Source organism: Ipomoea triloba, chromosome 8, assembly GCF_003576645.1.
Source record: "Ipomoea triloba cultivar NCNSP0323 chromosome 8, ASM357664v1".
Taxonomy (NCBI): Eukaryota; Viridiplantae; Streptophyta; class Magnoliopsida; order Solanales; family Convolvulaceae; genus Ipomoea; species Ipomoea triloba.
The window spans coordinates 16424327-16496415 of NC_044923.1; the positions used below are offsets into that span (position 1 = coordinate 16424327).

Genomic DNA, 72089 nt, shown 5'->3' on the forward strand with positions numbered 1-72089 from the left:
CGGGAGAAATACCTTGGTGCTTGGCTTTTGATTTTCTTTTATTGCCTATAATAACACATGACTCCGTTATTTTGGTCAAGTGATTCTCTATTTGAAAATGGAAAAAAATGTAACAAACCAAATTTAGAACGAAATTGTTAATTAGACCAAAGGGTAATTAAAAATATAGTAAACAATGAAAAAATAAAGACTGACCTAGTGTTAGTTGACTTCTGGGTGTGTTAAGAAAGAATCCATTGTTGGTCAACCTCACGTCAGGAGTGTTATTAGTCAAACTAACGTGACATGATTTTGGTGGCACAAAAATAGATGTTCGTGCCCTCTTCATTTTCTAAGTTATAAAGTGATAAAAAACAAAGTTGATAAAAATAATATAAAATAATCAAACCCTATTCATAACATTATCGCAAAATAAAGACACACTTTAAAATTTTTATTGTGTAATAGTAATGTAAAAATAAGATATATAAAAAACTAATTTGTCTTAAAAAAGTAAAGAGAGCATAATTTTTACCGAAAACTAATTGAAATTAATACATTAAATATAATGAAAGAAACTGGGCATAGCACGGGAGAAATACCTTGGTGCTTGGCTTTTGCTTTACTTTTATTGCCTATAATAACACATGACTCCGTTATTTTGGTCAGGTGATTCTCTGTTTGAAAATGGAATAAAATGTAACAAACAGACTTTAGAACGAAATTGTTAATTAGACCAAAGGGTAATTAAAAATATAGTAAACAATGAAAAAATAAAGACTGACCTTGTGTTAGTTGACTTCTGGGTGTGTTGAGAAAGAATCCATTGTTGGTCAACCTCACGTCATGAGTGTTATTAGTCAAACTAACGTGACATGATTTTGGTGGCACAAAAAGAGATGTTCGGGCCTCTTCATTTTCTAAGTTATTAGTAAATAAATATATATATATATATATATATTAAATGATTAGAAAATAAGAAATAGCATAAGTGGTATTAAAAATAAAAAAATAATAATAACATTATGATATAATAAAGAAATACATTAAAATTCCTAAAACACAACATAAAAATTGTTCTCTTAACGTGATTAAAAAAAATAAAAATTGTGCAAAAAAAATTTGGATAAACAAATAGGAGAAATACCTTTGTTGTTGTTTGTTGCTTTTCTTTTATTGCCTATAACACATGACTTTGTTATTTTGGGGAGTTGATTATCTGTTTGGAAAAAAAAATGTACCAAAACTAAATTAGAACAAAATTCTTACATAGACTAAACGGTAATTACAAATATATGAATTATTAAAAGAATATAAACTGACCTTGTGTTAGTTGACTTTTGGGTGTGTTGACCGCACAAACTTTGTTGGTCACAATCAAGTGCGGATTGTGCTTAGTGTAATTGACATCACTTGGACATGAAGGAACTAAAATAGATGTTCGTGGTTCTTCATTTTCTAAATGAGAATGTGATAAAGTAAAATTAAAGTAGTTTAAATTACGTAAACACATATATATATATATATATATATATATATATATATATATATATTTAATGATTAGAAAAGAATAAATAGCATTATGATATAATAAAGAAATCAATTAAAATTCCTAACAAACAACCTTGCAAATTTTAGTCTTAACGTGATTAAAATAAAAAAAAAAGCATAATATTATGAGAGAATAAATAAATACATTAAAAATCCTAAAACACAATATGGAAAATTTATTAATGAATAGCAACGTAACATAAGATAGTAATTCAATTAATTAATTTCAAATAAATATAAACTACTATTAATTTTCAATGGTTTATTGAAAAAAATAACTCACATCTATATTTAGTTTATATATATATATATATATATATATATATATATATATATATAAATAAAAAGCAGGTGGAGCAGTGTTCAGGCAAGAGGAACCCCCATTCCATCACCTCTCGTCTCTCTCTCTAGAACACTACTCGACAGTGTTCTGCTGTTGTCCTTGGTCTGTAATGGCGGAATCCAATAGCCAGAAGCCAATATTTGTTCAAAGCTAAGTATCCCTAACTCAATTCGGTTGTAATCCTTTACTGAAATCATCTATATTTCGTCTATTCTATCAGTAATGAAACGTTCGCACATTCGGGTAATTCTTGCCATCAATCTTGCATTATAGCATCTGATTACAAATTAAACTATATTTTTGATTAAATTTGGTATTCTTATTGTGATTTTGCGGATCTGTGTAGTAATGCGTTCTTAGATGATTTAATTTCAATCTAGGGTTATTTGAAGCTCTAATCGGGTGCATGTACATTTCCATCACTATACCTCGCCTCAATCTCTGTAGAAATATCCTTCCCAGTGTACCAAGATAAGAATTCCTAACTCTAACCCTCTAATTCACTGGTATACAATTATTCTGTACTGCTCTTGTTTTTTAAAATAAGTGTATATAAAATTTCTCAATATGTGTTTCTTATGTTGTGTTCTAACAGAGGAGGCTACCAGATAAAGCTACCAGCTACAAAGTACAAATAAAGATGAGTTATTTAAACTGTAGTATAGGGAGGCACGACATTTTTTGTTAGAATAGATAATACATAGGATGAGTAGAGGATAAATACCTTTGTTGTTGGTTGTTCCTCCAAGTTTATTGCCTATAACACAGGATTGTGTTAACTTCTTCATGTAATTGTGTGCTGGAATTTGGCAAACTTAGATGTGTTGGTTATTTTTCTCTGTAAAATGCAGATATCTGGTATTCTGTGTGTAAAATGCTTACATCTAGTATAGAAGAAGTTGAGGGATGAAGTGTGTTTTAAAGGATTACATTTCAGGGATTTTCAAGTTTGATAAGTGTAATTTTCAATGAATGTTGAGAATTTGAAAAGTTTTATGCTCTAAGTATGTGTCAATGTAAATGATTAGGTGTTTGGGATTTTAAAACTTGATAAGCGTAAATTTCATTGAATGTTAAGAAGACAAAGAGTTTTATGACTAAGTTTGTATTACTATAAATGATTACCTGTTTGGGATTTTCAAAATTGATAAGTGTAAATTTCATTAAATGTTAAGAAGACAAAATATTTTATGCTCACAGTTTGTATTACTTTAAATGATTAACTGTTTGTGATTTTAAATAATAGCCATGTGTTATTTTCTGTTAGCAGAAATACTCAAGAGAATGGTGATCATTAGAAGAACAAATCATGAAGAGTATAGCAGAAATATTGTTGGTAAGTTAGATCCAAAATTTACCTTATACTTTAAATTATTTAAATGTAGTCTAAGTGTTTAAAATCATAGCTCCCATTAAGCAATAAATATGTACTTAGCTGCCATATTTGAATAAATATGTACTTTTAATTACTTAAATGTAGTCTAAATGTTTAAATAGATAACTGCAATTAACAAAACAAAATTTCTTATTATTTAAGTTGACAATAGAATGTACATCACATTATGATTTACATCCAAAAAAAAAAAATACTATTACAGCTACTCTTAGATACATGTTCAAGGGAAACAAAAATAAATAGCTGCATGTTATACTGTCTGGACCTTGACTCTTCATGACTAAGCACCTGCATTCCAAAAAAAAAAAAAAAAAAGAAGCAAGTAATGGGTGTACTAAGCAATTAAGCATGGAAAAAACAGTTAATTGAAATTGAGAGTTCAACTCTCCAAAAAAAGTAGTATTACTGCATAAAGTCTCAAAAAATCATTGTTCAAAAACCATACACCCTAGAACATAGAACCCAACAATTTTGCAATTCTCATAAATTCTTTTCTTCCTTGATCACTAAAGGCCTACACTTCTTCAAATTCTGACTTGATGAGAATTGGTCAAGTAGACATCTCTTAATAGCACCTGTGTCAACTTCATCTTGATCATTGGCCACACCTTTTAGCTTCAAGTTAGCTTGCACTATTGGACTAATTGCCTCATCACCTGATTCACTTTCCTGTGTATGAAAAAAAATAGTCCTTATAGATCATCTACTTAGTAGTAAAAAACTGTTATGTAAGTAAAATAATTAGATTTATAGGGCATCTGTTATATAAAGTCAATTACATCTGATTCTAGGTCATCTACATCTTCCTCTATCATCCTAGATAATTCATCTTGATCATCCAACATAGATGGACAGTATTGAGCTTCCAATTCCTCATTATGAATAACACTTAACACTGATATAGGCTTAGCTGGATTCCTAATGTGTTCATTCTTGAGATTGATTCTAAACACCATAGATTTGTTCCTCAGCTGTTCAAACTCAGCTGGAACCTGCATCTTAGCTTGGGAAACAGAAGTAGTTAGTTGAATTAAAACAGTTAGTAGGAATTAATTTTTAGTCAGTTAAAAAAAATTACCATAGAATACTTGGTTTTCAAATCATAGGCAGTAATGCCCAGAAGCTCAAAACAGTCTTTATCCCACAATACAAAAGGTGCATCACTTGTTTTGTCTAGAACCCTAACAATTACTTTGTATCTCACATTCCCTTCTGCCCAATTAGTCTTGCAGGTGTCACAAAAGTAGTAAGTCTCTGTAAGAGTAAGTGATTTAAAGCACCCAGGTTTTCTACATAAGTTATAGAACCATTTCTTTCCACTCTCAATTGAAACAATGGTACCTGGGACATAATAATAGCCTTCCTGCAAATTTGAAATACAAAAAAAATGAACTTAGGTGTGACAAAGTAGTTAATGAATATATTGTGCATAAATCTGATTGTGCTTACCTCAGCCCTTTCATACAAATCTCGTATTGTGCTGACAACTATAGGAGATTGTGAATTATTAGCACTGTGACCATAAGACACCACAGAAATACTTCTGAGTGGGCTACAATTAGCCTTCAAACTGTTAAATGAAATAATTACATGTTATTTTTGAGAATTTAGATATAAGAAAGGTAAAAAATGTATTTAGGGGATTAAGATTACCTATTTCTGAAATCTGCAAACTCTTGGCAGTCCAAATTGAATAAAACTTTTGTAGTAGTGTATGAGCTTGAAATCCTGACCTCACCTAAAAAAAAATACAGGAAAAATAAGTATAAATCAAGCAAAGAAATAATCTGATTTTTATTTTATTTATGATGGCAGGGAAGGGGAACTTACTGTCAACTATTTTGGCACGACACAGTTGGAGCAAAACAATCAAATGGCCATCAACATGGTTATTGAAAAATGGCATAACAGCAGGTACATGTTCATCCCATAATGTACATTTGATTCTATTTCCCCTAAGTAAACAGGAAAAGTGTAGTGAAACAGTGTAAAGCATGTAAAAGAAAATACATGAAATAATCTAATCTTTGTCAGTAATTGAGAAACTTACTTTGAGTTTTCAATCAAAAAATCAACCAACTGTGTGGGGAATCCAGCAATAACCTTATCCTTAGGAGAATAGAACTCAACTACTCTACCAATAACATCTAGAATGAAATGTAGATGTGTTGAGAGGTATGATGTATATGTAAAAAAATTGAAAATGGTAGAGTAGCTTACCAATCAACAGCTTCTTTTCAATTTTTCCAGCCAATAAGTCCTCAATAGGTTTAATCCGAAATAAAAGGCTTGGAAAACCTTTTCTCCTATGTCTCTCAATAGTTGTGTATTGATTAAACCTCATCATGTATTTATGCTGTGTAGTTTTATACTGGTAGTAATAAGACACGGCCACAAAGTTTTTGACATCATAAACTTTACCTTCTTTTAGCAGATTTGAAAATTGGTCACATAGGTACCCTAGAAAAATATTAAGAAAAAAAAAAGAATAGAAACAAATAAACTTTATACTCAGTATTAGCAGTTTATTAACAATTTATTATAACATTTTGCAGATTAAGATGAAGCAGTTATGGAGTACAAATTACCTCAATGTCATGAAAAACACATTCTTGACTCTTGACAACAGATTTGTTCCTACCTTCAGTCACAGTGTAAGTACGAATCAATCTCAATCTAATTGCTTTCTTATAGGATTGAGGGGAAATGTCTTTTGTTAAGACATAGAGCATTGACATTTTGTTTTGTAAGGTATGGAAAATGGCCAGCAAAAGAGATACGTAGCAAAAAGAAGGAAGCAAATCCATTTTATAGAAGATTTTGAAGCCTGAAGAATGAGCATAAGTTGCAACCTATCAAGACACCGATAAACGAAACGACATGGGGCTTAATACGCATGCCTGCATTTTGAAATTCGAAATCCTAATGATATGATTAGGGTTTATGTAATGTATGTGATGTATGTAATATCAATATGGTATTTAAGTAGCTTGAGTCTGATGGATTGCCTTGATATATAAGAACTGTAATTTATTTATAACAACTCCCCATAAATTGGGAAGGCCAAAAGATGGTAGTAATTAAGTCTAACTTAAATACTAATACTAATTGATATATTGATTGTAATTGATAGTAATTGATATGGTAATTGATTCCGCCAAAACCGTACGTAAACATGAGCGGGAAGACTACACCAAATCCTAGAGCCAAAACCAAAACGTCGTAGTTTAGAATGGGCGGGAAAATGGAGCCATTTGATTGGCCGAAATCTTATGGCTTTATTTGATAGAAGGATGTATATATATACCCAGAAAGTAGAATAGATACAACAAAAACAATCATCACACCATAGCTACTACGTGAAGCTAAAAAGGCATAATCGTATCCCAAGAAGGAAATGAAAGAAATTAAATTAATATAAATACAGATAAATACTCATACACCAATAGGATTAGACTCCTAATTAATGTGAATGATTACAATGTCTATCATAAATAAATTCAACCAATTAAAACAAAGAATTCAGAATTTTGTTAATGATTACAATCTAAATCAAAAAGCTTTACCTCTACTAACACGTTTTATAATACCAATGACTTTGGAAATCAAAATCATTTTAATCCATTCTTCCCAAACTGCCGTAGCTTCATCCCTTATCTCTTATTAAAAAAAAAAAAAAAAAACAACCTAAATTGCTTGGGCGGGAATTGGGAACCATTTTCATTGCCCAAATCTATGGGCTTTATTATATATATATACTAGTATGTTACCCGTGCGATGCACGGATTAAATATTTAAATTATGTTATGTTACGTTGTTAAAAACTATTCATGTTATGGAAATGAAAAATAAAATTGATATATACCATTTATGTAATATTTACAATTTGTCAACACAGTAAACGGAGTAGAGATCTATTTGTTAAACACTCTAAAAAAATTTAAAATTCCGTGCATCCATCGTAGCAATTTCAATTCCTTCAGTAGATATTTGATTCCGGGACAATACGATTACATTTTCCACGAACATCAAAATCAATAGGTTAATTTCTTTAAAGTAGTAAAATGAATAACAATTAATTGAATTTATAAACTAATAAATTATTCACAAAATTCATGAATTCAGTAATACGACCGGTACATTTATGAAATTATTATTACAATATGATATAATTAGTATTAAGTTATTAATATGTTAATAGACCAAAATATAATAATATTTCAATACAAACAAAAAATAATAATTAGCATGAATAATGAATAACCTTAATAATAATAATGATAAAAAAAAATAATTGATAACAATTATCATCAAAATAATAATAAAATTTGAAGTAATAAAAAAACTTTTAGAATACAATTTCTACTAACAATAATAACAAAAACAATAATATGAGTTATAAATATATAGTATTGTTGTAACATTTATAATAAAATAAAGGTAATAATATAACATATTTTACGAAAACATGTGCAGTTAAAAAGAAAACTTAAATATTTGATTTAATGTTATTAGTGAAAAATTATTTATTATATAATACATAGAATATGCTTACAAATTATTTAATATCTCTATCTTATACAAATTTAATTTAATTTAAATAAATGAATATATATTATCTATAAACAATAGAAAAAACATCATCACTCAATTCTAAATAGCAATAACAATATAACAACATAACTCAATTTAATTATATAATATATGAAATTCTAACAACATAAATTAAACTTCCGAAATATAATACTTAAAAATTAGTTTCTTAAAAACAAAATTAAAGAAAATTAAAATATTAATACAAAATATACACAATAAAAATTGTTGCTTAAAAAAAATACAATAAAAGTTGTTATACTAAGAACAGCAGCCCAATCCATTCTAATCTATTCAAATATATAACCCAACACACAGCCTAAAACCCAAGCCCAAAAACCAATACCCAAGCCCAAACCCGACCATATAAAAACAAAAACTAACCCTAGACCAAAACTGATCTCTCTTGGCCTCCATCGGTCTGCCCCCGTCTGCGAATAACCAAGCTAAAATTCCTGCGAAGGATATTCTAGGGTTTCTAGCTCATTCACTGCAATTTCACACGCAAGGATATTCTAGGATATTCTTCGACAATCTCACACGCATTTCTTGGATCAGTGTAAGAAATTAGTCTGGAAACAGACTAATTTCAACATGCACTCACATTTCAGTACACATTGTTGACACTCTCCACAAAATAAACGGAAGGATGAGAGGATATCAAGAAGACTCTCCGGCATTCCGTCGATTCCGTCTCCGAGCTCAGGTCTTTCTCTACAGTTCTTCCTCTCCCGGTGAGTGTTGACTTCATCTCCTGTTCTTCGTGTAATTAGGTCTTTCTCTACGGTTCTCCCTCTCCCGGTGAGTGCCTCATATATGTTTTTTGATTTCTAGAATTATAGTCTCATCGCGATTTCTCTTACCTCTCTGTCTATCTACACAGGAAATTCTCATAACACTTAAAATGTGTATACTTTCATTTGAATTTACATTTCTTTTTTATTTATACAACCTTATGTTTATATCAGTATATCAGTACCTGTATATATACATGCATAAGTATATGCATTTATCTATATATGTTCACATGTACACACACACACATATATATATATATCAAAGTATAAATTGCTAACACATAGAATTCCTGCATTCATGTTGCAGAATGCATACACAAACATCACAGCAATTGAGCAAAAGGTTGCAAATCACTGAGTAAGTAATAATTTCAGATTATTTGAATAAAAAAAAGCAGGTATGTTTCCACATTACCGTCTCCTTCAACCTGCAATTTCCTTTTTCCACAAATGATATCTGTACTCTTCAGTTTTTGCATTGTTGTTGATATTGCTTGATATGTATTTGGAGGCAATTGAATTTATATTCCAGTAAATAGGAAATAGAAATCTGGTTCATTAAATGTTAGGTATATATAGATACAAATTCTATACTTGTATAGAAGTCACTATAAAAAATTAAGCTAAGAAGTCAAACCTTACCATTGCTTGACAATAGGAATAGGTGTATGGCTAGTATTGGGTATTGTGTAACTTGTATTCTACTCAAATACTTTTCAGTGTTTTTGTTGTTATAATTTTTATATCAGCAGATAAATATTCAAAAATAGAGTCAAATGATGAAAAAAGGAGGGTGATGCCAATTTTTTCATGTGTTGCAGCCACAGATCAAAATCAGATTTGTGTGTGTGTGTGAGACTTTATGTAGATAAGTTAGGCTTTAGACACCCTCTCTATTTAACTTAATGAATGTATTGATTTAATGTGACTACTTGTGTGTTTTCAAAAAAAATGTGACTACTTGTAACTATCTTGTCCAAATTGTATGTGATTTTGAAGTTAAATACACAACTTGTTGCATAAAAAATTACTTTTTAAGTAGCAAATGATGACAAAGGAGTCTAATGCTTTTTTTTTGGGTCACACATTTGACTTTTCTGTATTCATTTAAAACTGATAATGTCATATTTGAATTACTTTAATTTGAACTGAAAATTTGATAGATTGAATCATTATCTGTTAGATATATATGTGAATGGTATTCTACTGATAGTTTACACCAAATGTAACCTTAAAATCATCCATAGATAACTTTAGCATTTAAGCACATATTACAATAGAATGGACAATGATAACTCTAGGATAAATGAATACCTGTTTCATGAAGTATATCTGTTCAATAGAAGTGAAAACTGCATGATTAGCCAGAACTGCAGTAGACAGAACACCATAACCAAGCCTAGAGGCAGAATGTATACACCTTAACAGTGTCAGATTATAGCTACAAACAGAAAAGAAGACACAGTTTAGAAACTGGAAAATCATACAGTAGTATAACTAAAACAGCAATAGCTGTTAACTCACATGTTCTTCAATGGAAATGAACATACCCTACATTTAAAAGGAAATGAAAAAAAAATAATTTGATAGGAAGAATATAAGGTAAATAATGATAGCATCCTAGTATAAAAAGATCAAACCTGTTATACTGGAAAACACATTCATGGCTTAACTTTTTCTGATTTCATTTCAGTGACAACATACTTACAGCAACCTTATTGCCTTGGTGGTTCGTTGAGGATGAAGCTGTGCAGTATTAACTGCCCAGACATGGTGGACAATATCCAGCAACAAAACAACTGATGTTCAATACTTGTACTTTCTGTGCAATTCGAAGTTCCAAAGCTCTAAGATGATGTTGTCTAGTTCTCTAAATTTGTGTGTAAATAGCTGTGAAGTATATGTATTTATAGAGGTAAAAGCAGGTTTGTAAAATTAAAAAAAATATATACATAAACAGTACTTTCAATGTATCCCATCAGCAGTGCAGCCCCAGTATACGAACACGCAATGTCAGAAAATAAGTCCACCAACCCTAAAATAGGCCATAACCTATTAACCTAAACTTCCAGCTCAAATCAGAAAATAAAAAATAAAAATGCAAAGCCAAAACGTCACCATATTTGATGGGCGGGATTTTGGAGCCAAATACTGTAGCCACTTCATTTTGCTTTAATATATATATATATATATATATATATATATAGAGATATAGAGATAGAGATAGAGATAGAGATAATATATAATATATATATATATATATATATATATATATATATATATATATATAAAATATATAATAAGATTATGCATCTTTTAAATTTAAATATATATTCCATAATCAATTTAATAATTTCAACAAAACATTTAGGGTGCGTTTGGTTCGCACATGGGAATCGGAATCGGAATGGGTATCAAATACTTGGTAAGGGTAATGGGTTTTGGTGAAAGTATTTAGCATGTTTGGTAGTTGGGTGGAATGTGAATGATTATTAATAGTTGGGGAAGAAATGATGAAGGGAGATGAAACCCTTATTTAATAAGGGTATGGGTTTTGCCATTAATGGGGTATTCCAAACTCATAGTAGTATTTACAAAACCTATCAACCAAACACTAACAATCACGTTGATACCCATACCTTATGCCTAAACCTCCCAACCAAACACACCCTTAAAGTATTTCCATTTCTTAAAAAAAAAAACTTTTTCCCTTATTTTAATTTTTTATGCATTTCTTTCCAGTTTCATAATATTGTTTTTAAATTTGTGTTCATAAATATTTAAAATTTTTCTTAAATACATGCACATACTTATACACTATATTAATCATACAAAATTAAAATTCTAATTTTGTTCATTTCTAAATGTAATTATTTTAATTTGTAAAGAATTAGAAAAGATATGTACTTCAATCACTAATGTGATTTACAAAGAAGTTTTAAATAATTTATAATATTCATTTCCGTTTATTCAACTATTAAAAAACATTATTACGTTTATTTTTTACACATTTAAAATTTACAAATTTAATGTAATTAGACATACATTTTAAATTTTATACCTTTGTATACTAAAAATCTTTTTTTTTTTTTATAATTTATAAATAATACTATATAAATTTAACTTTATTTATCATAATATTTTACTATAACAAATAACTTATATATTTTCACAAATTTGTCCTGCATCGCACGGGACAATAGCTAGTTAGACTATATGTCACTATAACTACATTCTCACGATTATCTACTTACATATGTGTTCATTACTATGATTATATTCATTATCATCTTCTATCTTCTCTACTTGCATTACTTATTTAAACATAACTTATTTGCTTATGCTTAAAATTATACATCATTCACATTATCAAAATTAAAAATTGAAATCTATACTAGGTTTTATATTTTGATTGAACTCAATTGGTTATTCGTTCGGATATTTTTAATTATGTTATATCGGATACAAGTTTGGTCCCGATATCGGATATCGAAATTTCACATATATTACTATATCAGAGTTCAAAATAAAAATTATATATTATATACATGTCGTTCAAATAAATATATCCAAACATATTTTAAATATTAGCTCAAAAAATATTCATATTATCTAAAGTAAATTTTTATGTGAACTTAATAGGTTATTTGTTCGGATATATTTTTATTTATTGTTAATTTTATAACGTTAATCTAAAAAAATAAATTTGAAAAAATAAGTGTTAGTAAACAAGTTTTCTAAACAAAAAACAAAGAATGGAAAACAAAGAATGAAAACTGAAAAATTGAAAAACAGAAAACATAAAATAATTTTCTGTTAGTAAACAGGGCCTATATTACCCAGTTAGAAAAGTTAGCCAACAAACTTACAAAAGGAAGTGTGTTTAAGATAATAAGATGGCACACACCACACTATTGTTCAGGTTGCCCATATCATTAGCTATAACTATAATGCAAGTTCACATATGACAAACAATTTAGTTTAAATTATAGATTTCAGCAGTATACACCTACACTGGGGTTGTTATGCCGTGGGTCTACATTCACATACACTATACTCTACATTCACAATTTGTAAATTTCACATTCACACATTACAGGATTACATGTTTAGTAACTATATTACCACTGTTATGCATTCACACATTTAAAACTCTATATTCACAGGTCCTATACTCCATATTCACAACTTGAGAACTCCACATTCACACATAACAGCGCTACAAGTTGCTAGAACTTCTTAACTCTATTACAGATTCACACATGCATAACTCTACATTCACGATTTCTATACTCCATATTCACAATTTGAAACCTCCACATTCACACATTTCTAGGCAACTCTACATTCACACAATCATAAATCTACATTCACGATTTCTATACTCTACATTCACACTTTGAAACCTCTACATTCACACATTTTTGGACAACTCTATATTCAGCAATATGTTTACTAATTTAAAAAAAAAAGAAGAAGAAGACAAAAACGACGTAGTTTTGGGCCCAGGTCCACCTTGCTGGTGGACCTGGGTCCACAGCATAATTTGCCCCTACACTGCTATTGAAGTTAATATTTATATAATAAACTAGTTTTATACGCGCATTGCGCGTATTTGTTAATGCCCAATGTTTATATTTAAATAAATATTTGAAAGTATATCAATGCAAGATTATATATGAGAAGTTTATACATGGGTAATTGAATGTCGAATTTTTTTATTTAAATATCTAACTCAAAGTATATGAATCCAAGATAATATAGAAAATTCATTATAATTATTACTAAAATAAATGTTTGCAACCTTGTAAAATCGATAGTCTAAATATTTGGTCTAAAAATGATAGTCTAAATAAATACTACTTTTCATTTAAATTTTTCTAAGTGGTCTTAATTCTCTTTTGAGTAACATTGTCATTGTCTTTATCTTTACTATTTGTTCTCTTCCTTTTTGTTGGTAGTGTGTTATTTGTAATTCGGTTATTCTTCCTTTTTGTTGGTAGTGTGTTATTTGTAATTCGGTTATTGTTGGTAGCATAGATGACAACGTCATGCAATGAGATTTTATTGTTGGTAGCATAGATGACAACGTCATGCAATGAGATTATGATATAGGAGCCATAGATGACAACGTCATGCAATGAGATTATGATATAGGAGCTATGGACGACAACGTCATGCAATGAGATTATGATATAGGAGCTATGGACATTCCTTTAGGTGTTCTGTTTGAGGTTCATTTGGTTCAACCATTATTGTTGAATGAATTATTGTGGATAAAGAAATCCCTAGTTTAAGAAAAAAAAGATTAAATAAATTAATAAAAATTTGAAAATTTAAAATATTAGATATTCCAAAGATATTAAAAGGTAGTTTCTCGCTTCAATTTGCTGGGTAATGGGTTATTTGAGTATTTTCATTGTCAACAAATCCCCCAAGTAGTTAATATGATTGGTTTCAAACTATTCTTTTTTATTTTTTTCATGGTATTAAAGAAATACATATGTATCATTTTTTTGTGTAACTATTAATTTATTTAATTCAATAAGAGTAAAGTAGAGTTCCGCTTCAATTTGTTGGGTTATTTGAGTACTCTATTTGTCAACCAATCCCCAAATAGTTAATATAATTAGATTCAAATTATTTTAAATTTTTTTTTCATAGTATTAATAAAATACTTGGTAAATAAATATATAACATTATTTTGTACTATAACTTTGATATTTAATTACAAGATATTGTAAAAATAAGATAATGGACAATGTAATGAATATCAATTGATAAATTTGAATGTAAAGAATCTTTGCATGAGAGAAAATAAAGACAATATAACTAATGGAATTATTTCTCTTATTTAATTTAATTTTTTGATAATGAATAATTTTTTCAAATAAAGGTATTGTAGACACATAATTCTAAATTAAAGAAATACATATTTATCATTTTTTTGTCGTAGCTACTAATTTATTTAATTTAATAAGAGTAAATAGAGTGAGAAACTTAATTATGTCAAATTTAATTGAGATGAGGTTCGAACCTAAGACCTTTCTTATAGAAATTAATGGGTAAGTTAAAAGTTAACGGAATATTAACGGAGAAGAGAATATTTAACGGAAAACTTAACGGATAATCATAAAAGTAAGGTTAAATTAAGTAATCTCTATTAATAATATTAATCTGAATTATCTTAACCATCTATTTGATTAAATAATTCATCTGAACCATTCATTTGATTAAATAATTTGACCCCCATTTTTTCTACCTATTTTAGGCCTAACTCTCTTTGGCTCTTATTAGTATAGTAGAAATTAAAAAAAATAAAAAATAAAAAATAAAAAAACATACGGTATAAAGTCATAAACTGGAATGATAATCACAAAAAACCAAAAGCAGGGGAAACTAAAGGTGAGCAAACGGTCGGTCGGTAAAATCGAAAAACCGAATGAAAATTTTGACCTCCATAACTGACCGAAGTAAATACTATAACCGAACAAAAAACCGATTGTCGGTTTCGGTCGGTTATGTCGGTTACCGAAAAACCGAAAAACCGAAAAAAAATAACAGCTAATTTCACAAATCATAAATGTTTTGAATTGAAACATTGTCCAGAACCCATGAATGCCATGATTAGAAACAATGTAGATATCTCGTGAATTTAAACTCAGTATGATGATAGTTTTAAGAAATAAACTAAATACAAATAACTTAAACTACAACCNTGTTGGTAGCATAGATGACAACGTCATGCAATGAGATTATGATATAGGAGCTATGGACATTCCTTTAGGTGTTCTGTTTGAGGTTCATTTGGTTCAACCATTATTGTTGAATGAATTATTGTGGATAAAGAAATCCCTAGTTTAAGAAAAAAAAGATTAAATAAATTAATAAAAATTTGAAAATTTAAAATATTAGATATTCCAAAGATATTAAAAGGTAGTTTCTCGCTTCAATTTGCTGGGTAATGGGTTATTTGAGTATTTTCATTGTCAACAAATCCCCCAAGTAGTTAATATGATTGGTTTCAAACTATTCTTTTTTATTTTTTTCATGGTATTAAAGAAATACATATGTATCATTTTTTTGTGTAACTATTAATTTATTTAATTCAATAAGAGTAAAGTAGAGTTCCGCTTCAATTTGTTGGGTTATTTGAGTACTCTATTTGTCAACCAATCCCCAAATAGTTAATATAATTAGATTCAAATTATTTTAAATTTTTTTTTCATAGTATTAATAAAATACTTGGTAAATAAATATATAACATTATTTTGTACTATAACTTTGATATTTAATTACAAGATATTGTAAAAATAAGATAATGGACAATGTAATGAATATCAATTGATAAATTTGAATGTAAAGAATCTTTGCATGAGAGAAAATAAAGACAATATAACTAATGGAATTATTTCTCTTATTTAATTTAATTTTTTGATAATGAATAATTTTTTCAAATAAAGGTATTGTAGACACATAATTCTAAATTAAAGAAATACATATTTATCATTTTTTTGTCGTAGCTACTAATTTATTTAATTTAATAAGAGTAAATAGAGTGAGAAACTTAATTATGTCAAATTTAATTGAGATGAGGTTCGAACCTAAGACCTTTCTTATAGAAATTAATGGGTAAGTTAAAAGTTAACGGAATATTAACGGAGAAGAGAATATTTAACGGAAAACTTAACGGATAATCATAAAAGTAAGGTTAAATTAAGTAATCTCTATTAATAATATTAATCTGAATTATCTTAACCATCTATTTGATTAAATAATTCATCTGAACCATTCATTTGATTAAATAATTTGACCCCCATTTTTTCTACCTATTTTAGGCCTAACTCTCTTTGGCTCTTATTAGTATAGTAGAAATTAAAAAAAATAAAAAATAAAAAATAAAAAAACATACGGTATAAAGTCATAAACTGGAATGATAATCACAAAAAACCAAAAGCAGGGGAAACTAAAGGTGAGCAAACGGTCGGTCGGTAAAATCGAAAAACCGAATGAAAATTTTGACCTCCATAACTGACCGAAGTAAATACTATAACCGAACAAAAAACCGATTGTCGGTTTCGGTCGGTTATGTCGGTTACCGAAAAACCGAAAAACCGAAAAAAAATAACAGCTAATTTCACAAATCATAAATGTTTTGAATTGAAACATTGTCCAGAACCCATGAATGCCATGATTAGAAACAATGTAGATATCTCGTGAATTTAAACTCAGTATGATGATAGTTTTAAGAAATAAACTAAATACAAATAACTTAAACTACAACCAGTAAATCAAAAACAAATTAACTTAAACTGAAGCAGAAATAATAGTAAATCAAAAACAAATTAACTAAAGACAAATAATTTAAACTAATTAATTTAGAGAGTCAGAAAATTCATTGTTAAAGACAAATAATTAAACTAACCAAATATGTAAAATTTTACAGTAGCCTCTGAGTCATTGACTAGGTAGTGCAGTAGTGAGGTTTGACCGGTTTGGCGTATGAGGATGTGAGGAACGAAGGCAGAGGGCGTGAGGATACTGAGGAACTAACCGGCGAAACTGCGGAAGTGTGGAGAAGCCGGCGAAACTGCAGAACTGTGGAGAAGCAGACGGAATTGCGTAGGGCTAATGTCTATTTAGTTTTGTTGGGCTATTGGATTTTTAGATTGGGCTAAATATAATTGTTATGGGCTATTATTGGCAGGCTAGCAGCACAATCGTTATACCATACAGCAAGGTGCACATAGCAATGTGCACCATGGGACTAAACGGCACCGTTTTAATAACTCAACGCCATTGACGGGACGGACGGCGTTTAGTCCATCCAATCAACGTTTTTTTTTTTAAATTAAAATATATAAGCGATAAGCGAGAGAGTCTTCCTCAACAAGACTCTCTCACTCCACTTCGACTCCACTTCGACGTTATTCAACAACACTGACGATCACACCAGAACTCAAGAACATCAGAACAAACACGCATTGATCAACAACAGATACACATCTTCATCAACAGTAACAAGAACACACGGAACTAAAAGGTAAATATTTAAACAACATTGTTGATCAATGACATTGTGAAAAAAAAAACACATAATATTTGTATATATATCACATTCGCATTTGCATTCGCATTCTAGCATGAATATTTACTGATTCTCCATATTCTAGCATTTTGTCATCCACATTGTTGATTTTCAGTATTAAACCTCATCAAACAACTGTGTTAGGTTATTCATACTAGGGCTTAGTCTGTGCATTATTGTTAAAGACTCTGTGTATTATATCATGTCATTGTGTGCATTTTAGCATGCTATCATCCACATTGTTGATTCCAACAGTCTTGGGGTATTGATAATACTGAGAAGTTTATTCTGTGTATTATTGTTAATGAGTTTGTGTATTCGTGTTAATGTGTTTGTGTATTCTTATTACTGAGTCTGTGTATTCTAACACTTTATCATCCACATTGTTGTGTTAGGGTATTGATACTAGGGCTTAGATTCTGTGTATTATTGTTAAAGACTTTGTGTATTGTAGCATGGCATTCTGTGTATCCTAGCATGTTATCATCCACATTGTTGATTCCAACAGTCTTGGTCTATTGATAATACTGAGAAGTTTATTCTGTGTATTGTTGTTAATGAATTTGTGTATTCGTGTTAATGTGTTTGTGTATTCTTGTTACTGAGTCTGTGTATTCTAGCATTTTATCCACATTGTTGTGTTTAGGTTATTGATACTAGGGCTTATATTCTGTGTATTCTTGTTAATGAGTTTGTGTATTACTGCATTTTATTCTGTGTATCCTAGCATGTTAATTCTGTGTTTTCTATTATGTGACAGCAATGTCAAGTTCTCCCGAAAGTGATCAAGTCCTAGCAAATGCCATACAAATAAGGAAGAGAAAAAGAGAATGTGCAGCTACATCACAACCACAGATAGCAGAAAGACAAAAAAAAAAAAAAAACAAAGAAACAAGCCTGCACCCAAACAATCAAAGAAAGGGAAACAAATAGACGAATCCAAACCAAAAACCAAAAAATACTTCACTGTCCGAACAACTCCTAAGCAGTTGTTCAACCTTGTAAGTAGTTTGAGCGAGGATCAACATCAAGCAGTTAGGGATATAGGATTTGGATCATTGCTGGACATCAAGCTCACTCATTGGAGATGAGTCCATTAAATGACTCATTTTATAAATGTAGTGTGAGTATTGGATCTGATATAGTGTATACACCCTCGTAAGTCCACTATATTCTCATAATTATAATGGGTCACACTTGTGTGAGACCGTCTCACGGATCCTTATTCGTGAGACGGGTCGAATCGGGTCAAAACATCATGCAAATGTCATACTTATATGTGCAAATGTCATACTTATATGCTCAAATATAACACTAATAAAGAATACAATTTTTGTTACTTATAAGAGAAAAAGTAATACATTTTTCATAATAAGTGATATTGACAAGTATCCCTTACTTTTGAGGAAAAATGTAATACTTTTAAATCGAAATGTAAAAGTATTGTATTTTCCCTTTAAAGTATTACATTTACTCTTATAAATAACAAAAATTTTATTCCTGATTAGTATTACATTTAAACATATAAGTGTTACATTTGCATCTTGACCCGACCCGTCTCATGGTGAGACGGTCTCACACAAGTTTTTGCCAATTATAATTAAGTTTAAATTCGAACCTTATCACTACTTTATCTTTATTGGGCGTTCTTGAATAAACAGATTTCATTCGTTGCACCACACTCAATTTCGGACGAATTATTCACTTTTTATGCCATTCTATGACTACATCTATGGAACAATGGACAAGTCGAGTGACACATTATACGAAATATCTCTCGAGAAAGAAGAAGAGTTCCCGGATGTGGTGCATCTTACACATTTGATCACCCCGGAATCTGTGTAGTATTTGAGGCTTGGGTTTTCCTCTTGGGCCTCCGTGCCACAAAACCAGAAATGGTACACTTGGTTGATTTGGCCTATGACCATCATCATAAACTCCATCTGTAATCAAACTTTCATCTTGGAGAGAAACATTTTGGGAAAGGTTAAGTCACAATCTTGGGTTATACCCAAGTGCAAAGTCCAGGTACGCAGTTGCACTGACTCTGTTACAATGTAGTATCTGTTCATATAACTACTTTCTCAACCTACTGAAGCACAAAGAGTCAATATTGCCTCCACTGAGATTCGAACCCACACCTTGTATATGAGAGTGTAATTGAGTGCCACAAAACCACAAGGTCTTGGCACATAGTTGTATTTTCTAATTCGTCTCTTTTGAAAGTTCGTGTGAATTGAAGTTACGTTGTATACTTACGTGTTTATCTTTAGTACCTGCTTAAACGACGACAATCACGAGACATCAATGGCTTGATTGAAGAGGCCATACTAGATGCTGAAGCAAAAGGTGTCAAGGTCTTAAGCTTGGGTCTTCTCAACCAGGCAAGGTAATTACTTAACGCTTAACCAACTCTATATACTATATATATCCCGACTAGATGAACCATCAATCCTTATACCATGGACCAGGGTTCAAAGTGAACTGTGGACCCTTGTTTATGTGTCTTATGTTGTGAGTTTTTATGTCTTTGTGTTATGAAATTTTGTTCCTTAAACAAATTAATAATTGTGTCTTATGCTACATTGCTATGAATTTATGTATCTTACGTTGTGAATTCTGTGACTATGAACATTTTGAAAAATAAGTGAATATATAATACTAGTATATATGTATTTGTCTTGTGTTAAGAAATTTTATACCTTACAAGTATGAACTTTTATATCTTGTCGTTTTGATTCAGGGGTTATAATGGGGTTAATTCTAGCAATGGTCTTCCGACTATGTTGATTTTTCAAAATTGGTCATCGTCTTATAATTTGGACGAAAAAGACACTTGACTTTTGAAATTATTCCAGTAATGGTCCTTCCGTTTATGTCCAGTTAGTGAGGCGTTATGTGTGAGGATCCAGCTTTCCCCAAGGGGTAAATTACTAATGAAAGTGTTTGTTTCAGAGTGAGGAACTAAACAGGAATGGAGAGGTTTACGTCCAAAAGTACCCGAAAATGAAAATGAGATTGGTGGATGGAAGTAGCTTGGCAGCTGCAATAGTCTCCTTAAATAGTCTCCACTAAACCTAAAGAATGAAAATAAGATTTCTAAAACTTCCTCCCTGAAAAATCCTATCAAGCCTCCTTAAATAGTCTCCCCAAAATTGCCCTAAAATGATTTCTCCGCATTGTCTCGTTCACGTGGCCTTCACGCGTGAATGGCCTCGTGGATGCGTACTAGAATGCGTCCACACGGCCTTCACGCGTGAATGCAGCATCCTGGGTCCTCTGGGACTTCTGTCTTGCTCGGTTTGCTCATTTCTCGTGCCTAACGGCTTCCGGGACCTGTGGAGTGTCTAAAAAATACACCAAAGTAGCTATGCGTGTGGTTATTGAATTAAAGCACATAATATCGTAAATTACTAAATTAGTCACATAAGGATATCGAAATGTTATAAAACTATCCCTATTTATATCCAAATATATAGATATCTTGGGAGCTTATTAGGGAGTGACAGACGTGTCAACTCCGAGCTCTTAGCTGTTAGAGTTGTGTTTAAGTTCAGTTATAAAGAAGTCATGGTATACAGTTAGCATTATGCTAACATTAAGAGATCTCTACTGAAGGCATGCTTTTAAGGATTTTAGAGATCATATAGTATTTTGGATGGTTTCTTCTCTTCAGTTGTGCACATAATATATTTTGAGAAACATCCCTTAAGTTACCGAGAATAAACATTGGGTTTGTTCATGAGAGGCCTAAGTTGGAGAATTAAAATGCATGCGACCATAATGGATACTACTCTTATTTGTAAATAGAGGACATATCACTATGGTTCGTGTGTTTTGTTCTTTGATGAGGGTTGTGCTAATACTTGCGCCAAGTGGGAGAATGTGAGATTTTCCCTAAATAATATATATCACATATTATATATTAGGGCCTTAATTTAAGGTGGTGCAAACAGTCCAGGGCATTTGATTAAGAGCTACAGTCCTGGAGGGCATGATCCTGAAAATAAAAGTCCCATGATCTTGAAAGTAAAAGCTCCTCCATGAGCATCATGCTTATCATGTTGATCCAAACCTCCAGTTGAAGATCAAACCATTTGAACCCGGAGGCCCTTCAATGGAGTGTTCAAGACATCAATTGAAGAATCAGAGGACTACATAAAGATCTTGTACCCACACCATATTGATATACTACATGTAACCAAAGTTTGACTATCAAAATATTATTCAAAATTTTGCGTTTACAAATATAGGAGGTGTGTGATTTATAATATATTTTATATTCGAACAATTTATTCAATTAATTATGTTTCATATTTGGTTGTGGATATTTTATTGCGTTTTGAATTATATATTTTGATTTTTCGCCCCTAATCAAGAAGTTTTTTAGCTTTGTGTTTGTATGTTTTGTTTTATAAATTTTTATTAGGAAAGTGTTTTTTTTCCCTCCTGATTTTTACATCCAAACTTTCTTATCATAAATTCATAATTTGATTTTCATTCATTGGATTCCAATGAATTGGCTAACCCACCACTAACTAATAAATAAATGTAATTAGCAATCACATGATGACATATCCGGAGGGAAATTTGTAGGAAAAATATAGGAGGGATCGGAGTTTGTACCACACTTGCACGGTTGTTTTTTATTAATAATTAATTTATTATTTATTAAGATAGCAATGCTATTGTTTGTAAGCTTATTTAATTTTAAATTGTTTATTCATTTTTACATGCACTTTGACCAAGAAATTATAACTAGGAAGACCAAGAAATTGTTCAATCTTTAAAATATCTTGCCGTTATACCTTATGTTATCTTTTCCCATTAGTATTATCATGCACATGCATACACAATATTTTTTTTCTTTTATTCTTCAAATGTAATAATGTATGTAAACATGCAATTATAAGAAATAAGTATGATTTCATTAAATTTTAATTAAACCTTACCGTAATTATATTTAGTAACATATCTAAATTTCTTATTTCAATAATATTAATCATACAATAATTATTACTCAAATTGTAACTATACTTTTATTTAATATAATATGAATTCTACAACTATACTTTTTTGTTTAAAATTATATGCTATAGTTTTTTTAAAAAATATTTTAATATTTAGTATTAATATTGTGCATATGTTTTTGTGCATCGCGCATATAAAATAGTAGTATTAATTATATGAATGAATGCTGCACCAAACACTGTACGTATGTTCTTCCCAAACACTCTACGTATACATTAATTATAGGAATGAATGCTGCACCAAATAAATTAGTAGGGTTAATTATAGGAATGAATGTTGCACCAAATAAATTAGTAGGGCATATTGATATGACTAATATACACACACATGCATGTAAATTATGTTGACTGAGTTGTGTTGTACCCGGGACCCACGACAAAGAATTGTGTTGTCCCCGGGAGGTCCCCGAGACCCCCACGACATCCTCCCAAACTACACATCTGTGACCAGTTGAGCTAAATATACACAGAATGCATAGCCAATCAACCTTACGACATATTCATTATCATACTGATCGAGTTAAAATAGTCTTAATCACACAAGCGAGCAATATATATTTATATTTTGCACATAGAACATATATACAATATACAATATTTATGCAAGTTCGAACATACGATACGTATACAAATATTCTACAAAATGAAAGTAAATATCTTCCATCAATCACAAAACAGTGAATGAATGAGATCTATACTTAAATAAATATTGTTACATTTTTGTAAATGCTTAGAATATATCATTTGGTAGAAAATAAAATTGTTTTAGAAAATATTAGCAGTATAATTTTTTAAAAGTTGTATCATCTGTGAAAACACATAGGCCCTATTTGGTAAATAAGGTGCTCTTATTATTATGGAGTACATGCATGCATTTATATTTTCATAAGAAGCACCAAATACGTACTTCTAACACATACAAAACTAATTGCTAAGAAGTACAATATTTCTCCGTGTACGAAATCTACAATAAATATTTCCTAAGAAACACCAAATCTTTTATTTACCAAAATTGGCATCCCTTATCCAAATGTATGCTCTAAGAGCAGTCCTCATACCAGGACCATGGTCCACAATGTACTGTGGACCATGGATCATGACTGATACTGCAGTTGTATTGAACTGATACTGTAGTTGTGTTGAACGGATACTGCAGTTGTGTNTAGTTGTGTTGAACGGATACTGCAGTTGTGTTGAAAGGGAACTGCAGTTGAGCGGAACAGAGGCTGTGCCATCCGTCTGGAACTGCAGTTGTGTTGAACTGATACTGCAGTTGTATCGAAAGGATATGCAGTTGTGTTGAACGGATGAACGATCTCTGTTCCGCATAACTGTTGTTTCCTTTCAACACAATTGCATTATCTTTTTATCACAACTGCACTATCCGTTCAACAAAACTGCAGCATCGATCATGGTCCACAATATAATTCTCTCTCTGAGAGAATCACATAATCTAGCAGATACTTATAATGTATTATGTATTCAAGCCGTATTATTCAATAATACGGAGTAACATTTTGACCACATATTTCAAAGTATTTTAAATTTTCACTCAACTCAACTATATATATATATACCTTCAAGGCTTCACCACTGCCAATATAACTCATCAGAAACACAGAAAAAGAGATAATACATACATATGGCGACCACTCCAGGCTTCCTCACTGATTGGCCATGGAAACCCCTGGGAAGTTTTAAGGTTCGCTGTTTCTTCTCCCTCCAACGTTGTTCTTAACAAATATATGTACTTAGTACCGACCATTACTAACAACAAGATTACAAGATTACAAGTTTAACTCTCAATATGAGCAGCTTATTAACTTAGGTAACACTTGTGTAAGGTCATCTCACTGGTCTCGATCAATGAGACGAGTAGAATATTTTATTAATGGGTCAGATCTTTGACCTCATTAATTAAAGATTCGACCCGTCACAAGCTGTTGCCCATCAACTTTCTTAATTTGAGTTGGTCAGTTATGACTGGTAAGGTCACAAGGTAGTATAGTATTTAACCTACACACTTGTTACTAAGGTTACAAGGCGGCCAGGGTTTATTCAGAGCACACACTATCTTATGATACTTTGCTTTGCTGGTTAATGTCACAAAGCGGGATTTACCCAGAATGCATACATGTTATGCAAATCCCGGAATGCATACATGTTATGCTTCAAGTAGGCATTCATATATATATATATATATATATATATATATATATATATATATATATATATATTATTGTTCCCTAATGATAATTTTGAGAATTTTAATTTTGAGAATTTTTGTGTGTTTTTATGGGTAAAAGTATGTGCTTATGGCACCATGGGTGGTGCACAGTTTGTACTATTTTGTTAGGAGCAAGGAAAGTGAAAGGGACTACACAAATTTCTTGATTTTCCCTTTCGTCCTCTCCCGGATGGTGCACAACCAGCTATGGATCAGCTACTCCCGTCACAGGACGGCCAAGGGGAAGAGCCGGATCGTCGATAAACCCATCGACTTTGAGCAGGTTGATCGAAACCAACTGGTAATATAATGCTACCCGAAAAACATTATATATATGTTAATCTCGTAGACAGGAAACCTTAATAATCTCGATCTGAAAGGCCTGTAGTGCTGTGGTTTTTTTTTTTTTTTTTGTTTTTTTTTTAAAGGGATGATCAGATATTATTGATTGGGCTGTTAAGTTATGTGTTCAACGTCACCGGCATGGCTTCCCGGCTGTCGGCGTGGAGGACCGACGGCGTGTTGATAGCAATGGCCCTGCACGCCGGCCCGGTGGAGTTTCTTTACTATTGGCTTCACAGGGCGTTGCACCACCACTATCTCTACTCCCGCTACCACTCCCACCACCACTCTTCCATTGCCACCGAGCCCATTACGTGTAAATATTATGGCAAAAACTTGTGTGAGACCGTCTCACCATGAAACGGGTCGGGTCGGGTTGGGCCAAGATGTAAAAGTAACACTTATATGCACAAATGTCATACTTAAAAACAATACTAATTAGGAATAAAATTTTTGTTACTTATTAGGGTAAATGTAATATTTTAAGGGAAAAAACAATACTTTTACATTTCGATTTAAAAGTATTACATTTTTCCTCAAAAGTATTATATTTGCCCTTATAAGTGAGAGGCACTTGTCAACATTACTTATTATGAAAAATGTATTACTTTTTCTCTTATAAGTAACAAAAATTGTATTTTTGATTAGTATTATATTTGAGCATATAAGTATGAAATTTGCACATATAAGTATGATATTTGCTTGGTGCTTTGATCCGACCCGACCCGTCTCACGAGTAAGGATCCGTGAGACGGTCTCACACAAGTGTGACCCAAATATTATTTGTACCCTCAAGTTTAATTTAACCCAAGTTTCAACAATTTATTGATGAAATAATGCTAACTGGGTTTAACTTAACTTGGTAACAATAATATTACAAGTTTAATTCACAGGGAACTTCTTAATTTGAACTGTTGAGCTAACCAGCTATATATGAATATATTGTAAGGCCTCCCAAATAGTCAAATTGACACACTTTTTTAAAAACAAAATTGCCACCTTGAAAGAGATAGATCGAGGTGGTCCTGCAAATGGAAGGTTTTTCCAGATTTGTGGGACTGACCTCAGTTGATTTGCGCCTAGAGAGAGCTGCCTGACGGCACTTTGCCCAGTGAATCATCATTACATGATGGTCCATACAGATCATAAATAAAAAATACATTTTTAATATATTAAATGTACATTATTTTAATTTGTAAGTAAAGTACATTATTTTATATATACTATCAAAAAATATGTTTTCAGCACAAAAATAATGTACTCTTAATATATTAAAAATGTATCTTATATTCATGGTCCACACAACTATGTGGACGGCACGTGTCTGCTGGGAGCATTATAAGTCTGTTTTACTATTTTTTTAAATAAATTTTTTGTTTTATTTTATTTTCTTTTTTTAAATCTTTTCTAGCTACCATATTCATTTTTCTAATCACACTTCTCAAAAAATCACAATAAAAATCCCACTATTGATGAGGGCCTAAGAGTTAAATGACTTGAAATATAGGATACCGTTGTCTTTGATAAAAGTGTTGCGTCAAAGACAACGGTTTTGGACAAAACTGTTGTCTTTTACACAAAAGACAACACTTTTGTCAAAAACCGTTGTCTTTGTAGTGTTGTCTTTGTGCATTTTTCTTGTAGTGGTAATTTGTGTCGACGAGGTACAACATTTGTATGAACTTGACGTGTATCGATTCCGTTGTGTTCGTTGGAGAAATATAACGTAAGAGAATGTTCATAGAAGCCATGAGTGTTAGAAACAATTACAAGTATACGATGCTATGTGAATACTTTTACCCTCAAAATTTTAAATGTAGAAGTCATAACAACACGTGGTAACTATAATGAAGTCTATATATACACTTTGAAAGTTTGTAAATTTGAGAGTTGTAATTAATGATGACTAAGAATAAAAGAGTAAAAAGTAATCTAATGATGTATTTTATACTTACAGTTTAGGAAGTCGTTTTGAGTTAACAAGTATCAGAATTGGTTGAATTGGTAGTAATGCTCAACTGGTGTTGCTTACAGTTTTGATGTAGGTGGACAAAGCCAACTGAAAAAACCAAAGAAAATGGAGAGTTATGAGATTTTGCTTTATAATCAACTCAGAACATTTAATTGTAAAACAACTGCATGAAAACATCAGCAAAAACAGATGGTGCAGAGGTAAAAGAAAATCAAGTATCGTAGTCTTTTTTTTTTTCCTTAACCAGATAACAGGTTTGGACGTCTTTTCCACAAAAAAGCAATCAACTTTTATTCTTTTTTTTTTTTTTCACCAGAGGACAAGGTTGAGCATCAATCACGAAACAGGAAATCAACCAATCTTTTTTTTTTTTTTTGTCTTCACAACTACAATATATATATATATATATATATATATATATATATATATATATATATATATATATATATATATATATATATATACTCAACCACTCCTGTTTTTTTAATTCACCACTCACAAAAAAGACACTCAACCACTCTTGTTTAAGGTGATAATGGAGTTAGTGGATTTTAACTATTTGTTTCATATTTTCAATAACGACTAATGATAGGTAATGTAGTAATTGGATCTCTAATTTAAGGTGATAATAGAGTTAGTGGAAGTATAATTTAAAGTGATAACGATGACAAATATTTATCAATTATTTATTGTCATTCAATGATGCAAATATATGAGTACAATAGACATTTGTAAACATAAACAATTTTTTAGCTATTACCTTGAGTGGGTGCCTTATGGTAATAAATCATTTATGTGTTTAAACTTTAATTTGTATGTCTTTGTTAAGATAAACATACGAAGTAAATGATTATTTAGCTTCATGGTATATTATATTCCGTGTATTACAAAGTTAACTATTTGCCATATCTAAAAAGTGTTACAAGTTTAAGAAAGTGATAAATCTAAGAACAAAGAAAAAACAACAAACAATGTGAGTTACACTTAAGAAGATTTTAATGCCAATCGAATCATTAATTTATATAAAAGTTTAACAGTTTAATTAAACATCATGTGAGACTTTTGAAGAGTTTTGATTATTTCGAGGGAAGTTGGTGTGTCAATCAAGAAAATTTAATGCGCAAAAACTGTATAAGACAATCGAATTTTTTAGGGAACAGTTATGCAAATTGTCAACGTAGTTGTCCTTTCGAACAATAAATGTCATTTTACCATGTACAGCGGCCGTTGGTTGATGAGGATGCTCCATTTGGGCTATATTTTCTTCAGTTTATTAAACTGTTGTTCACATCTTTTTTATATTTTCATCATGATGTAACATATAGAATAATAAAATCTTCCCTTACTACAATAAGGAAAAGTTTATAAATGCATGTGTCACACCCCTATAAGCTAATAATAATAATAGAACTATTAAAAAAAAGTGTTTGACTGTGTAGAACCATCAACTATTAAGAGTTGAAGTGATCACTTGAGTTCAAAACTTTTATGGCCTACAAGTTCAAGAGTGAACTCACTTTTAGGGAAGAAATCACTCAGTGTTATCACATGTCAGTTCAAGCCAGCATTAAAATCAGCCCTTGTGTTTCACTCAAACTTTATCCGTACTACCTTACTCCTTTTAAATATTTTAGGATTCCTTTCATTTTGGGAACATTTCTAGCAACCATCGGAGTATAATTGATGTGAGAAAAAGAAAGCTAGTGATGGAGTTGCCAGAAGATAAAGTAGAGTTTGATATTTTGGATCATAGCTTGGAGGAATGCAATGTAGTTGGTATTGTGATGAGTAAATCTGTTGAGAAGGTTTTGAATCTTGAAGAAAAGGGATTTGGTGTCCCTAGAACTTGAAATGCTGTGAGAAGTCCAGAATTTGAATATATCTCTTATTAGTCCTACACTTCTTCTCATAAATAACTTTAATTTTCAACCCTTAATTAAATATTGCATTTTGATTCAAAAAGTATCATACTTTTCCTCATAATTATATTAGTCATATCACAATTTTCATTATAATTAACAATCAATGTATATCTTATCAATGTTACACTTTTAAACGTATGTATTACATATTTACATTACCATCCCACAATTTTTATTATAAGTAACAATCAATTTATATCTTATCAATGTTACACTTTTAAACGTAAGTATTACATTTCCATCAAGATGGTCTCATAGGAGAGTTTTGTTGGTTAAGAATATGGTTTTCATATGTAATTCTTATGCATAGAGTTTAGTATTGATTTTCTACACACTGTTAATTTTACCACTCACAAGCCATTACTCCATGATGTTGCCAAATCATAGATATTACTAAAATTTAAATTTAAATTTAAAAAGAAAAACTTATGGCTATGATTATATTTTGTCACATCATAAAATAATTAATTTGCGAGTGAAAAAATTAAGAGTGATAAGCATTTTCCTTTTGCATTAATGACAATGTATGATTCAGCGGTGCAATACTTCTTCCCTTGATTGCCTGATGGTGTTTGAAATTTTGTTGGCCAACTCAACCAACAACCAGTAGGTTGTAAAACAAATAGGAACTATTTCATATTGTATCTATAATCTATCTAGTATTATTGAAAAGCATTTCAGATGGTACTATTGGAAATCATTTCACTATTTCACTAAAATGTATCTTATTTTAATGGTCATGAGTCTCAATCGACAAAATAAACTTTTCATATATACCTTTATAGGTTCGAAAGGAGAACTACACTAAAACTATGCATGTCACTCTTTGTTATAAGATGTCCTACGTTCCATCATTACTAGAAAGTCTATATTCTCAACCACCTAAAATGTGAATGAAATTTTTTCAAGTTTTTAAAATTTTGACTACTTATGACAAAAACTGAAAAAAAATCTAAATCATAAAATACGTACTTCGTATGGATTTGCATGCAATAATAACCCTTGAATTTGGTGGTAGAAAATTTTTTACCAACCAATTATATATTGACATATATAGTTAAATATTACGGAGTATTATTATTAATATTCATATGATATACTCTATTTGTTTTTACATCTAACTAATTTATAAGAGTCATCAATGCATGTTGCACCACTAAATTATATTTGTATTCTTTGTGCTCCTGAAATTGTACATCATGTTAAAAATGTTATACTTTATTTTTTCAGACAAAAAATGTCCTTACACTGTTAAATGTACGTTAATTAAACATTAAATAGTAAATGAATTAAGACTTAATTTCATTTTTTATCCTAGATTTATAAGTGTCAATTCACTTTAAGTTCTTTTTTATTAGAACATCCAGTTTTGTTATAGTATTATTATGACATAACCATTTTTTGTCCTTTATCAACAAAACAGTTTTAATATCGTTAAATACAATGACATTTCGGTCTTCAATTATGAAGGTTTTTAAAAAATAAGCATAAAGAATATAGAGGTTCAATCTAATTTGTATAAAAAAGATTGAAATATCTTTTTATTTAACGATATTTCAACAATTTTGTTTATAGATGACTAAAAATAATCACGTCACAATAATACTAGGACCAAATGAAAATCTTCAACAATTTATATTTAATGATATTTCAAAAATTTACATTAATGATTGCGTGGAATTTTGTACTCCCAATTTAGAAATATAATAATTACTTAAAAAGTTTCTAAAATAAAAATAAAAATTACTTAATCGGGAGAGCATATCTATTTATAAAGGGATAATTACCCTGTTTCCCCCTGAATTATAAGTTTATAACACATTTTTTCCCTAAGTTATTAATGTACTCACAATTGCCCCCTCAATTATTTTCAAAGTGACAGTTTTTCCTCTTTATTGTTAAATGGACATTTTCTCCAACAAATTATCATTTATTTTAAGGGTAAAAATGTCCATTTAACATTAAATGGAGAAAAACTGTCACTTTAAAAATAATTTAGGGGTAAATGTGAGCACATAAATAACGCAGAGGAAAAAGTGCTATATGCCTATAATTCAGGGAGAAAAGTGCAATTTTACCTTTTATAAATACCCCGAAAAAATTGAAGTTTCATATTTTATTTTATTTTTGTTTGAAAGAAATTGAAGTTTGATTCGAAGCAATTAATTAAGCATGCGTGGAATACAAGTTGGTCGTCATTTTACGTTAATGATGATGACTGAAAGTGAGAGAAAACGGAGGATTGAAAGGAGGAAGGAGACGTTGTTCAAGCAAGCTAAAGAGCTTTGTGTGTTGTGCGAAGTGGAGGTTGGGATTGCAATGTTTAGTCCCAGTGAGGGAGGAGGTCCGATTGTTTGGCCTTCTCTGGAAGAAGCGAGGAAGAAATTGTTGGAGTTTTGGGCGCTTCCGGAGGTGGAGAGAGTGAGAAAGATGGTGACCCATGAGAGGGTTTTGACGGATTGGGTTAATGATGAGATGAGGAAGATGCAGAAGAGGGAGAATGAAGTGGAGAGGAAGGAGATGAATGTGGTGATGAATCAGGTCATCCAGGGACAAAGGAGATTGGAGGAGATGGATGCAAGGGAGCTTTTAGGTTTGTATACTTTGGCTAATGAGAAGATGCAGGAGCTGGAGAAGAGGAAGCAAGATCTGCTGAAGCTGCAGCAGAATGTCGACCACGGCGGCTCTTACTACGCTCCTCCGCCAGCACCGGCGCCGGATTCTGCATCTTGGTTCGTTCCGGCCATGGCGGCTCCGCCGGCTCTCCACGGCGGCGGTGAGGGTAGCCATCATGTAGGCTCATCCTCGACTAACAATGGCGGTGGTGGTAATAATTATGGTCATCAACTTCCTGATTTCGATCAAGTTTGGCCTTTCAACTTCCCATCATCTTTCTAATCTACTCTCTGTAATGATTTATCATTGCAACTTGCCTTTAATTCTTGTCATGCATGTTGCTTAGAAGTTGTTTGAATTGAAGTTTGCTGTTGCAGTATTGTTACTTTTGTGTGTTGTTTGTTTTTTAGTATTAATGAATGAAGTATTTATAATTGTCATGCATGTTTCTTAGAACTTGTTTGAATTGAAGTTTGTTGTTACTTTTGTGTGTTGTTTTTTTTTTAGTATTAATGAATGAAGTGTTTATAATTGGAAAAAAAGTTATTATGATTTTGATTGGTTGCAAGATATCCAGAACAACTACGTGTAAAGTGAAATGATAAAGCAATTAACTAAGTGATTTAACAAGCAATACTAAAGCTAATTAAGGGCTTGAATTAGGTCATTTAAGTGTAGATGATATAGTGTATCATTGGTTAGAGCTCATATAATACATTGACAATGGAATTAGGGAGATGCTACTAGGTGTCAACCCTTCTCTAGTGGTCATTGGACTCTCAATAAGCTTCAAGCCCCACTCTCATGGTGACTAATTAAAGACCATTGAAGCATTGGTGTTTGCATCTCCTTCCAACCCCTTTTTTTCAAAGGTGAGTTGGATTAGTGAGAGATGTGGCTATGATGTTGCTCTATTTTCATAGGGGCAACACCTATCGATGTACCTCTTGCATAATTTGGCCACAACCATACAAGAGTCAATACAAATTAAACTATCAAACTCAGCTCACAGCTAGATTCATCAACAAGTCATTACACTAGCTCCTAGCTCAATTCAATCACATAGCATCAATCACAAAAGATGATTTAATTCAATTCCTAATTGAATCTAGCTATTCATCTTAGGAATGTAAATGAAAGCATTAATTGAGACAAGAGACATTGAAATCACAATTGGAAGAAAGAAAATGTAAAAGAAACAAAAGAGATTTAGCTTGGATTAAGAACTAGGAGAAATGAAATATGAAAATCACCAACTATAACACAAAGTTATGTTGTAAAGCCTACAAGCATACACACAATTTTTTTTTTATAATGACGAGAAACTCACAATTACTATTTCGAGTGTGTGAATTGGATAAATCCTGCATTGTGACTCTAGCCAATAAAAAATCACAAGGAATATATCAGCATAAGTTGACAATAGCTAACTAGCTCAAACCAAGAATTGCTCCCTAGCTGACTTCGCTACGCTCTCAACTTATGAGTAGGGGGCTAGTGACAGGATAATTGGACAAGGTGATGGTTCCGACTCGATGCACTTGGTCCAACCCACCAAAGCAGTGACGACAGTCAAACAGTAATAGTCAAGAGCAGATGGAACAGTTACAATCAAGAAGCCACACATTAAGAGCATTGCCGCCTTCATAAAAAATAGGAGTTATAGAAGGCCAGCGCACATATGGAGGAGGGAGCCTCAATTAAGTGTGGTGGTAGCGTCACTTATTAAGAGGTCGTTACATTGCTATAATTATTGTAAACGTTACATATTTATACTATACAGGTTGCCCCCGTGTTGTAAGAGGGGGATCCGATTCTTGTACTCAGAGCTTATTATAACTTGTCTTAATTCACTTATACACAAATATACCCCGGTAACCATATTTGCAGTCAATTTCAAAAGTACAATTATCTTATAGTTATACTCCGTAATATCAAACAAATTCATAGATGATACCATTTTATGGTATATGTTGATAAATTAAAATAAATAAATACTTATTTTGAAAATCTAAAAATAGAAGTTATTGTTGACCAATAAAGTTTAATACACAAGTTTTAAAAAACCCTTTCACAAATAATAGCTTATTACACTACATTTTCATCTTAAATTTAGCTTATAATATTCATTACCTATTTACCTTATGTGGTAATATTTGATTAGATATTATTTATATTGTTGTAATTTGTTATTTATGCATGTTGGCCTGTTAGCCCCTAACGGGTGAATTGCAATAGTTTCAAAGGATATGTTAAAACAAGAAAATGACATAATAGTATAAAAATTAGAGAAATAGGGAGAAGAGACCAGATTTCATTCCACTTAGCATCAAATCCTATACATAATACAAAGGGTCATATATATATATATATAAAATAACAAATGTAACAGAAAGGAATAATGGATACATAAATACGATAACCGTTACAACAATTATATACTCTACTCATAATAATGTCCACACTAAATAATAATTAGAACACTCCCCTTTGGACATTATTTTACCATAATCATGACTCGTTAAAAACTTGCTAGGAAAACCTTTGAGAAAAACCTAGACAAGAAAATATATAAAAATATATTTATGCTTCGTTAAAAACTTCACTAGGAAAACCACTTGGAAAAATCCTAGTTGAAGAAAAGAATAAATGATATTTATCTTGCGTATTATGCCTCGTTAATGGCGGATTCTACATCTTGGTTCATTCCGGCCATGGCGGCTCCGCCGGCTCTCGACGGCAGCGGTGAGGGTAGCCATCATGTAGGCTCATCCTCAACTAACAATGGCGGTGGTGGTAATTATGGTCATCAACTTCCTGATTTCGATCCAGTCTGGCCTTTCAACTTCCCATCATCTTTCTAAACTACTCACTGTAATGATTTATCATTGCAATTTGCCTTTAATTCTTGTCATGCATGTTGCTCAGAACTTGTTTGAATTGAAGTATATGCTAGCTGTTACAGTAGTGTTACTTTTGTGTGTTGTTTTTTTTTAGTATTAATGAATTGAATGAAGTATTTGGAAAAAAAAAAACAAATTTGTTATGATTTTGATTGGTTGATTATAGTGTTTAATGGTATTAATTAGATTAATACATGAAGTAAATGAACGATAATAATGTAACAACACTAGAGTAACCTAAATGTTATATATTAAGCAAACAAATTCACTATAATTGCCCAAATTCTTGAGTATCAACTTTTCGATCAATCTATATATATTTGGTAAACAACTCGAAACATTTGTAATTTAGATTTTGATGATATTAAAAGTTAGGAATTTTAGTCCCCTATTTATTTTACCTTTAGACTTAGGTTATTTCTCGAATGATAACTCAAAAAGTTATGTTTCGGATAGTCTCAACAAGTTCGAATAGTAACTCAAATGGTTACATTTCGAATAGCTTGAAGATGAAGACCTCGAAGAGTCCGAGATGCAGATTCGAAGAGTAGAAGATTGCAAGACCAAAAGGTTGCAAAGACCTACCTTTCGAAGTTAAAGGTGGAACGAATAGTAAGGTTAACCATTCATATCCGAGAGATTATAGAGTGTTAAAGTTTGAAACGTTAACTTGAATAGTGTCAGTTAATCATTCAAAAAGAACTGCTCGAGACATTCTCTAAGCCAACATTTTGAAACCTTAAAAACACTAGCGAATGTGACCAATGCAAAGAGAGTCATGAGTTCACATCCCAAGGAAGATTTTCCTTAAAAAGCCCAGACATTTTGTGCAGAGCAAAAAGATATGTTCAGTGCAAAATAAGTCTCTAATGGCTGGAAAGTCTAACAAATCTACCTAACCTCTGAATCACACGATGGTCTTTACTCACTGGATAATAGACTTTTCGAAATGGGTTTTCTCTCAAGCAAATCCTTTTCAAAATGCTTATAAATACCATCTTCCAAGACTGAAGAAGGTGTTGGTCAATTTAAGAAATTCATTAAGTGTTCAAAGCATTCAAAAGCTTCACAATTTGTGACCACTGAGAGAGATCCAAATTAAAGCTACAAATTATTATCCAGATTTTAGAAGCTTGTGCTGCCCAAATCGAGAACATCAAGAACATCCAAACACTACTACAAAAATACATTTTAACGTCGGTTATTTTGGACATACGACGTCGGTTTTTTTCCGACGTTATTCTAGCAGACGTTATAAATATATCATACGACGTCGGTTTTAAAAAATCGACGTCGTATATTATTTTTAAATTTTTAAATAAGTACATACGACGTCGGTTTTGTCACAAAACTGACGTTGTATGTTGTTTTTTTTTAAAAAATAGAGATACGGCGTCGGTTTTTACAAAAACCCGATGCCGTATCTCCTTTGATTTTTTAAAAATAGAGATACGGCGTCGGTTTTTCAAAAAACCGACGCCTTATCTCCTTTTAATTAAAAGAAAAAAAGTAAAAATGCAGCGAATCGTATCTGCAACCAATGACACATGCGTCAATCTGGGTGACAGAAAACAAGAATAATCTGTGGTGGAGAGATGAAGAGATACACTTGTATATAAAGAGAGAGAATTTGTGTTTTGATTGGACAAAAAGTGTTCTAAGCACTTTCATTCAATTGCTCCTTTCTCAGTAAGAAATGTTAATACTAATTAACCAATCAGAAAATGCAAATCATGTTAGAAAAAGCCTCTTCTTCCTCTTTCTTTCTCTTCTCTTCCTACAAAAGGTAATTCTAAAGATCAAAATATGAAGCCTGAACTGAAAAGCAATGTTACAAGGTAAGAAAGATCGATCAGGAAAGAAGTACTCATGCCTAATCAGAAACAACAGTCTTAAATGAAAATCATGTGTACATACCTCTTCATCAACTTTTGGCAAAAGTAGCAGCCATTTCTCCTCAAACTTTCCCAGTAAGGTTTTTGCCATCACATGTACATCGTCCCTTTCCTTATTGTATTTCATTGCATTTTTAAATATCAGGCGGACATCCGCGCATATCTCTCGGACATGTTTATATCCGGTACCATCCTTGGCCTCCATTTTATTCTTAATTGTGCTAAAGTCCATTGGCTTCTCAATAACCTGGAAATTAAACGGACAATGAATCAGCAGAAGCAAATTCCAAAGAAAATATGTTTTCTTCTCTAAGTTGAATATAATATTAGATTTTTCTTATTCCTTCTAGGAGGCATTATAATATAATCAGTACTACTAAACAAAAGAGAGACAAGGACATTGGATATGCAAACAGTTTATATACTTATAAAATTCTGAGCATGGAGGTAATTAAACTTTTTGAAAATATTACCTGATAGTAGTCATGCAAGCCAAGACCTTCAACGTCAACGGGCTGCATAAAAGGCCCTGCCCATTTGTGCTGAGTGATCTGACAAAGAAAGGGGTAGCGTAAAAACAATATGGACAGCCAACAAATATATTCAGTCTTAAATGTGGAGCAGAGAGATTACTTGGCGTAATATTGTGCCAAATTGGCGCATAAGTTCTTACATTCTCTTAGCAGCAGCTGCTTCTCGCTGTGATGCATCTTGTTGCCGTTTTTTAAAGTTAGCAATCTGCTTCTCTTTTTCTGAATCCTTCTGAGCTGAGTTACCTCTTGGAGTGTTTGACTGCTTTTTATTCACACTTGAGTAAAACTGTTCAACTTCAGTAAATCTCTTCTCAAGCTGCAAACATAAAGTTCAAACTGGAAACTTAAGTCTTAGTGCACATATAAAAATGGTTAATTTATCTTGGTTAGGGCAAATGGATTGATAGTTGCACTTAACCCTTTCTTTCACTGGTTTTAAAAGGTGATAGCAATCTAGCATGGTGTTCATAGGAGATAAAAGAGGGAGATGTCCACAAGTACACACACCAATATTTAATGTCATCATATAGCTTTTTCTTCTATTCATGAAGTCCAAGAGCAAAAAATCAATATAAACTCAATGGAATGCAATTCTTTAGAATCTACATGGCACTCCCAATAATCCTAAACTTTTAAACAAGTTGATATTTCATCATATCCACAACTGCTTTTCCTTCCATTCATGAACTAATCCAATAACAAAAAGCCAATACAAACAAAACCTTGCCTGATCAATCAAGCAACATAAGTGTATGAGTACCTAATTTTGATGCTTCAACAAGAAACTACGACAAAATCCTGAATGGTTACAGAATATCAAGCTAAATCCGAGTGATTTCTAATCAATTCCAAAGGGTTTTAATAACTTGAGAATCTGATGGAAGGACAAATACTTATTCAACTTCAATCAAAAATACCCAGTTGCTGCCTTGTGATGGAAAGAAATCATCAGTTTTGAGCACTCCCTATTTACACAAAAATCCATCACTTCTTTAAGTTTCATTGTCAAGACAACAGCAAAGAAAGAACAAACAAAAACCACATGAGTAATGACATCAATGGCAATTGATTGAATTGGAGAGAAAGCAAAATCCATGGTTCTAAAATGACAAACCTCTGCCATGTCAGCATCTTAACAGCAAGAACTTGAAATCCATGGTCTTCACTGCACTTGTAGAAAGTAAGTCATGCAAATGTATAGTGAGTACTGTTACTGTGTTCCTTCAATAATTACTATAAAATAGGAGTAGCTAGCAGACTCACATTTGTATACTCTCCCTTGCATTGCAGGTCACATAACATTACTTGCATTGCAGGTGTGTCATGGTGTCATCAGTTTTTAGATCACATCAAAATGGGACAGCCATAAGAAAGAAAAAGAAAATTTCTTAACATAAGTAGAAGTAAGGGCTCATAAATACTGATAATGTTTCGTACTTTCGTAAAAGATTATTTAATTTGAACAGATGCTTCATTTTAGTTTTTACTGGAAAACTCAAAAAGTAATTATAAAGTCAAAGTGGCACAAAATTACTTGCAGAAGTTCCATTGTTGAGCTTCAGCCACTTCCTTAAGCCATTCATTAATACCAACTTATTTATGTTAGCGCTAGATTTTCCACCAATCAGAAACTTCTCAGGGCACTGTCTTGGTGCCACCACTTCTAAAACACAATACTATTATTTGATTCCAAAAAGATAAAAATACAGAGGTAAAAGAGCAACAACAATGATGACAGGTACAAAAGCTGCCATAAAGGAATGTAAATTTTGCTATAAAATAACATGGTTTTAATTGAAAGCACAAATTAGAGTACTTGAACAGTTGTTATGAATTGATCTCTTTACTCTAATCTGGGAATTAGAAAATGGGAACAAAATACAAAGAAATATAATGGATGATGGCATGATGCCACAATCTCCAATTACAGGTTTACAGCACATGAATTTCAAAAGCATAGAAATAAAAAATAACATTCATGCTGTCTAAACACCACAAAATATACGAAGAAGTTGATTTGCTTAGAAAAAAAGGACTCTAGAATTGCATAGGTGTTGGAAACAATATGGTTTAGCTGAACATTGAGCTAGCACTAAAAACCACATCTTGGCCAAACCATTATATAGCACATGCCAATGTCCCCTTTATGATTTTCCTAACTTGAGAAATTTTATATCTATGCAAATACAAATACCATGCAAGAATCAAATAACATTAGTAACACAGATACTAGGAACATACGCATTTCTGTCATATGTGTGCATACATGAGTACAATAATATTTAATAAACCTAATTTATACAATAATTCCATATATATATATATATATATATATATATATATATATATATATATATAATTCCAAAAATTCAAAATATATATACAAGTAATTTATAAAATTCAAAATGTATACCTAATAAACCCTAAAATACGAAATACATTAATCAATAATTTCAAATGTAATAAAATAATTATTGTCGACTCCCAAAAATTCAAAAATTGAAACAATATTTCATAAAATATACAAAAACTCACAAGGTAGATCGACGGCGGAGCGGGAGTGCGGCAGTGAGCGGGTGAGGCTGTGCGGCGGAGAGAAGAAGAAGAAAGAAGGTGGATGGAGGCGTTGGTTGTTGGAAAAATAGCACTAAAATGGCATTTTAAGTGGCCATTTTATGGTATAAATATATGTAGGTCGTTTTCTCGAAGGTCGACCTCTCGAAGGTCGTTCGCGTGCGAGTGCGATGTCGCGCGGCCCGGGCTGGCGCGCGCGTCCAATGTCTCGCGGACCAGTGCGATGTCTCGCTGCCGGCATGATGTCTCGAAGCTTGCACTTCTCGACGTCTCGCGGCACGACGATGTCTCGATGGTTCACAGTCTGAACCATGTCTCGCACTGCGACTCCAGTAACCTCTCGAACGCGATGTTTCACCTACTGTGTCCGTTCAGAAATTACTCTTGATATTACGGAATTAATTTGATTAATTCCAATCATTATTTTCAGAGTTACTTCGTGAATAATGGACTTAGTAGTGGGTGTAAATGTGTGCTAATGACAGAATTAAGTTTTCTGCTAGTGGGAGGAGGTTACAAATGGATTATCAATGCCATGATTAATGCTATGATCCATTTCCTCCACTATATATTCGTTGTGAGCAGCAGGTTTGGAACACACCAAGAACACACTGCAATACACTGCTTTCTCCTCAAAACTCTGCTCACATTTCCTTCTAGCCACCTGCGTTGAACCCACGTTCCTAGTTCGCCGGATCCAAGTTCGTGTGCTCGAACGATTGGATCGTAGTACGTTTTATCCTGGGAAACCTAGACCGCAACGCTCCAGCACCCCGGGGGGCGGTAAATAAGGTTTTAAGGAGAGTGGCAACACGACTCGTGCTTCCAACCACCCGAGATCGTCCGAATTTCATCCTCAACCGTAGTTCAGGTTTTCAACCTTTTGTAGGTTGTGATATTTCCTGTAATATTATCCTTCGTGGATAATTTTCTGTTTGTATTTCCGTTATTTCCTTGTATTTTCGAGATCAACCTTGTAACAATCTTAAAACCTTATCTGCTTCTTCCCCTTCTGATTCTCGAATTTCTGGAAAGAAATGGAAAACACTGAGGGTGTTAATCCGAATGTCGTTGGTGACAACAATGGTGGGAACGGCAAAACTGTTGCACATTCCTAGGCACCAGTGAACGTAGGTTCACAAGGGGGTGTCAGCTCTGAGGGGTATATCCCCGCAATAAGGGTACCTACGGTACCAAGTGGTTCGGCTGAAAAGCTGGACAAGTTTTCGGGATCATACTTTAAGAGATGGCAGCAAAAGATGCTGTTCTACCTCGCTACTCTCGGCTTGTCAAGGTTCTTGACCGAGACGGTTCCAGTGGTTAAGGAACAAGACCCTCACTCGGTAATGGCTGTTGGGCTTTGGAAAGATTCTGACTTCCTTTGCCGCAACTACATTCTGAATGGGTTAGTTGACTCCCTTTACGATGTTTATCGTAAAATTGACACAGCCAAGGCGCTGTGGGCAGCTTTGGACCACAAGTACCAAAGTGAGGACGCCGGGCAAAAGAAATTTGTGGTTGGCCGGTTCCTCGACTTTAAAATGGTGGATTCAAAGACTGTGCTCAGTCAGGCCGAAGACTTGCAGTTGCTCTTCGATGAGATCCGTGACGAGGGCATGGTGATTAGTGAATCCTTCCAAGTGGCATCGATGATCCACTTACTGCCTCCAGGATGGAAGGACTTCAAGAACTACCTGAAGCATAAGCGAAAGGAGATGAGCCTGGAGGACCTGATCCAGCGACTCCAAGTCGAAGAGGGGAATAGGAACAGTGATGGAAAGGGACCTCTCGTGGGAGGTGCCAAAGCCAACGTGGTGGAGCACGGACAGAGCTCCAAGAAGGCCAAGAAGGGCAAGCAGAAGCTGGGTCCGAGAGGTAGCGTTTCCAAAGGCAAGTTCCAAGGGAAATGCTACAACTGTGGCAAGATTGGCCACAAGGCTACGGAGTGCAAGGCTCCAAAGAAGAAAAAGGGTTCTGAAGCCAACGTAGTTGGTGATGTGAGCCAAAAGGTGGCCGAGATTAGCCTTTCGGCTATGGTCACGGAGGTGAACCTGGTGGGCTCCAACCCGCGCGAGTGGTTCATTGACACCGGTGCAACGAGGCATTTATGCTGCAACCGGGAGATGTTCAACACCTTTGAAGCCGTTGAGGGCGAGAAGGTTTGGATGGGAAATTCTGCTCAGTCCGCTGTGGAGGGCGTGGGCAAAGTGATTTTGAAGATGACTTCCGGGAAGGAACTGACATTGAACAATGTGCTGTATGTTCCGGACCTTAGGAAGAATCTTGTTTCTGGCTCGTTGTTGAACAAGCATGGATTCAAGATGGTCTTCGAATCTGACAAAGTAGTTTTGTCAAAGTTAGGGATGTTTGTTGGTAAGGGTTATGTAATTGACGGGCTTTTTAAGCTCAATGTAATGCCGATTACAATAAAAGCAAAGTTAATTCCGTTTACTTGCTTGAGTCTTCCAATTTGTGGCATGGTAGACTAGGTCATGTTAATTTTAATTCTATGCGTAGATTAATTAGCATGAACCATATCCCTAATTTTCAAGTTAATACAAATAAGTGCGAAATTTGTGTTGAGGCAAAACTAACGAAAGCTCCCTTCAAATCGGTTGAAAGGGAGACTGAGCCACTAGAATTGGTACATAGCGATTTGTGCGATTTTAGATCGATTCAATCGAGAGGTGGTAATAAGTATTTTATTACGTTTATCGACGATTGCACATGATTTTGCTATGTGTATTTGCTAAAGAGCAAAGACGAAGTCAAGGAAAAATTCATTCTTTATAAGGATGAAGTGGAAAACCAACTTAATTGAAAGATTAAAAAGGTTAGAAGCGATAGAGGTGGTGAGTACGAAGTACCTATCGGTGACTTCTGTGCGAGTGTTGGAATAATACACGAGCGTACTGCACCTTATGCACCTCAATCGAATGGTATCGCCGAACGTAAGAATCGTACATTGAAAGAGATGATGAATGCGATGCTTATAAGTTCGGGCCTACCTCAAAGCATGTGGGGTGAGGCGATTTTGACAAGTAATTACCTTTTGAATAAGGTACCTCACAAGAAGCTCGATAAGACTCCTTATGAGCTGTGGAAAGGTAGGAAACCTTCTTACCAATACCTCAAAGTGTGGGGGTGTCTTGCCAAAGTTTTGGTTCCAACACCAAAGAAAATAAAGATAGGTCCAAAGACGGTGGATTGTATCTTTATTGGATATGCACACAATAGTAGTGCTTATCGGTTCTTAGTACATGAGTCACAAAATCCGGACGTGCATAAGAACACTATAATTGAATCAAGGAATGCATGTTTCTTTGAAAATGTATTTCCTTGTAGGTCTAGTGAGAGACCAAGTACGTCACTTTGAGAGATCGATACACTTCAAGAGATCGATGCACCTCGAGTGATCGATACACTTCGAGAGGTCGAAGGAATGAGTACATCACTTCGAGAGGTGGATGTTACTATGGACGATGATGGCGGGCATTCTAAGGAAATACCCGAGCTCGAGCCGAGACGTAGTAAACATTCTAAGGAAATACCCGAGCTCGAGCCGAGACGTAGTAAACGGGCTAAGGAAATACCCGAGCTCGAGCCGAGACGTAGTAAACGGGCGAGAGTTGAACCCGAGCTCGAGCCGAGACGTAGTAAACGGGCGAGAGTTGAAAAATAGCTCGAGCCGAGACGTAGTAAACGGGCGAGAGTTGAAAAATTATTTGGTCCAGATTTTCTAACTTACTTGTTAGAGTATGATTCGAACACTCTAACTTGTTTGATAGAAAACGAACCGGATTTTCTATCTTGTTTGATAGAGAACGAACCCAGGACTTATCGAGAAGCTGTGACTTCTACGGAAGGTCCTATGTGGAAGGAAGCTATCAAAACTGAAGTGGATTCTATCCTACAGAATCACACTTGGGAACTTGTTGATCTTCCTCCGGGTTGTAAACCTTTAGGATCCAAGTGGGTCTTTAAAAGGAAAATGAAACCAGATGGTTCCATCGAGAAGTATAAGGCTAGACTTGTAATCAAGGGTTACAGGCAACGAGAAGGCCTTGATTACTTCGATACGTATTCTCCTGTGACGAGAATAAATTCCATTAGGATGATCCTTGCCATAGCCGCATTGCGGAATTTGGAAGTTCATCAAATGGATGTAAAAACAGCTTTCTTAAATGGTGAGTTAGATGAGGAAATCTACATGGACCAACCCGAAGGGTTTGTGGTTCCAGGACAAGAAAAGAAAGTATGTAAATTAGTTAAATCGCTCTATGGTTTGAAACAAGCGCCTAAGCAATGGCACGAGAAGTTTGACCACTCGATGTTAACTAATGGGTTTAAAATAAACGAAAGTGATAAATGTATCTACGTTAAGGAAATGGTAGATGGCTACGTCATTATTTGTTTATATGTGGATGATATACTCATCGTTGGTAGTAATGATCGAATGATCAAGTCTACCAAGAACATGTTAAATGCAAGATTTAACATGAAAGATATGGGTTTGGCTGATTTAATCCTCGGGATTAAGATCATCAAAAGACCTGACGGTCTTATGTTGAGCCAATCTCATTATGTTGATAAAATCCTTGGAAAGTTTAACAAGGATGATAATCAATTGGCTAAAACACCATTTGATACAAACTTTCAACTGACCAAAAACCACGGACAGTGTATCTCTCAAGTAGAGTATGCTCGGGTTATTGGTAGTTTGATGTATCTTATGAGTTGTACAAGGCCGGATATTGCCTTCGCGGTTAGTAAACTTAGTAGGTATACTAGCAATCCCGGTGAAATGCACTGGAAGGCAATAGTGAGAGTCATGAGATACTTAAGGTATACTCGTGATTTCGGACTGCACTATGTACGATATCCTACTGTACTCGAATGGTATAGCGACGCAAGTTGGATATCTGACATTAAGGATTCTAAATCCACGAGTGGTTATGTGTTTACACTAGCCGGTGCAGCCGTTGCGTGGAAATCTTCCAAGCAAACAGTAATAGCTAGATCCACAATGGAATCTGAAATGATTGCCTTGGACAAATGCTGTGAAGAGGCTGAATGGTTACGCCATTTTTTGGAAGACATTCCTAGTTGGGAAAGACCTGTACCTCCAATTTGTGTGCATTGTGATAGTCAAGCAACAATCGGGAGAGTAAAGAGTCATATGTATAATGGTAAGTCTAGACATATGCGTCGTAGACATAACACCATTAAACAACTTCTCGCAACTGGTGTTGTCTCGATTGACTTCGTGAGGTCAATAGACAATATAGCGGATCCGCTAACCAAAGGGTTAAGCAAAGAAGTTGTCGAGAGGTTGGCACGAGGAATGGGTCTAAAGCCCCTGAGCTAAAACTTCCATAGTGGATACCCAACCTAGCTGGCACCTAGGTTCAATGGGACAACTAAATTATGGAATAACATGTCACTGTGGGGGTCCCGGACTCCCTACCACTCCTCGTTAAAACAGTGAGTCCCGATAGAGGCTAGCACATTAGTGCTTTAATGATTCGATTGTCCGATAGAGGCTAGCACATTAGTGCTTTAATGATTCGATTGTTGAATTGATTTGTGCTAAGTGCGCAAAGTCAATTAACATGTGTTGAGTTGCTTGTGCTAAGTGCGCAAAGTCAATTAACATGTGTTGAGTTGCAGGAAACTCGAGAAAGAATCACCTATGTGAGAGAGAAGTGTGGGTCGCTTCAAAGGAGAATTGAATTGGGCTTAATTCTTTAGAAACTCTTGCAGAACTAGGCAGGTGTCCCACGACCAAAATGGGCACACTCATGAGAACAGGACGTGGTTGGGTGGTTCCTGTGTGAGATTTGTCAATGTCTACACAAACGGCAGTCGGTTCAAAGACATCGCGTTCTACCGTATAGCCAGTAGAGTATATAGATCTCACGAGACAAGGTTCAAAGGGTTACACCTACCTTTGCTATGCAGGAATCAACCGTTGAACGCAGTTGTTTCTGATTTCAAAATTCCCTTGAAAATCAATTTTCATTCATGTGGGGGATTGTTGGAAAAATAGCACTAAAATGGCATTTTAAGTGGCCATTTTTTGGTATAAATATATGTAGGGTCCACATCCGATTTGGGTCGGGTCAAAGTGGATTCGGATTCTTCGTAGTGAGACGAAGAGATCGATATATTATACGCTCAAAATGGATAATGGGTGAATGAGAAATTGGTTCTCAAAGTAGACCCATTTGAGATGGAATTTTCAGTGAGGAAAAGCTTATTAGCTTTGTCCCACATTGGTTGGGAATGAAGATTTGCCCCACTATAAATACAAGAGCATTTTTAAGGCTAATTGACTTGTATGGCATAGAGGCTCTCTCTCGCGCGCAGGGGGGGTGCAAATCAAATCCCAAAATGAGTTCGGAAAGGCTTGAACTTGTGTGCGCCGGCACCTGCGGGCACGAATGTCGTTCGGAACAGTGGCTGGCCTTGCGGGCTAAGTTATGCCAAAATTCCGAACGAGTTTTCCATCTCAGACCTCGTTCGAGACATCAAATGAGCTGACCTCGAGAGGTAGTTCGATGTCTCGAAGCTCAGCGGAGTCGACCTCTCGAAGGTCGTTCGCGTGCGAGTGCGATGTCGCGCGGCCCGGGCTGGCGCGCGCGTCCAATGTCTCGCGGACCAGTGCGATGTCTCGCTGCCGGCATGATGTCTCAAAGCTTGCACTTCTCAACGTCTCGCGGCACGGCGATGTCTCGATGGTTCACAGTCTGAACCATGTCTCGCACTGCGACTCCAGTAACCTCTCGAACGCGACGTTTCACCTACTGTGTCCGTTCAGAAATGACTCTTGATATTACGGAATTAATTTGATTAATTCCAATCATTATTTTCAGAGTTACTTCGTGAATAATGGACTTAGTAGTGGGTGTAAATGTGTGTTAATGACAGAATTAAGTATTCTGCTAGTGGGAGGAGGTTACAAATGGATTATCAATGCCATGATTAATGCTATGATCCATTTCCTCCACTATATATTCGTTGTGAGCAACAGGTTTGGAACACACCAAGAACACACTGCAATACACTGCTTTCTCCTCAAACTCTGCTCACATTTCCTTCTAGCCACCTGTGTTGAACCCACGTTCCTAGTTCGTCGGATCCAAGTTCGTGTGCTCGAACGATTGGATCGTAGTACGTTTTATCCTGGGAAACCTAGACCGCAACGCTCCAGCACCCCGGGAGGCGGTAAATAAGGTTTTAAGGAGAGTGGCAACACGACTTGTGCTTCCAACCACCCGAGATCGTCCGGATTTCATCCTCAACCGTAGTTCAGGTTTTCAACCTTTTGTAGGTTGTGATATTTCCTGTAATATTATCCTTCGTGGATAATTTTTTGTTTGTATTTCTGTTATTTCCTTGTATTTTCGAGATCAACCTTGTAACATTGGTTGCAGCGGTAAGGCGAAGAGAGGAAGGAGAAAGAAGGTGGATGGCGCCGTTGGTTGCGAAGGGAAGGTGATGGAGACGTTGGTTGCGGCGGTAAGGCAGAGAGAAGAGAAGAAGATGGAGGGGTGGGTTTCTGTGTGACTGTGTCGACAACGCAAGGTTTTTTAATCTTTGGAATAAGCCCTACGACTTCAGTTATAACTTTAACCGACGTCATATATAATAAATATGATTTAAAAATTCTTTAAAAAAAATGAAATTGCATACGACGTCAGTTATTTAAATAACCGACGTCGTATCTAATTATCATTTTTTACTTTTTTTTATTCGTCTATGGCATACGACGTCGGTTATTTAAATAACCGATGTCGTATGGTTTTTTTTTATTTTTTTTATTTTTTCGCGTAAGACATATGGCATCGGTTATTTAATTAACCGATGTCGTATGTTATTTTCTTTTTTTTATTTTTTTTCGCGTAAGACATACGGCATCGGTTATTTAATTAACCGACGTCGTATGTTTTTATTTCACTTTTAACGTCGGTTTTTCAAAAAACCGACGTTATATTTTCGACGTTATATGTTGTTTCTGTAGTAGTGAAAGCCAAGACTTCTAGTTGGAGATTGAAGAATTTTATCTTCAACCTATTGTAACTCTACTAAGTAAAGGTGGAAAGAGGCGGAGTAAACTCGTGTAGATTTGAAAAACCTAGATACTCAAGACTAGCTTAGTGTTCAAGGCTGAGTGATCTTTTGTACAAAGGGATTAATGCAAACCTCCTTATGAGTTTTAAGGAGAAGAGTGAAGTAGGCTTGGTTTAGCAGAACCACTATAAAAATCTCTTTCTCTCTTTATTTTACTGCTCACATACATATTCTATCACACACATATCATAAATTTTAATAAGAACAAAAATAGGTGTAAACCACTAAAAAGCTAGGGGTTAACAATTCCGTTGTGCACTCTCAACTATTCGTTGGAGTAACCTTTTGATTTACTTGGACGAAGCGTTAAAAATTTTCGAAAACATAACATGTTCCCATTTTCTTTTAGGTGAAACAAAATGTTTCTAATTTATATGGGTCCAAAAAGCATGTTCCCTTGTAGTCAAAAGATATCTTGTTGTTAGGTGTACTTAGAGAGTGTGACCAAAAGCTCTTTTCAGAAAAGGACAATGATATTTCCTTGTATTGAACATGCGTCTAAAAGATTATTATTGTTTTTGTTGTTGTTGTTATCACTAGTACAAATATGATCATAAAAATATAACAATTTGTGTATGTTGTGATAAAAACCAAACGCGTAAAATGACATCATTGGTAATTAAAATGATACTGTTAAATTCCTTTTTTTTTTTTTTAATTAGAAGACTATATGCGTGTTAAAAAAAAAAAAAAGAAGACTATATGCGTATGTTGTAAAAATACAACAAACGCATATAGTCATGCATTTTAAAAAAACAATAAAATATCTATGTCGGATATATAATTATCTGCGTATTTCCTATAATATGTTATTATTATTATTATTATTATTATTATTATTATTATTATTATTATTATTTGTTATTATCTACATACACACATATAAAATATTTTGTATAAAGGATATTTATGTCGTTTGAATACTTATTCCATTTATATTCCTTAAAATAATCAAGCAATGTAACAATTCCCGAATTATATATATATATATATATATATATATATATATATATATATATATATTTCAGAAAATTCTTGAATTATATTTCTTCAACAAAACCAAACATTGGAGTAGAATTTTTATTTTATTCCTTATTTATTCCATTCATTATGGAATAACATTCCTATTCATTCAAAATCTATTTCGTGAACCAATTAGCTACAAATATGTTGTGAGAGCTTAAAGGAGTTTTTTATTCCTTTAAATATTGTTCATTGTTTTTTTTTTTTTTTTTTGTGGATTGAAAAGCTTAGTGTAGTGTAACGAGAGAAAATTGGCAAATTTCTATATGGACCATGAATATAATGTACATTTTAAACATATATTAAATGTACATTATTTATATATTGAATGTATATTATTTGATAATATACAAACGATTTAATACAACAAATGGTCCTCTGATTATTGGGCTAGTACTCCTTTTAGTCATCGACTTTCAATTTAACCAAACACGTACGTTGATTTTCATTTTTACTCAAATAGTCCTCTATTAAGATTTATGTTAAATGGTGTTAAATCTAGTGGTATTATCGTGAAATTAATTAATATGATTATGATTACCTCTAATGGAGTGATGGGGCCATGGGACCCCCGGGCCTATTTTATTGGACTAAGCCTTGGCCCAAGTGGGGGTAGTGAAAGAAATGAGGTTGGACTCAAATCTTGTTAGGCTAGGAAGGCATGCGACGTGGGCGGCATGTATGGAAGCAAGCAAGAGGGAACCCGAGAAGGAGGGGTGCATGGCAGTGGCGGCTGGGGTATGTGCCATGACGGTTGGGGTACGGCCGTGCATGTAGGGGGTGGTAACGGACGTGTACATGGTGGCGGGGGGTATGGTTGTGCATGCGGGGGGTGGTGACAAACGTGTCCATGGCAGCTAGGGGTATGGTCGTACATGCGTGGGGTGGTGACGGACGTGCGGCTGGGGATAGGGCAGCTAGGCACGTCCCGTGGCGGCCGAGCACGTCCCATGGCGGCTAGGCACGTCCCGTAGTGGCTAGGCACGTCCTGTGGCGGTTGGACATGTCTCGTGGCGTGCTAGGACATGGGTTACGACGGCTAGGTACCGGTGAGGGTGTACGAGGGATGCATGGCACCTGGGGGTGTGATGAGTGAGGGTATGAGATGGCGTGTGGCGGCGGTACATGCTGTTGGTGGCGGGGTACGTCTGGCCGGCTATGCAAGGGCAGCGGGGTATGCGTCGCGAAGGGGGTACCACCATGCAATGGTGGTGGTGTGTACGTGCCAAGCGGGTACGACCTTACATATGAGTGTGCGCTAGGGGTGGTGTCGAACGGTGGGGGTCGTTGGGGGTAAGACCACGTGAGTGGTGGAGGAGCTCGTGCCTATGGGTCCGTAGAAGTATGTGGTCCTGGATGGTCTCCCAACAGTATAAAAAGGTAGGTCTCCGGTCTGTTTAGGACATCATTCAAGGGCACAAGGACTTCTTTGGTCAAGTGGGTTGAGCCTTATCCATTCCAGCAGAGGGACAAGGGTCAATTCCCTGCCAATGTGTAATTTATTATTTATTGTTTATTATTTATTAGTCCCCTTTTATTAGTTATTATTCTTTAGCCTCTCATATTTTATATATTGTCTGTTTGGCCCCTTTGATTTTATATATATTATTTATTAGCGTCTTTATTTTTGGACCGCCATCTTAGGCCCTTGGGCAAGTATTTATGGGCTTTGTACGCATTTTATTGGGCCTCACGCCCTAATTAGTAATACTATTATTCTCCTATCTTGCTTGATATCATTATACTTGGTTTATGGTGGACCTGGTCCCGATAAAACCAACATTGGCACTGTCTGTGGGGAACGCTGCAACGTGCCCCTTAGCACTTGCATCACAAACCACTAGATCGCCTCATTTCTTATTTACCAAAGCGTTGCATATAATATTTGTTCCCTACATTATGGGCGGGCAAACTTACTAACCCCCCTATGACCAGCTACCGGTCGCCCGTCGATTCATCGGTGACCTATCCAGCCAGCCACGGTGTTCCAATGGGCTTGGGATGACCCGTGGTGTGGCGACAACACCTCGTCGGAAGGGAGGCGAAGTATTGAAGGTATATATGTGCGTGGCTTGGGTGGTGGAGACGTGTTGATGCAAGCGAATGGCTACATGAGGGCCGTTGGTCCCATGGCGACATGACAAGGTGTGCATGGTAGGGTGCAAGGTAGTGCAATGCAAGGCCCAATGGAGAGGTCGTGCAAGGCGGTGCAAGATAGATGGAGGGGCAGGATGCGGGGCACTGGGTGCCACCGACGCACCGAGGGGGTCACTAGAAGGCGCGGCCACCGCCCGAAGCCGTGACTCCCTAAGCGCCGGCTACGCCCTCACGCGCCCCGGCAATGTGCTCGATCGCTCGGGCGTGACCAACTGCCTAGCTTGGGTGCATGCCAGGGAACGCTAGGCCCAAATCATCCATCTCATTTCTTGTTTACAAAAGTGTTGCATCTAATATTTGTTCCTTATATTCTGGGCGGGCACATTTACTAACCCCCATGACCAGCCACCTCTGGCGGGCTTGGGGTGCCCCGTGGTGTGCGACGGCACCTCGTCGGAAGGGGGGCACAGTATTGAAGGTGTAGACGTGCGTGCTTTGGATAGTGGAGACGTGTTGACGTAGGCGGATGGCTGCATGGGGGCGAGTGGTCACATAACAGCATGACAAGGCGTGCATGGTAGGGTGTAAGGTAGTGCAAAGCAAGGCCCAATGGAGAGGTTCTGCAAGGCAAGAGGCAAGGCGGTGCAAGACATGATGAAGGTACAGGACGCGGGGCACCATGTGTTGCCAGCGCACCAAGGGGTCGCCCGGGATGGCGGTTAGTTGTGTCATTGCCCTCGCCCAAGGGCGATCAGGCGTGACCAACCGCCCAACATGGGCGCATGCCAGGGCGCGCTAGGCGCACGCCTGGCTTATCTCAACCCATGAGGGGCTTAGGCATCCTGACATGTGATGTTTGGCGGCTTGGGGAGGTAGTTGAGGTGGTTGACGACATGGAATATGTGGGGCGCGTGCCTAGTTGGGATCGACAGGCTTGGGATGACTTACACATGGGTGGCTCAGGATAGGCTACTGACAGTATGGGGGGGGGGGGGGGAGTTGGTTTNACATGGGTGGCTCAGGATAGGCTACTGACAGTATGGGGGGGGGGGGCGAGTTGGTCCGTATAAGACACACCTCAAGACACAGCTACTCCTCTGGTCAAGTGGTCGGCTCTCCTCCGTCCTACTAGCATACCTGGACCAAACCCTTAGTAATATATTTAGCTCTATTTATTTACTAGTTTCTTAGCTTGAGTTATTTATTTTATTTGGGTCAGTATCTCGGACTTTGTATATATTTTTATTGGGCCTCACGCTTTGATAATAAGATTGTTATTTTTCTACCCCGTTCTATATTCTTATACCCGATCTATGGTGGAACTAGTCTCAATAAGATCATCAATATCTAAAATTGTAACAATATAATCCTAAATACATGCATATTAATAAATATTTTAATTGACACCAAAAATAATTTTAAAAACTAAAAATGTCAAACAATCAACAAATTAAATAAAGTTTAGCACAACTACACGAGGCTTATCTCAATGGCTCAAGGGTCACCTTAAAAGTCCTGCTCCAATAACAAGGTGAAAAGACATGAAGAGTCATTGATTGAGAAGTCCAAAAAAATTCTCAAGAGGTGATGAAAACTTTGAGCAAATTGCCATTTTGGTCCACTGACTATAAGGGTCCTCTTAATTGCAGTCCACGACTTTCAAAAGTGTTAATTGCATAACCTGACTATCCAATTTTTGTCAATTTTGGTCACTCCAGCCAAATTGCCAACAAAATCTCAGCGGAATTTCCTAAACCCTAAAATAACAAGGGTATTTTGGTCATTTCACATTCTTGTCTTCTTCTCCGGCAACCTCCCACTTTTTCTTGCATTTTTCCGGTGACGCCTTCACGATGAACAGAGTCGCAGATCGACGACATCACTCCTAGGCACATTATTTGCCATTCCGCACGACGCTTTCTTCCCTTTCTCTGCAAAAATGTCACTCTCCGTTAAACACTTCATTATTTTCTGTTTAGTTGTTCTCTTCGCCTTTCTATCGCCGGTAAACGTTGCCGTCTCCGATCAGATCCGAAAACCTCTGGGGATCCGTCGGGTCATCATTCGCAACCTACAACCCGACTGCGGCGACATCGAGTCTAAATCTCAGTGCCTACAGAGCCCGAAATGCCGGTGGTGCCACAGCGACGCCATAGATGACTCTTGCTTCGCCATTGTGAAATTAGTTGCCGTATTAGATTACTTTTCAATGCTCTGGTAAAAATTTTGAGATCTATGTTTTACTGTGCGAGGCTTTGAGATTTCTATTCTTTCGATTTTCAAATCCCCCAATAAAATAATGAAGTATGGACTATGGAGAGAACTTATTACATTAAAAAAAATCATGTTGTTACGTATTAGGCGTCGCCGGAAAAATTCCAGAAAAAGTGGGAGGTCGCCGGAGAAGAAGACAATAATGTGAAATGACCAAAATACCCTTGTTATTTTAGGGTTTAGGAAATTCCAGTGAGATTTGGCCAGCAATTTGACCGGAGTGACCAAAATTGACAAAAATTGAATAGTCAAGGTATGCAATTAACACTTTTGAAAGTCGTGGACTGCAATTAAGAGGATCTTTATAGTCAGTGGACCAAAATGACAATTTACTCTGAAAACATTTTATGCATAGACTATTAGGTGATTCACAGTTTATCTCTTTAAGCACCTTTGAATAGAAATTCTGGGAGTTTAAGATTAATCCTCAAGTAGGTTGAATGTATAAAGAAAATAGAAAAAAAAAAAAAAAAANAAAAAAAAAAAAAAAAAAAAAAAAAAAACTGGCACTAGCCACTAGCCATTATCCACCACGCCACCACCCTAAAGATGTGGCCTCTATTAAAATGTGAGTAACCGTGTGATATTGCTTAAGTGCAATTCACTCCATAAAACTCATGAGGCGGCGGTTAACACGTCATGGCACGCGCTGGCATCCTCGCGTGGAGAGAACCTTTTTATTATTTTGTTCTGGCGGCATCACTTCACCACTACTCCAAAATTCCTGTACCCGACGCCTCTCCCTCTCCCTTTCTCTGACCTCAACACTGCGTCTCCTCCTCTGAATATATATAGATGACACGCAACCGCATTCTATCATTTCGAACTTCAAACCCCTCCGCCGAAACAGAAAGCGCGAGTTTTCTCTCTGTCTCTAGAACCTCTCTGCAGCGGTTTCCTCGAAGAAGATCAGAAATGGTAGCTTGCAGCAACGACGCCCTTCCGAGCTACAGTTACTCCTTGCCTGCCGATGATCGCCGATTCTCCAAGCAAGTTTACGATAACGTTCACGGAAACATCTATCTCGATCCTGTACGCTTCTCCAAACTCCGTTTTTATGCTTTTTGCATGCCTGTGACCGTTTATTATATATGTTTTGAATTCCTGCTTTTTGTAAATGTTTGAACTGTTGAAAGTTAAGAGCGGTTGATAATTCGAGGTTGTCGGTTTTGTTTCTGAGCTTTCGATTTCGGTTGGAGACTGCACTGGCGTATACGAAATGACAAGTGTGAATGTGAATAGGAGGAGGATTTTAATCATTTTATTGATCATGCATGCCTGCCTGCCTGCCTTATACGCTACTTTGTATGAATTTTAGACGTAAATCTATGCTTTAAGTAATGATTGTTTAAATTAAATTAGTTCTATTTGTGAAGTGATTAGAGTGAAGATATTTGAAAATACAGAACACTCGGTTGATTGTATTTTGTATGTTTTTTTTTGGTTAAATTCTTCCTTGGGGAATGATCAGTGAAAACGACTAGACATGGAAACGAATATTAATTTTTAGATGTTAAAAAAATTTTAGGTGCACATTTTTTATAAACATTTACTTGCACGTGTGTTGCGGGAAGCTTGCTTCTGTCCTCGAAATTGTTTTACAGAATATTCTATTTAGCTTCTGTTCTGATTATATTTTTATTGGAAGTCAACAGTATTTTATATAATGAGAATACATCGCTTTGAATTAAGTTGTCTTTTAAGGTACATGTTTTGTTTCATTTAATGCTCGGAGGAATTCTCAAAAAAAAAAAAGCTCATGTCAGAAGTGTGAATGCTGAGTAACTAAAGGAAAGTTGTCTCAATAGTGAAAAAAAATAGAGAAGAGCTACCAGCTGCAAGCATACATTCTATTACTTGGATCTAAAATTTTCACAGTTTTAGTACTTATGAATTTATGATTTCCACTAATTGCAGCTTTCTCTGAAGTTTGTGGATACAGAACAGTTTCAGAGGCAAGTTTAATCGTTCTGGAATTCTCTTCCTTAGTTCCTTTCCCACTTTGCAGTATGCAACAGATTTTTTTTTTTTTTTTTTTTTTTTTTTTTTTTACTAACATTTTTTTTTCTCTTGTTGTAGTACAGGCTTCGGGATTTGAAGCAACTTGGTGCGTTGTCAATTTTTATCGTTCAGTATTCACTTGTATCTAAAAAGTGATACTTTAAATTTCTGCAATTCTAAATCCTGGAAGGTGTGAGCTTTAAAATGAAAATATTTCTAGCTTTTAAGTAAAATTGCTCACACAGTGCTTATGTGATTGATCACTAATGTACAAATACTGTCCATCCTGTTATTCATTCAATCTAAACATACGCCTTAATTGGTAAAGGATATTGCTCATTAATTTTCCAAATATATGTGAAAGTCTTCTGCTTGATGCCAATATGGTAACTTATTTAAGAAGCTATTTGATTCTGTTGTGTGATGAGTATCTGGTTTATGGGAGATAATTATTTGGTCTTTGCATCAAATGTTGTTCCATGTGCTACAATAATGTCTTCTGTCAAGAAGTTCATGCCTTCATTAATTCCATTATATGCTCTGTTTTATGTGTCACAATACTATGTGACCAAGTCAGCTTCATCTTTGTGTGTAGGCCTTACTTACTTTGTTTACCCGGGGGCTGTGCACTCTCGCTTTGAGCATTCACTTGGTGTCTATTGGCTGGCTAGTGATGCTATAAACAGACTTAAAGCCAGTCAAGTGAGATTATATTCATGTTTTGCTATTATTCTAAGCATGTTGTTGCATAGACCATTCATAGTGCATGCATGTTGTCCTTGTAGGGTTCAGAGCTTGGCATTGATCCATTTGATGTTCAGACAGTGAAACTTGCTGGTAAATCCATTTACTGCTCTTCAAACAATTTTTCTTCAACTAAATTCTTCTTATGTTTTTCTTGGTTGTATCTAGGATTACTGCATGATGTCGGTCATGGGCCATTCAGCCACACGTTTGAGCGTGAATTTCTTCCTCGAGTTCTTAATGGCATCAAATGGTATTTCTATACTGTTCCCTAAAATAAATTGGATTGTCTCCATACATAAGACAAACACAAAGATTTGATCCAAGAGCGAATTCTCTAACCATTTGATCTGCTTTGTTATTTATGTATACGATTTTCTTCACTTTTTTCTATATAACAAGTATTCTTTGATCTATATCCATCATCCATGGAAACATACTATTTTCATATCTCAATGTAGTCATCTTAATTAACTCTTATTATAAATGAAATTTATCAAGGTCCCATGAAGATATGTCTTTGAAGATGATAGACTACATTGTTGATAAACATACCATTGACATTGATTCTGAGAAACATAAGAAAGTGAAGGTTTGTTTGTCAATTATATTTCCTCTCTCTGGCTTTATCTGCTTTTCATTTGTTTTTGTACTCTTACCTCTTATTTCTTTGTTTTGTTTTGTTTTGTGTTTTATTTTCCCCTTGTTCCATCTCTTTGATGTCTTTTGTATAGCAACTGGACTCTGGGGCACTTGTTTTGGAGTCTCTTGTTTTTTTTGCTTTTATTGTTTTTGTTTCCCTTTTAGATTTACTCTTGATTGCTTTATGTTAGAGAACCATAGTTTTTACCTTCTCATTGCATCATCATGTACGTCTTGTTACCAATGCAGGAAATGATAATTGCTTCTGAGAGTGATCAATCTAATGTAAGTAAATTGCTATGGGGCATATATTGAATAAAAATCATTTTTACCACTTAGTAAATAATGTACAGTATGTTCTAACCCGCTTTTCGGTCTTTTCCTACACAGAACTTGAAAGAAAAGCAATTCTTGTATGATATTGTTGCTAATGGGCGCAATGGCATAGATGTTGACAAGTAACAATCTGCTTATGACTTTCTTTTGATGTGACTTCACACTCATAATAATTCTTAAAGAGTTACAGGTCATTAATGTTCTTTCAGATTTGATTATATAATCCGTGACTCTCGGGCTTGTGGTCTTGGTTGCAATTTCCAGTTTGAAAGGTGTAAAATTTGTACCCTTGCCCTACTTCTATCAAGATTTCTGAAATACTTAATGAGGGCCTTGAATTTTCTTACCTATAAGAATGAAATACTATTTGAATTTAATTTCAATCAATTTATACCCTTAAGAAGCAATCCTAAAGAGCTGTTACCCTGCTCATTTAGAATTTTCGACACAATGAGGGTTATGGACAATGAGATATGCTACCGCGCAAAGGAATGTTAGTACTTGCTTCTATTCCCTCACCTGAATAGGACAATCCCTTTATTGCCACTGGTTTTCAGTTGAGGTTTTTTAAAAAAAAAAAATTCAATTAATAATAATAATTTGATCATTTTGCTCAGATCTTACAATCCACAAGCTATTTTATACACGGGCTGATTTGCATCGAACAGTTTATATGCATGCAAAAGTGAAGGTGACTCATAATTCATAAATAAAATTTTTTCCAATTTGGACAGATTGCTACTTATATGCTCTAACCATTTAATTCTTTATTTTTGTTCCTTTTTCAGGCTATTGAACTAATGATTGTTGATGCCCTGGTAAAGGCAAATAATTCTCTTAAAATCACATCCTATATTGATGAACCATCTGAATACTGGCAGGTTGGATTTGCCTATTACTTGTCTTAATCCATTCACTTTGTTGAATATCTTAAAACTATGGTCTCTTAATGCCTGCATATTACAGTTAGATGACACGATAGTGAAAACTATTGAAACCAGTTCTTGTCAAGAACTGAAGGAATCCAGAGATCTCATCCTTAGAATTCGAAGAAGGGATTTGTACCAGGTATACACTTGAGAAAAGACAGGTGCAGATAAAAGTTGTTGATCAGTGGTTCTATTATCACTTCTTCAGTCTCTAAATACTGTTTCAAGCTAACTATAAGGCAAGTCCTGAAGTATTTTTTAAATGTTCAATAGTTCTGTAATGAGTTTGCTGTACCAAAGGAGAAGCTGGAGCATTTCAAAAATGTCACTTCTCAAGATATAATTTGTTCCCAGGTCTGCAACATTCACTTGCTATGGTGTCTATAGTTTGCGCCAATTGCCATCAGTGCAGTCTCTAATGGACCTTTCTCTATCATGCAGAATTCTGATGGAAGTGCACCTATGCTAAAGGAGGAAGATATCGTTGTAACTAATGTCAAAATTGATTTGACTCGTGGAAGAAAAAATCCGCTTGAATGGTATGTACAGTAGGAAGACCATATCTAGGATGCATTTACTATGCACTCTCATAACCAGTGATTGTCTTGTACTGCCATCTAAATCATACTCTTTCTATTCTGCTTTTTTCATGATCTCCCATTTCTCCAATCCAGCATCAATTTTTTCAAGGTATTTCAATTCCTTCCTCATCTGTGTTATCTGGTTTTCTTAGGTGTTTCTTTTTGCCTACTGATACTAGTATGGACCAGAAGAGTTTGTTTAGATTTTTATCTAGGAAGGTTGAGCATTAGTTATTGTTTAGAAATTAGAATAGGTTGTATCTTGTTCAAAGAAGGTAAGAATACTAAAGACCCCTTCCCTTCAGTATCAAACCCCAGTGATGAAGTTAGGATTATTCTAAGCTCTATTTGAAAAGAAACCCATTACCTGAAGTGGTCCTGAAAACTATTTGGTGCTTAATAAGTAGCTTAGCTGATTTATACTTTTGTAATTGTAAATATAATACGAAGTATAATGTTCGCAGGTGGAGCTTATATATGTCTAATAAATGCCACACGGATTTAATGTTTGTTCTTTTCAGGATTTTGAAAGTAATGAGAAGTTTCATATCAAAGATGATCGTGTCAGTCACTTGCTTCCAGCATTTTATCAGGACATGATCGTTAGAGTTTACTCCAAAAAGCCTGATCTGGTCCATGCTAACATTTTCTTTTTTCCCCGTTTCTTACTGAGGAAAATAGAGAAGTCACATTATTTTTTTTTACCACCATTCTCTAAGTTTTGATAAAATCGTACAGGTGGGAGCTGTGTCAGAGGCCTTCGAGAACTTTCAACTCAAAACATATGGGACGAAAACCCAAGTGCATGCTACGCCGGATAAGAAGAAACGCCCAAGGTATATATAGTCATCACTTGTAGGTGGGGCTTATATTTTCAGAAACTTGTCATGCACCAAATCAGATAACACTAATCCTCATAGTCTCACTATTAGATGTTTAAAAGAACGTAGGTGTACAATTTTTGTACTGTATATATTTGTCCTCGGATCCGTCTTTAATTGTAAACATGCTAGTTGTGTTGTTGATCCGACTGACGCACTTCTAATACAGAATTACAGATTAATGTTTTTCACTTGATATAAACACTTGGAAGTGTTAGGTACTTTTTTCACTTGGAAGTGTTAGGTACTTTTTTTTTTTCAACTTTGACTGTTGTTCAGAATACTGCAATGCATGGTTTGAAAAAAAATCCATGGAGAGATATGTTTTTTAATGCCTCTTATTGAAGTTGAATTAGTGTTGAAGAAAGTATATTTGAAACAGAGGCCTCAATACTCAGAGAGTTATGGTCAACGTAAAAAGTCCAATTTTCAAAAACTAATGGAATTCCAACTAACTGAAACCAGCTTACCTTTCATCTTTGAAAAGAAATATATATAATAGGCAGTGTTTGTTGTATGGATTTAAACCTTTCCACAACCGTCTCAACCTCACAAATGAAGACTGAAGAGAGTGCGAGAATTACAATCACAAGGAGAAAGCAAAGGAAGAGTCCGTCAAACACGAAATCCCCAAACCTTTGATTACGATTGTTTAAGTTAGATGTAAAACCATATAGGATATTTTTCGATGGTAATATTTTTCTAATCCAATTTGCCAAAGAAAATGGGTTTAATTGCCTTTTGTTCAATTTAGTCATTTGTACCTTAGGGGTGTATTCAATCGTGATTTTCGTTCATGGATTTTTAAAGACCTTTAAGAACTTATATGTTTAGTGGTATACAATTCAACCTTTTAGAGAGTTTTTTTTAAAAGTCAGACGATATTCAATCAAGATTTTTAAAGAGTATTTACAAGTCGGGTGGTATTTGATTAAGACTTTTAAAGAGTCTTTAAAAGTCATTCAGTATTCAAAAAGTTATGAACTTTTTCTTCTCAAATATAAATAGTTGAACTTCCAAACTTTCTCTATAAACTTTTCTCCCTAACCTTTAAACTTTCTATATGAACATTTTCTTCCTAAATTCGTGAACAAAGCAAACAAATTTTTCATCTATCATCGTCAAATTTTACTAAATATTTAATAATATTCATATAAATACTTGTATATTTTGAGTTTCATTCTTTTTATGTTCATATTTGAAAAACTTAGACTACCGTGTTCTTGGTCTAAGATGCTAAAAGAGTCTTCCAACTATTAAATCCAATTACTAAATTTGTTAGATGACCTTTTAAACTATTTACTGATCTAGTGCAAAGAATAGAACAAGGAGTATTATGCAGATAATGTGCAAGAAACTAACAAAGCAGTAAGAACACTAAGAATTGGTAACCCAGTTCGGAATCTCAATTCCTACATCTGGGGGCCATCACTCTGATTGCCCAACTCTTCATTGATCAATCTGGAAATGTATCACCAATTTACAGTAAAGAATCACATGGCAACTCTAGAAATCTTCATCATCACCATTCTAGAGTTCAGCCTTGAAGAGTTGAGGAATACTTGATCTCCCGATCTTCTTGAATTGAGGCTCCCCCTCAATCGTAGCGCAACTGGCTTTCAGAGTGACTGCTTGCCCAATACTTCATGAAGAAGATGCATCTTGAATCAAAGGTAAGCTTTGTCAAGATATCTTGTTATCACATCTAAGGAAGCTTTTCCATTTAGATCTTTTGTATTTTCTTCCGTTAGTTCAATCACTGGAAGTCCTCCTCATATATATATGTTGCCCAGATTCGGTTAAATCTGAAGTCTTCGTAACTGACTCTGAATCCTCTTCTTGTCTTCCTTGTCTTGGTCCAGTGTTTTGTTCAGCAAGTTGTCCATAAAGCCTTTTGATCCTTCTGGAACTATAAGAAACCTAATACATCATAAGACACTTTGTTTTTTGAACTATCTGCTGAACTAACAAATTGTCACAAGGACTTGTTACAACTTAGGGAGTTTTTACAAGTATTTTTCTTCTTAGCAATTTTATTAACAATCTCCCCCTTTGTAACAAGTTTCTTGGCAATTTACAACAATCTTCCTAAAATATCAGAGATAGTCAAAAACAACGTTTATTTAAGACAAAAGTCCCAATCAGAAACTGAATTAAACATCCAAACAAAGTACGAAGATGATTATATCATCAAACAAAATACAATGAAAACTAACATGAGACCCTATTACAAATAGTCCATTTCAGCAGAAGGGTCTTTCATCAAGACTAGTACCCAAGTAGGCCATGCTTGTAACCAATCATCTTCTTCATCAAAAAAAACAGTAACCAGTAACCAGTAGTAACCAATGTTTAGAAGGTTGTTACTACTCCCCCTATTGCCAAGAACTTGTGAATCTGTAGCCACAAGATTCCATAGCAGGACCAAGTAGAAAAGGCAACCCAGGTTTTAGAACAGAATCATTCAGATTCTGAGGACTCATCGTCCTGGCTGTCTGCAGTGGATTCAGCTTCAGGTGCAGTGGAAGCAGCTTCAGGTGCGGTGGAAGCAGCTTCAGGTGTAGTAGATGGATCAGTGGGTGTTTCAGCAACAGCAGCAGTCATCTCTTGGTCTCTCAATCTCAATTGTTCTCTCAATTGCATCTCAATTGTTCTCTTTTCAACAAGTATCTGGATGATTGTGTTAAGATCTCTGATGCTTTTGTCGAGATGCTGTGCTGTGAGTTTGCTGGTAAATGGTACATCAAGGTTCAAAGCTGGGGCTGAGCTACTTGCATGTTCTGGAAAGATATCAAGCACATGACTTCCTTGTTTCAGTCTAGCATCAATTGTTCTGACTTGTAGTGCTTCCATAGGTTCATTTGGTTCTGGTTTGAAACCTTGTGAGCGCAGAACTCCATAAATTGTGCAGGGGAAAGGCAGCTTTACCTTGCTCTCCTTAGACTCTGGTTTTCTGAAGGATGCCATATGTTTGAAGATAATGTCACCTAAATCAACGGGAATACCTTTGCCTATCTTGTAGATCAGGGTGGCCATAAGAAAGTTTAAGCCTCCTCAGCAGGCCAGTAGCTGTAGGTTCCTCCTGTAATGACTTTTGTGATGGTATTTGCACCAATAACAGGGTCTTCAATGTCACTTGCATCTATGCCCAGATGCAGATTGATGGTACGTGTGTCAAAATTGTATTCCTTTCCTCTCAGCCAAACACGTCCGTAGACATGTGAGCCAGCCTCCTTGATAGTCTTCAGAAGGTTTGCATAAAATTCCTTGATGGCAATAGGTGGATAGCTAGTCTGAGTTGTTACAGACTTGACAAGATTTAGCTTCTCAAACACTGGCATTAGTTGGCACTGAGACTTGAACTTTTCAACATCAAGATACCTTTCGCTCAGGATTTTCCTTTTGTTTGTTGAGTCCCACCTTGCAGCATACTCATCAGATAGGAATTGAGGGGTGATTACTTCAAGGGGTGTTACGGCAGAGACATCCGGCTGGCTTTCAGGTTGCTGAGTTTGAGTGGTGATCTTCTTACTAGTAGTGGTTTCCACAAGGGCAGGTTGTTCAGCAACTGGCTGTTTTCTCTTAGTTTTTCGTGTTGGTGAGGGGGTTTCCTTCTCCTGTTGTGCTGTGGATGACCTGGTTTTTCGCCTAGTGACAGGAGCGGGAAAGACTTGAATTTTTGCCACAGGATTTTTGTCCACATGTTCTTCTTGAATCTTCTTCTTTCCTTTTGCTTTTGCTTGGTTCTTCTTCACTTGAGACAAAGGCAGATTGTCTTCTTCATCAGTTTGTTCAGCAGCTGATAATTCTGGAGGATTTCCTGTTTCAAACTCAAAATCTAGTGGAGAATCATCAATGGGGATGGTAGGTGTTGTTTCAGGATTTGGTTCAGATTGAGGTTCAGACCTAATTTCATCAGTATGAGAGTTTTCTGACTGAATGGGGAGAGGATTTTCAGGATTTTGATGTTCAGGGATTTCTACTTGTGTGGTTTGTGGTGATGGCAAGGACAGAGATTTATCTTGTGTGGGTTTTGTACTTTGTGGGATATTCAGTGGAATAGACAATCTATTTGTGAGAGAGGTTGATCTTCTGTGTTCATCCATGACGTTAAACAAATTTAGTTTGGTGAAAAGGGAAGCAGGAGGTTCAAGTTGATGAGGACCATATACTACAGCTGATTCTGGGTTGACATTATCAGGCACGAGTAGATTTTTCTCAGGAACATGCAATTTTTCATGTTCATCATCTATTGGTTCTTGTTTTACAGACACTAAGGGCAAAGGTTTTTCTACAGTGACATTTTCTGGGTTAATATCATCCTCAGTATCTGATAGAACAATTATATCCTGAAAAAAAAAATATTAAAGGCAGAAACTATGCTGTTCATGTATAGTCATTTATTAAGAAAAAAAATGAAGAAAAGGAGAATGTTTTAGAATAAACCTCAGGATCTTTGGCCTTAGCTGTTTCTCCTTTCTCGAATGCAATTGGTTTGAGGAACCCTTTCAGATAGTCTAGTTGCTCTGCTCTTGAGTACCACGACCAGATTGGTTCTCCTCCTGGAGGTTTCATCTTGTTGTTGACTATCATAACCATCTCTCGTGATGCTTGATGTTGAATTTCATAGGGATATCTGTTTGTGAGTCTGGAGAAATCAAAATATTGGGTTTCATCTTGATCCATTGTAGAGCTTCGTTCCAAGATTTTTGATTTTGGGTGAGATTTGCGAGGGGGTTTGCAGCTTTGAGAGATTTTCGTGATCTTTGATTTCATCTAACTGCAACTGGTTTTTCAAAGGTCGAAAGACTCCATGATGACCTGCTTTTTCGGGTCACGTGATGAGGCATGAGGAGAGTGGGAGTCGTGCAGATTTGACAGTTGTCTTCTCCGTAATTAATGCTATAGCAGTTTGGTCAGTCGGGTACACTGTTTCTCAGATATTATATGCTTATCAAAAACATATATTAGTATAGCGCGCAAAAAAAAGAAAAAAAAAGAAAATTATAAAAAAAGGTTTGAGAGAAATAACCTATGATAAGGAAAAAATAGTGTCCCACTTACTGTACTAGTTCGGTCGACCATTACACATGCCGAGTTCTGATTTTAGGATGTTGAATCTGGTCGGATCCAATGCCTTTGTAAATGTCTCCCAGTTGTTTGTCTGTTGGTATGTAGTGCATTTTTATGTCTCCACTTTCCACAAGATCCCTGATGAAATGATGTCTGATATCTATATGCTTAGTGCGGGAATGCTGGACAGGGTTTTTTGCAATATTGATAGCGTTGGTGTTGTCGCAATGAAGATCAGCACTACTGAACTTCAGTCCATAATCGTTCAGCATCTGTTTCATCCATATGAATTGAGTGCAGCAACTCCCAGCAGCTATGTATTCAGCTTCTGCCGTAGATAATGAGATTGAGTTTTGCTTCTTGCTGAACCATGAGACAAGGTTTTTTCCTAAGAAAAAACACCCTCCTGATGTACTTTTTCTGTCCTCCAGATTTCCTGCCCAGTCAGCATCGCTGTATCCAAGTAGTTCAGTTCCTGAGTCATGCGAATACCATAGTACATAATTCACAGTCCCCTTAACATATTTGATTATTCTTTTAATTGCATTCAAGTGTGCTTCCCTTGGATTTGCTTGGAAGCGTGCACACAGACCTACACTGAACATTATATCAGGTCTGCTTGCCGTTAGGTACAGTAGACTGCCAATCATACTTCGATAGAGTTTGCCTTCAACAGGTTTTGAGTTGGAGTCTTTTGATAGTTTTAGCGTTGTGGAAAGAGGTGTTTTAGCTTCCTTAGCAGAGTCAAGACCAAATCTTTTGACCAAGTTTTGGGCATATTTGGTTTGCGACAGAAACAACCCTGTTTCCATCTGTTTTACTTGTAGACCCAAGAAGCATGTCAGTTCCCCTATCATGCTCATTTCAAATTCCTTTTCCATGACTTGAATGAACTCCTTAACATTTGCAGGGGATGTTGAGCCGAAGACGATGTCATCTACATAAACCTGGGCCACAGTTATGTGTCCAGTGGTCTTTTTAACAAACAGTGTTTTGTCTGCCCCACCGCGAGTGTACCCATTTTTCAGAAGATATTGGGTGAGTCGTTCATACCANCAGATTTGACAGTTGTCTTCTCCGTAATTAATGCTATAGCAGTTTGGTCAGTCGGGTACACTGTTTCTCAGATATTATATGCTTATCAAAAACATATATTAGTATAGCGCGCAAAAAAAAGAAAAAAAAAGAAAATTATAAAAAAAGGTTTGAGAGAAATAACCTATGATAAGGAAAAAATAGTGTCCCACTTACTGTACTAGTTCGGTCGACCATTACACATGCCGAGTTCTGATTTTAGGATGTTGAATCTGGTCGGATCCAATGCCTTTGTAAATGTCTCCCAGTTGTTTGTCTGTTGGTATGTAGTGCATTTTTATGTCTCCACTTTCCACAAGATCCCTGATGAAATGATGTCTGATATCTATATGCTTAGTGCGGGAATGCTGGACAGGGTTTTTTGCAATATTGATAGCGTTGGTGTTGTCGCAATGAAGATCAGCACTACTGAACTTCAGTCCATAATCGTTCAGCATCTGTTTCATCCATATGAATTGAGTGCAGCAACTCCCAGCAGCTATGTATTCAGCTTCTGCCGTAGATAATGAGATTGAGTTTTGCTTCTTGCTGAACCATGAGACAAGGTTTTTTCCTAAGAAAAAACACCCTCCTGATGTACTTTTTCTGTCCTCCAGATTTCCTGCCCAGTCAGCATCGCTGTATCCAAGTAGTTCAGTTCCTGAGTCATGCGAATACCATAGTACATAATTCACAGTCCCCTTAACATATTTGATTATTCTTTTAATTGCATTCAAGTGTGCTTCCCTTGGATTTGCTTGGAAGCGTGCACACAGACCTACACTGAACATTATATCAGGTCTGCTTGCCGTTAGGTACAGTAGACTGCCAATCATACTTCGATAGAGTTTGCCTTCAACAGGTTTTGAGTTGGAGTCTTTTGATAGTTTTAGCGTTGTGGAAAGAGGTGTTTTAGCTTCCTTAGCAGAGTCAAGACCAAATCTTTTGACCAAGTTTTGGGCATATTTGGTTTGCGACAGAAACAACCCTGTTTCCATCTGTTTTACTTGTAGACCCAAGAAGCATGTCAGTTCCCCTATCATGCTCATTTCAAATTCCTTTTCCATGACTTGAATGAACTCCTTAACATTTGCAGGGGATGTTGAGCCGAAGACGATGTCATCTACATAAACCTGGGCCACAGTTATGTGTCCAGTGGTCTTTTTAACAAACAGTGTTTTGTCTGCCCCACCGCGAGTGTACCCATTTTTCAGAAGATATTGGGTGAGTCGTTCATACCATGCTCCATTTTTCAGAAGATATTGGGTGAGTCGTTCATACCATGCTCTTGGTTTCAGAAGATATTGGGTGAGTCGTTCATACCATGCTCTTGGTGCCTGAAGATATTGGGTGAGTCGTTCATACCATGCTCTTGGTGCCTCTTTCAGACCATAAAGGGCCTTTTTTAGTTTGTAGACGTAATCAGGATGCTGTGGATTCTCAAATCCTTTTGGTTGAGCTACGAAGATTTCCTCATTGAGAAGTCCATTCAAAAAGGCGGTCTTTACGTCCATCTGGTTCAGTTGAAAGTTCAGAATGCAGGAGACGGCCAACAGTAATCCGACTGACTCAAGTCTGGCCACAGGTGCAAACGTTTCTTCATAGTCAATCCCTTCAACTTGTGAGTAACCTTGAGCCACCAGTCTGGCCTTATTTCTGGCCACATTTCCCTGTTCATCGGTTTTGTTTCGAAAAATCCACTTTGTGCCTACTACATTCGCATCTAAAGGACAAGGCACAAGATCCCATACCTCATTTCTCTCAAATTGAGCAAGTTCATCCTGCATAGCCCTTATCTAGTCTTCATCTTGAAGTGCTTCTTTGTAATTCTTGGGTTCAAATTTTGATGTGTAACACGCGTACCCAGATAACTCAGCTAGACTGCCTCTTAGCATTCCTCTGGTTCGAACACCGGCGGTGGGTGTCCCCAATATGTTCTCAGCGGGATGATTCTTTTGAACATGTGTGGGAACTTGCTTTGACAGTGTAGATGGATGGTTACCTACATTTGGCTGTTGTTCAGTGGGTGATTTTGAGTCCTCTGATTCCGATTTTAGCTCAGATTTCTTGATGCCTTTTTCATCGTCTGACTTTCTTTGGTATTGTTCAGTGTCTGGATCGGAGTCATCTAGTTCAGAGTCTGACTCAGATTTCTTGACTCCTTTTTCATCAGTTGTTTTTGTTTGGTTCTGTTCAAGATCAGCAGCTGGTAGATAATTTCCAACTGGTTGCGGTTGATCGTCTACAATTACATTGACAGATTCTTGGATAGTCTTGATACGCTTGTTGTAGACTCTGTAGGCTCGACTATTTGGTGAGTACCCTAAGAATATGCCTTCATCACTCTTTGGTTCAAATTTTCCAACCTTTTCTCTGTCATTTAGGATATAGCATCTACTGCCAAAAATGCGAAAGTACTTCAAATTTGGTTTCCTTCCTCGCCACAGCTCATATGGTGTATGCGACATCCCAAGTCTAAGATACACTCTGTTGATTATATGACAAGCAGTATGAACTGCCTCTGCCCAAAAGAACTGAGGAAGGTCTTTGCTGTTTATCAAGACTCGAGCCATTTCTTGGATGGTTCTGTTTTTTCGCTCAACTACTCCATTTTGCTGGGGGGTTTTGGGGCTGAGAATTCATGGCTGATCCCATTTTTGGAGCAGAAGGTTGAGAAGTGCTGGTTTTCGAATTCCCTACCACGATCTGACCTAATCCTCACAATTTTACCAATATGCAAGCCCTTTTCTTTTTGCAGCTTCAAGCACAGTTTCTCAAAATGTTCAAAGGTTTCTGACTTGTTTCTGAGGAACATTACCCAACAAAAATGAGAGTAGTCATCAACACAGACAAAGATGTACCTTTTACCTCCCAAACTTTCCACCTGTGTTGGTCCGATTAGGTCTATATGCAGAAGATCCAGACACGAAGAGGTTCCTATATGATTGAAATGTTTGTGTGGGGTTCTGGTTTGCTTTCCCAGCTAGCACGGGCCACATACACCAATTTCCTTTACTTTGAACTTGGGTACCCCCCTTACACATTCATGACTTATGAGATGGTTCATATCTTGATAATTCATGTGCCCAAGTCTTTGATGTCAGAGTTCTGTATTATCTGTGGTGGTGCTGCAACACAAAAGATTCGAAGACAGAATATAGCAATTGTCAGAGGATCTTATACCTTCCATAATAACTTTGTTCAGTTTGTCCTTAACAATGCATCGATCTTTCGTGAACCCTACATTCAACTTTTGGTCACACAATTGGCTGATGCTGATCAGATTTGCTTTAAGACCCTGTACCAGCAGTACCTTCGATAGTGAGGGCAGTCCAGCTACATTGAGGATCCCAATACCCATGATGTCACCCTTAATTCCATCACCAAAGGTCACTTGTCTAGTGTATGGAATCACATTCTTGAGGAATTCTTTACTGCCAGTCATATGCCTAGAGCAGCCACTGTCGAAATACCATTTTCCCTGTTCTTTTCCAAGAAGGATAGAGTAGCAAACTAGATCAGATTTTCTTACCCAAACTTGACGACTAATTGGAGTGATCCATTTCTTTTGAAATTTGTCAGTTCTCTTATCACTATAGAACCTGTAACATTATAGTCTCGTGTGGCCTTTCTTGTAGCAGTAGTGACATGTTGGATTATATTTCCTCAAAGTCTTCTGGTGGGTTTCAGCATTTGTCCAAGTACTAGTACCGGTAGGGACAAACTTAGTAGTGAAAGAATTTTGAGAGTTTTGAGTGTACCCCAAACCATTTCGAACGTTAGGTGATCTTCCGGAGTCAAGGATTTGATTGAGAGTTGATGTTGTGTTCATCATTTGAATCTGTTTCTTGTAAGCTTCCAATTCTGCCGAGAGCTTCATCACTTTGGAGTTGGACTCGGACAGTTCAGCATTTGTATCAGCAACTTGTTTCTTCAGGGATTCAATGTTCTTTTCAAGAAACTCATTTTTTGAATTTGTGGTTGTGTGAGTCTTCAAGAGAATATCCCATTTCTTGTACAGTTTGATGTAGGATTGTTCAAGTTCTTCATAAGGTATTTTATCTACATCTTCATGATCTGAATCATTATCCAAATCCGAATTAGGTTCAGTAACAACTGCAGTGAAGGCTACGAAGTTTCCAGATATTTCTTCATCTTCATCTTGAGCTTCTTCAGAACACTCTTCATCACTCCAGGTTGTTGCCTTCATGGACTTTTTTCTTTTGAGGTAAGTGGCACATTCCACTTGAATGTGTCCGAACCCTTCACACTCTCTGCACTGAATTCCTTTGTTTTTTCCTAACTTCCCCTTGCTGCCATTGATTTTGTCGAGTCAAGTTTTGATTTTGACCGAACTGATTGCTTTGACTAAAGTTTTTCTGTTGATTCGAATTTGACGATTTTGACGGTTCGCGATGAGTTAGACGAGGATGGAGCAGCACTGTTGGGTCTGTTTTGTTGATTCTTGCCTCCTCTGTTTCTTCGATTTATTTGTTTGAGAATCTTGGTGAAATTTCTTGTTATCATTGCCACAGATTCATCATCCAATTCTTCACATTCTTCTTCTGAGTCACATTCTTCGGCAATAAACGCAACATTCTTGCCCCTTTTTGAGTTGTTGTCTTGCGATAGAATATCCATTTCGTATGTTCTTAGATTGCTCATCAGTTCCGCAACAGATTTCGTTTCCCAGCCTACGCTTTCTTGAATTGCTGTGACTTTCATCCTGAAGCGTACAGGAAGGGATCGAAGATCTTCCTGACCAGTTTGTCCGAGGAGAATGGTTCCCCCAATACGGCAGCTTCGTTCTTCAACTCTTGAACCCTAGCATTAAATTCGACGATGGTTTCTTCATCTTTCATTCGTAATTCTTCAAATCTGGTGAGGACTTGCTGCATCTTGGTTTGTTTAACAGAGGAGTCTCCTTCATAAAGTTTTTCAAGAATTTCCCAGGCATCCTTTGCAGAACTGCATCCAGCATTAACCCGAATTGACCCTCATCAAGCGATCCGGTAATGGTGTTCAGTGCCTTGTTGTTGTTTTCACTGTTGCTAATTTCCTCGGGGTCCATTGTTCAACCGGAGTAAGAATTTCTGACTTATCTTCTTGAGTCGTTTTGGGGTGAGTCCAGCCATGAGTGACGGCCTTCCACACATTTACTCCTTGTGCCTGAAGATAGATCTTGGTTCTTGCCTTCCAGTAGGCATAATTTGTCCCAATCAGTTGAGGAGGTCTTGCTTGCCCTTCTATATCTTCTTTAGAGCACACAGCAGCCAATCTTGAGAAAAAGGGTTAGTAACAAGGAAAACAGAGAGATTCGAAAGAGTTTCAAAGGATCATTATCAAGGGAAAAGACCTTGAGGCTGCGCTCTGATACCAAGTGAAAAACTTAGACTACCGTGTTCTTGGTCTAAGATGCTAAAAGAGTCTTCCAACTATTAAATCCAATTACTAGATTTGTTAGATGACCTTTTAACTATTTACTGATCTAGTGCAAAGAATAGAACAAGGAGTATTATGCAGATAATGTGCAAAAATAACAAAGCAGTAAGAACACTAAGAATTGGTAACCCAGTTCGGAATCTCAATTCCTACATCTGGGGGCATCACTCTGATTGCCCAACTCTTCATTGATCAATCTGAAATGTATCACCAATTTACAGTAGAGAATCACACGGCAACTCTAGAAATCTTCATCATCACCATTCTAGAGTTCAGCCTTGAAGAGTTGAGAATACTTGATCTCCCGATCTTCTTGAATTGAGGCTCCCCCTCAATCGTAGCGCAACTGGCTTTCAGAGTGACTGCTTGCCCAATACTTCATGAAGAAGATGCATCTTGAATCAAAGGTAAGCTTTGTCAAGATATCTTGTTATCACATCTAAGGAAGCTTTTCCATTCAGATCTTTTGTATTTTTCCGTTATTCAATCACTGGAAGTCCTCTCATATATATATGTTGCCCAGATTCGGTTAAATCTGAAGTCTTCGTAACTGACTCTGAATCCTCTTCTTGTCTTCCTTGTCTTGGTCCAGTGTTTTGTTCAGCAAGTTGTCCATAAAGCCTTCTGATCCTTCTGCTGAACTATAAGAAACCTAATACATCATAAGACACTTTGTTTTTGAACTATCTGCTGAACTAACAAATTGTCACAAGGACTTGTTACAACTTAGGGAGTTTTTACAAGTATTTTTCTTCTTAGCAATTTTATTAACAATATTTGTAATATAATCTTTTTCCTTTTTTTTTAACATCAGGTTACTGTGAATTGTGAACTGCTATTCGCAATAGCAATTGCAAACAATAGCACCTTGTTGTTGTTCGTAGTCCAAATTTCAATGCAAATAATATTTTTTACTTGATGTCTAACAGTATCTCTGGTATTATATATATATATATATATATATATATATTATATATATATGATTGTTGACGCGGTAAATTTGATAAATATGATTAGTTTTATTAAATTTGAATATATTTGGATAATATTGATATTATCTAATTTGTTAACCCAACGGGGTAGCTCAAAGTGGCAAGG

At 35.3% G+C, this 72089-nt stretch overlaps 3 protein-coding genes, 1 long non-coding RNA gene and 1 pseudogene across 5 annotated transcripts; 4 read left to right on the forward strand and 1 right to left on the reverse strand.

The window, feature by feature from the left end:
* The first annotated feature begins 8271 nt into the window (after positions 1 to 8271).
* LOC116026805 lies at positions 8272 to 10655 on the forward strand. 2 transcript variants are annotated; one of them, XR_004099899.1, is made up of 3 exons: positions 8272 to 8596; positions 8967 to 9017; positions 10353 to 10655. It is a non-coding gene; the product is annotated as an uncharacterized LOC116026805 (long non-coding RNA). The 2 variants fall into 2 exon arrangements; XR_004099898.1 differs by having other exon boundaries at positions 8967 to 10654.
* A 9012-nt stretch (positions 10656 to 19667) lies between these two features.
* Positions 19668 to 20822, forward strand: LOC116027036 (very-long-chain aldehyde decarbonylase CER1-like). Its single transcript, XM_031268463.1, has 3 exons — positions 19668 to 19775; positions 20021 to 20131; positions 20703 to 20822. Exons 1-3 carry the CDS (start codon positions 19668 to 19670, stop codon positions 20820 to 20822), a joined length of 339 nt encoding a protein of 112 aa, XP_031124323.1.
* A 10626-nt stretch (positions 20823 to 31448) lies between these two features.
* LOC116027037 (agamous-like MADS-box protein AGL103) lies at positions 31449 to 32138 on the forward strand. The gene has a single exon (XM_031268464.1). The coding sequence runs from the start codon at positions 31449 to 31451 to the stop codon at positions 32136 to 32138; it is 690 nt and encodes a 229-aa protein (XP_031124324.1).
* Positions 32139 to 36345: 4207 nt separating this feature from the next.
* On the reverse strand, positions 36346 to 38882 carry LOC116027970 (annotated as a pseudogene).
* Positions 38883 to 53938: 15056 nt separating this feature from the next.
* LOC116027472 (deoxynucleoside triphosphate triphosphohydrolase SAMHD1 homolog) lies at positions 53939 to 59632 on the forward strand. The gene is made up of 19 exons (XM_031269125.1): positions 53939 to 54320; positions 55206 to 55243; positions 55373 to 55395; positions 55885 to 55991; positions 56075 to 56126; positions 56202 to 56286; positions 56535 to 56625; positions 56925 to 56960; positions 57066 to 57133; positions 57221 to 57283; positions 57449 to 57504; positions 57629 to 57702; positions 57800 to 57892; positions 57978 to 58079; positions 58214 to 58294; positions 58382 to 58479; positions 58615 to 58630; positions 59043 to 59153; positions 59260 to 59632. The coding sequence occupies exons 1-19, from the start codon at positions 54084 to 54086 to the stop codon at positions 59365 to 59367; spliced, it is 1539 nt and encodes a 512-aa protein (XP_031124985.1). The 5' UTR covers positions 53939 to 54083; the 3' UTR covers positions 59368 to 59632.
* The last annotated feature ends 12457 nt before the right edge of the window (positions 59633 to 72089 follow it).

Bases quoted from the DNA above. Each gene is read 5' to 3' on its own strand.
- LOC116027036 (XM_031268463.1), top strand. From the start codon at position 19,668: ATGACCATCATCATAAACTCCATCTGTAATCAAACTTTCATCTTGGAG. The intron at 19,776-20,020 runs GTACGCAGTTGC...GTTTATCTTTAG, and splicing joins TACCCAAGTGCAAAGTCCAG to TACCTGCTTAAACGACGACA. The intron at 20,132-20,702 runs GCAAGGTAATTA...TGTTTGTTTCAG, and splicing joins GCTTGGGTCTTCTCAACCAG to AGTGAGGAACTAAACAGGAA.
- LOC116027037 (XM_031268464.1), top strand. From the start codon at position 31,449: ATGATGATGACTGAAAGTGAGAGAAAACGGAGGATTGAAAGGAGGAAG.
- LOC116027472 (XM_031269125.1), top strand. From the start codon at position 54,084: ATGACACGCAACCGCATTCTATCATTTCGAACTTCAAACCCCTCCGCC. The intron at 55,244-55,372 runs GCAAGTTTAATC...GTTGTAGTACAG, and splicing joins GATACAGAACAGTTTCAGAG to GCTTCGGGATTTGAAGCAAC. The intron at 56,626-56,924 runs GTTTGTTTGTCA...TTACCAATGCAG, and splicing joins AGAAACATAAGAAAGTGAAG to GAAATGATAATTGCTTCTGA.